Genomic DNA, 72,089 nt, shown 5'->3' with positions numbered 1-72,089 from the left:
CATCTTGAAGGCCCCGCCAGTCTATGGTGGGAGAATTATGGAGCTATGCGCCCAGCGGGCCATGTCACTACTTGGGCTGAGTTCAGCGAGGCTTTCCGTGAACATCACATTCCGGAGGGTCTCATGGACCGTAAACGTGAAGAATTTTGCAGTTTCACCCAAGGCCGACTTTCTGTGGATGCCTATAGCAGGGAGTTTGGTAATCTCGCCCGATATGCAACTGAGGAAGTGTCTACTGACGCCAAGAAGCAAGCAAGGTTCCGTAAGGGCCTTAGTCCTGAGCTTCGCCGCGACCTCCGTCTGCATGAGTGCACATCTTTTTCGAAACTTGTCAACAAAGCCATCAGTGCTGAAACTGGTCAGACTGACTATGACGCAACACGCAAGCATGGACGTGACATGGGTTCCTCATCCGGTGCTGGTCCTCAGAAGCGCCGCGTGTGGGTACCCAACACCGCCCTGCCACCCAGGTTCACACCGAGGCCATCTTTCCAGGCGCCTCGCCCTGTTCAACAGTCTGCTCCAGCCAAGCCCTATGGGGGTCCAACCAATAATGCTCCTCCACGTACCAGTTCCGTGACTTGTTTCAAGTGTGGGGAATCTGGTCACTATATGCGTGAGTGTCCCCAGACCAACCCCAATCAATCTGCTAAAGCTGTTGGCCGTGGCAAGCCGACAGGGAAAGTGTTCCACGCCAAGCCGGTCACCGCTTCACGTGGCCATGTCAACTGTATCTCTGCCGAAGAAGCTCAAGAGGATCCCAACGTCGTTCTCGGTACGCTTCTTGTTAATTGCCACCCGGCATCTGTTCTTTTCGATACAGGAGCCTCTCATTCTTTTATATCTGAAAATTATGCTCGTTTGCATAACGTTGCATTCTGTGACTTGCCATCCACTATGGAAATTTCTACCCCTGGTTCTAGATGGCAGACCTCTAGGGTAAGTTATGGAAATGAAATCCAAGTCGACAGACTTGTTTTCCTCGCGTCTTTGATAGCCCTTAAATCTTCAGATATTAATATCATTCTGGGTATGGACTGGATGTCAGCTCATCATGCCCAAATTGATTGCTTCTCTAGGACTGTTCAACTCACCCATCCTTCGGGGAAGATAGTCAATGTCTTGACCCGAATAGCCAAGCGACAATTATATTCTCTTAACGCCAGCCCTTTGCCAGACCTTGAGGACGTTCCGGTAGTCCGTGACTTCCCGGATGTCTTTCCAGAGGAATTGCCAGGTGTTCCACCTGACAGGGATGTTGAGTTCGTAATAGACCTCATTCCAGGAACCGTTCCGATTGCTAGAAGACCCTATAAGATGGCACCCCTAGAACTAGCCGAGCTTAAGAAACAACTCGATGAGTCCTTGAAAAAGGGTTTCATCCGACCTAGCTCATCTCCGTGGGCTTGCCCCGTCCTATTCGTCAAGAAGAAGGATGGTACGGACCGGATGGTTGTAGATTACCGACCTGTCAATTTGGTCACAATCAAGAACAAATATCCACTTCCCAGGATCAACGACCTGTATGATCAGCTCGCTGGATCCTCAGTCTTCTCCAAGATGGATTTGAGGTTGGGCTACCATCAAATCAAAATCAGAAACGGGGACATTCCTAAAACGGCCTTTGTTACTCGTTATGGCCAATACGAGTACACCGTCATGTCCTTCGGTTTAACCAACGCTCCAGCCACCTTTTCTCGGTTAATGAACTCAATCTTCATGGAGTATTTGGATAAATTCGTCGTAGTTTATCTCGATGATATACTCATCTACTCCAAGAACGAGGAAGAACATGCCGAACATTTAAGGCTAGTGTTGAAGAAACTTCGAGAGCATCGCCTTTATGCCAAATTTTCTAAATGTGAATTCTGGTTGTCAGAAGTGACCTATCTGGGTCATGTAATATCTGGTAAAGGTATTGCTGTTAACCCTGAGCGAGTTCAAGCCGTCCTTAATTGGACTCCACCTGAATCGGTCAAGCAAGTTCGGAGTTTTCTAGGCTTAGCGAGCTATTGTCGTCGCTTTGTCGAGAACTTCTCCAAAGTTGCTAAACCTCTAACCGAACTCCTCAAGAAAGATAAGAAGTTCGAATGGACTCCACAATGTGAGCACAGCTTTCAGGAACTGAAAAGACGCCTGACCTCTGCTCCCGTACTGGTACCGCCAGACTTCTCCAAGGACTTTGTTATCTACTGCGACGCCTCGCGACAAGGACTAGGTTGCATTCTTATGCAAGATCGACACGTAATTGCTTACGCTTCACGGCAATTGCACCCACATGAGGAGAATTATCCTACTCATGATCTAGAGCTTGCAGCCGTAGTCTATGCACTTAAGACCTGGCGACATTACCTCCTCGGTAATCGTTGCGAAATATTCACTGATCACCAAAGTCTGAAGTATATTTTCACCCAACCGGATTTGAATCTCAGGCAGAGACGTTGGGTTGAATTGATCACAGACTTCGACTTAGGAATAACCTACACCCCAGGGAAAGCCAACGTCATGGCTGATGCGCTAAGTCGTAAATCTTATTGTAACAACCTGATGTTACAACAAAGTCAACCGCTTCTCCATGAGGAATTTCGGAAGCTTAACCTTCACATTGTACCTCAAGGTTTTCTTTCCACCTTGGTGGCAAAACCTACCCTTACGGATCAAATTATCAAAGCACAGAAGGTAGATCCGGGAATCTCCCGCATCAAGAGAAACATTCAGAAAGGAATTGCGAATTGCTTCTCCATTAATGATCAAGGGGTCGTATACTTCGGGAATCGACTAGTGGTTCCCAAAGTGCGCAACCTGAGGCGATTGATCCTTAAGGAAGCTCATGAATCTCCTCTCACCATTCATCCCGGTAGTACTAAGATGTATCAGGACCTACGCCAGAGGTTCTGGTGGACTAGGATGAAGAGAGAAATTGCTCAGTATATTGCAAATTGCGACGTCTGTCGTCGTGTAAAAGCAGAGCATCAACGGCCTGCTGGCACCCTTCAACCCTTAGCTATTCCTGAATGGAAATGGGATAAAATTGGTATGGATTTCATTACCGGTTTTCCCAGGACCAAGAGAGGGAATAATGCTATTTTCGTCGTGGTCGATCGTCTTTCCAAAGTAGCCCATTTCTTACCTGTTCGTGAGAGTATAACCGCTAGTCAGCTGGCAGACTTATACATCTCCCGAATAGTGTCCCTCCATGGTGTTCCTTTGGAAATTAACTCGGATCGAGGAAGTCTTTTCACCTCTCGATTTTGGGAAAGTTTCCAAAATGCTATGGGAACTCGTCTCTCCTTTAGCACCGCTTTCCACCCTCAGTCAAGTGGTCAAGTGGAACGCGTCAATCAGATTCTAGAAGACATGCTTCGAGCCTCTGTTATCTCATTCGGAATGGACTGGGAGAAGTGCCTTCCATTTGCCGAATTCGCCTACAACAACAGCTATCAATCTAGCTTGGGTAAAGCCCCTTTTGAAGTTCTCTATGGACGACGATGTCGAACACCCCTTAACTGGTCAGAGACCGGGGAAAGACAATTCTTTGGCCCGGATATGATTCAGGAAGCAGAAGAACAAGTTCGTATCGTTCGTGAAAAGTTGAAAACAGCCCAATCTCGTCAAAAGAGTCAATATGACCGAAAACATAAGGCTATGACTTTCGAGGTTGACGAGAAGGCTTATCTTCGGGTCACCCCTCTGAAGGGAACCCATCGTTTCGGTATCAAAGGCAAATTGGCTCCTCGTTACATTGGACCTTTTCGCATTCTCGCCAAACGAGGAGAAGTTGCCTACCAGTTGGAACTACCTCCGCACCTCTCCAGAGTTCACGATGTCTTCCACGTTTCTCAACTCAGGCGTTGCTTCTCGGATCCTATCCGTGAAGTGGACCACGAAACGCTTGATCTCCAAGATGATCTTACATATCGAGAGTACCCCATTCGTATCCTCGATCAAGCCGAACGTACCACGCGACGTCATAATATCAAGTTTCTCAAGGTTCAATGGTCGCACCATTCTGAGGATGAAGCAACTTGGGAAAGGGAGGATCGTCTTCGACTCGAGTATCCCGCCTTCTTCCCGGAGGAACCCAAATCTCGGGACGAGATTCTTTTGAGTGGGGGTGAGTTGTCACACCCTAGCTAGTCATGCATTAGAGTGTTGCATCATGTTTACTCTTTCATCAGAAACTTGAAATGGGGATCTGTGAAACCCTCAGAATCATTTTGAAAATGACCCAAATAAAAATTTCTCCAAAAGGGTCCAAGAAAATGCTCATGTTGCTCTCTGAAAATATTGGACAGAGATAAAAATCAAACCAATATTTTTAAGAGCTCATAGGTATTTATTTTGGGCATTTGGAATTAATGCATAAATATTTGCATTGGAAATATATTAATTATATATATTAATATATGTCCAAATATTATGCCAATTATAAAGGAGCTCTGGAATAATATATATAGCTCCTGCAAAAATTGGCATAAGTTAAATAAATGATTTAATATATTATTTAAATCAAAACAAATGTCAGAAATTAGAAAACAGAAAAAGAAATAACAGGAGGAGCTTACCTGGGCTCCTCCCTGTGCGGCCCAGCCAGCTGGCCGGCCCAGCAAGCCAGCCCAGCCCACCACCGCCGTCGTCCTCCTGGCGCCAGTCGGCCAGGCGTGTGGCCGGCGCGCGCGCACGGCCGGAGCGCCACGCCACCAGCCCGTCTGCCTGCCTCCCCCGCCAGCGCGACGCCGCGGCGCTTCTTCTCGGTGCCGCCCCGATCCCCTGGCCTTATCCCCCTCTCTCTCCCGTGCTCCCTCCCTCTCTCTCTCTCACGGCCGAACACCACCGTCGCCGCCGTTCGCCATAGCCACCGTCTCCGGCCACCCCTCGCTCCCCCGACTAGCTCAGAAGCTCCGCCTCGACTCCCTCTTCCTCCCCACCGCTCCACAGCTCCCCGGAAGCCCTGCATCGCCGCCACGTCGTCGTTCCCCTCTTCGGGCTCCGACCGTCGTCGCCGTCGAATTCGCCGTCACCAGCGCGTCCCCGAGCCCGCTAACCATCCCTGCAGCTCCGCGGTGAGCCCCCGGATCATTTCCCCCTTCTCCCCTGGTCTCTTTCGACCTCTAGGCCCTAGCCCCACCGTGGCCGAGAGCTCCACGCCGCCGGCGATGTCGCCGTCGTGGCCACGGTCGCTGTAGCGCCCAACCGAGCACACCATCATGCTCCACACCTCACTAGGAGCACGTAGCACGCACCAACACCTCCCCTAACGCCCTGCAACGCCGATTCCGACCGCACCCGAACTCCGGCCGCCGCAGCCGAGCTCGCCGCCGTCAACTCCGGCCACCCCGAGCCCAACCACCACCACCAATAGTCGCGGCTCAACCTCAGCAACACGTAGATGCCTTCCGCCGTCCATTTGGTTGCCGGAATGGCAAAAAGCACTTTCGCCGCCGTCTCGGACCTCGCCGGCGTCATGTCGCCGGTGGGGTTTGACTTGTCCGACCGGGGGTTTGACCCCCCAGGGTCACTGACGCGTGGGCCCTGTCGGCCAGGTGGTTAGGTTAGCGCTAACTACTGTTAGTCAACCCCCCTGACACTGACAGTGGGCCCCAGCGCCACTAATCCCTAATTAGGATTAAATTAAACCTGTTAAACCCCCCCTGTCACTGACGTGTGGCCCCCACACGTCAGGTTTGACTTCAGCCAGCCGCAGTTGACCACTGACGTCATGCTGACGTCATGCTGGCGCAATAATTATATTTCTGGATTTAATTTAAATCAGGAAATTCCAGAATATTATTTAAAACTTCAAAAATTCATAACTTTTATTCTGTAACTCCAAATTGGACAAATTATATATGAAAAATGATCAGAAAAATCCAATCTATCCATCTGTACTATTTTCATGCATGATCAAACAAGTTAAATTGATGTTTTAAGCAGAACAAGGAAAAGCACTTAAAGAGGCCATGTTTGAGTTTGAAATTTGAATCTTTGATTCAAATTTGTTCAAACCCCTCTGGTTTTAGTTGCATTAGCCCAACTCACTCATATTGCCATGTTTCATGCATGCATCATATTGTTGCACATTGTTTGGTGATGCTTGTGTATCGATGTCCTCTGCGACAGGTTCTGCCTCTGAGGAGTACCGTGATTACCCTAACGAAGAACCGTATCCGTGCATCGAACCATCAGGCAAGCAACCAACCATTTGATCATATCGATACAATCCCATGTTCTCGCTCCTGCTCTCCTTTACTGCATTAAGACAACGCGTTTCAAACTGCTGTGTGCTACGGTAGTTGAACCCATTTCCTCTGCATGACCTGTCATTGCCACAGTAACTAGATGAAACCCACTAGCATGTGTAGGAGTTGATTGAGCCATATGTATGTGTTGTTCCTACCTTGCTATGCCTGCTATGCTTAGAGTCGTGTCAGGTCTGGTTCATCTGGGTGATGGGCTAGAGTGAAATGTTATGTCGGTAATGAGAGTGGTGTGGTGAACACGATTTGGTAAAGGTATCGATGAGAGGCCATGTAGGAGTACATGGTGGGTTGTTTCATTGAAGCCGACCTTAAGCACTGAGATCTGTATGTGTGATTTAAGAATCAGCTACTACCATGCATTGGGCCCGAAACCAATGGACCCTCTCGGCTTCTTATTCACCCTAGTTCTCCGTCCAGGAGTTGCAAGTAGTTTCTGGTGTTTGTAGCCTACTGGAGGCCGTGGACAGCGCTGACCGTAGGGGTGGGCTGTGATGCGGTAGGTACGTGGCCGGGTGTACCGAATACCCGTTAGGTATCTCGGGAACCCTGTTCACATCGTTCGGGGCCGTATGGGAAACCTCGGCCGGACTCCCTGCGGATGGAACCTGAATAGGCGATAAACCTGGACTGGAGGCTTAGGTGATTAGGTAGGTCGTGGCCGACACCCACGTTGGGCTTCCGCTTGAAGGTTGCCGGGTACATGTCGTGTAAACGACGGTAAGTGGTGAGAGCGTGTATGAAGAAGTACACCCCTGCAGGGTTAACATGATCTATTCGAATAGCCGCGTCCGCGGTAAAGGACTACTTGGTTGCCTATACAGTTCATAGACAAGTAAATGGAAACTACTAAAAGCCTCAAGATAAGTGTGAGTGCCGAGGATGGCTCTTCCGTAGGAAGACGGAGGTGGATCCTCGGTAGTGTATTGAAGTGGTGAGTAGTGGACTCGTGTGCGCAAAACCATTTCAAGTTGGAGTATCGTAGGATAGCCTAGCCAAGAGTCAAAGCTGGCTTGCTGCAATAACTCCACCAACCCTTCTTGATACTATGCATGTATGTAGGATCTGATGTAAGTCTTGCTGAGTACCTTTGTACTCATGTTGCTATAATCTACATTTTTACAGAAGACGCTGCAACCCCTTCTGATGGGTTCTATGTAGACGTTGACATCAACGAGTAGGCTAAAGACCCAGGTGGTGACCCTGAGCTTGTGAAGGACCACGTAGTATAGCTAGGCTTTCCAAGCCTCTTTTATTTTACTAGTTGTCTGTACTCAGACAAGTTACTTCCGCTGCTGGTTTGTATGACTGTATGACTTGTATGTTGGGTCGTGAGACCCGTACCTTTGTGTATGTTATGTATGGCTCCCTGAGCCTTAAATAAAGTACTTGTGTCATAGAGTCATGTTGTGATGCTTCGTTGTATTTGCACATATCGAGCATATTGTGTGTATGATTGAAATGCTTGGTATGTGTGGGATCTGACTATCTAGTTGTTTATCTTTAGTAGCCTCTCTTACCGGGAAATGTCTCCTAGTGTTACCGCTGAGCCATGGTAGCTTGCTACTGCTCTGGAACACTTAGGCTGGCCGGCATGTGTCCTTCTTCGTTCCTGTGTCTGTCCCTTCAGGGAAATGTCACGCTTTGAGTAACGGAGTCCTGTTAGCCCGCTACAGCCCGGTTTACCGGAGTCCTGCTAGCCCAGTGCTACAGCCCGGACCCACTTGCTGATGACCGACACGTTCGAAGCTGGGTCATGGATGCCTGTCCCTGTAAGTCTGTGCCACTTTGGGTTTACGACTAGTCATGTCAGCCCGGGCTCCTTATCATATGGATGCTAGCGACACTATCATATACGTGAGCCAAAAGGCGCAAACGGTCCCGGGCGAAGGTAAGACGACACCCGTGGGGATACCGTGCGTGAGGCCGCAAAGTGATATGAGGTGTTACCGGCTATATCGATGTGACATCGAGTCGGGGTCCTGACACATATTCATAACTAAAGATAGAGAACAACTAAGAACAGCAAATAAAAATTACTTAGTGATAAAGCAAACAAGCACACATGAGAATATTCATCCCACGCTATGACTCCCCGGCAACGGCGCCAAAAAAAGGTCTTGATAACCCGCAAGTATACGGAATAATTATAGCCTCTTTTGATAAGTAAGAGTGTCGAACCCAACGACGAGCTAAAGGTAGAACAAATATTCTCTCAAGTCCTATCTGTCACTGATACGACTCTACGCACACTTAGTGATCGCTTTACCTAGAACAAGTATGAAACTAGAAGGACTTTGTAGGTGTTGTTGGATAGGTTTGCAAGAATATAAAGAACACGTAAATAAAAAGTAGGGGTTGTTTAGATAAAGAAGCAATAAAGTAAATATAGCGAGTGTGGAAAAGTGGTGGTAGGAGTTGTGGAATTGTCCCTAAGCAATTGACTACTTTACTAGACAGATAATCACTATTGCAATTTTATTTGAGGGAGAGGCATAAGCTAACATACTTACTCTTCTTGGATCATATGCACTTATGATTGGAACTCTAGCAAGCATCCGCAACTACTAAAGATCATTAAGGTAAAACCCAACCATAGCATTAAAGTATCAAGTCCCCTTTATCCCATACGCAAACAACCTACTTACTTGGGTTTGTGCTTCTGTCACTCACGCCACCCACCATAAGCAAATCATAAACATATTGCAAACCCTACAGCGGGAATCCCTCACGCTTGCGCAACACAGAGGGCACAATAGGACAGCACCAATAATAAAACATGCAACTCAAACCAATCATAGCAATTCATCAATCACCGATAGGACAACGAAAATCTACTCAGACATCATAGGATGGCAACACATCATTGGATAATAATATGAAGCATAAAGCACCATGTTCAAGTAGAGGGTACAGCGGGTTGCGGGAGAGTGGACCGCTGTAGATAGATGGGGTAAGGTGATGGAGATGTTGGTGAAGATGGCAGAGGTGTTGGTGTAGATCGCGGTGATGATGATGGCCCCTGGCGGCGTTCCGGCGCCACCGGAAGCAAGGGGGAGAGGGCCCCCCTTCTTCTTCTTCTTCCTTGACCTTCTCCCTAGATGGGAGAAGGGTTTCCCCTCTGGTCCTTGGCTCCCATGGCGTGGTAGGGGCGAGAGCCCCTCCGAGATTGGATCTATCTCTCTGTCTCTCTATGTTTCTGTGTTCCCAGATTCTACCCCTTCACCGTTTATTTTATATACAGAGAACCGTAACTCCGATTGGGGTGAATCTTTCGCCCAGATTTTTCTCATAAGATTAGCTTTCTTGCGGCAAAAGAATGGCGTCAACCGCCTTACGGGGTTCCTAGAAGAGTCCAGGGAGCGCCTGCCTCCCTGGGGCGCGCCCCCTGTCTCCTGGCCCCCTCGGGCACTGTCTCGCGTTGATTCTTCCTCCCAAAAATCACAAATATTCCAAAATATTTCTCTGTCCGTTTTTATCCCTTTTGGACTCGTTTGACATTGGGTTTTTGTGAAACATAAAACATGCAACAAACTGGAACTGGCACTGGGCACTGGATCAATATGTTAGTCCCAAATATAGTATAAAAAGTTGCAAAAAGTATATGAAAGTTGAATAATATTGGCATGGAACAATCAAAAATTATAGATACGACGGAGACGTGTCAGCATCCCCAAGCTTAATTCTTGCTCGTCCTCGAGTAGGTAAATGATAAACAATTAATTTTTGATGTGGAATGCTACCTAGCATAATCTTGATCATACATCTAATCATGGCATGAATATTAAGACACGAGTGGATTCAAAGCAATAGTCTATCATTTGAGATAAAAACAATAATACTTCGAGCATGCTAATAAAGCAATCATGTCTTTTCAAAACAACAAGTCCAAAGCAAGCTTATCCCTACAAAATCATATAGTTTGGCCATGCTTCATTTTCGTCACACAAAATGCTCCCATCATGCACAACCCCGATGACAAGCTGAGCAATTGGTTCATACTTTTTAACGCGCTTCAGCTTTTTCAACCCTCACGCAATACATGAGCGCAAGCCATGGATATAGCACTATAGGTGGAATAGAATATGATGGTGGAGGTTTATGTGGAGAAGACAAAAAGGGAGAAAGTCTCACATCGACGCGACTAATCAACGGGCTATGGAGATGCCCATCAATTGATGTCAATGTGAGGAGTAGGGATTGCTATGCAATGGATGCCCTAGAGCTATAAGTGTATGAAAGCTCAACAAAAGAAACTAAGTGTGTGTGCATCCAACTTACTTGCTCATGAAGACCTAGGGCATTTGACGAAGCCCATCGTTGGAATATACAAGCCAAGTTCTATAATGAAAATTACCACTAGTATATGAAAGTGACAATATAGGAGACTCTCTATATGAAGAACATGGTGCTACTCTGAAGCACAAGTGTGGTAAAAGGATAGTAACATTGCCCCTTTTCTTTTCTTTTCTTTTTTTTGGTGGGCTTCTTTGGCCCCCTTTTTTTATTTAGGCTTCTTTGGCCTATCTCTTTTTTTCCTTTTTTATATTTTTTATGGGGCAATGCTCTATAATGATGATCATCACACTTTTATTTACTTACAACTCAATATTACAAATTGATACTAGAACAAAGATATGACTCTATATGAATGCTTCCGGCGGTGTACCAGGATGTGCAATGATCTAGCATAGCAATGACATCAAAAAACGGACAAGCCATGAAAACATCATGCTAGCTATCTTATGATCATGCAAAGCAATTTGACAATGAATGCTCAAGTCATGTATCTGATGATGATGGAAGTTGCATGGTAATATATCTCGGAATGGCTATGGAAATGCCATGATAGGTAGGTATGGTGGCTGTTTTCAGGAAGATATAAGGAGGCTTATGTGCGATAGAGTGTATCATACCACGGGGTTTGGATGCACCGGCGAAGTTTGCACCAACTCTCGAGGTGAGAAAGGGCAATGCACGGTATCGAAGAGGCTAGCAATGATGGAAGGGTAAAAGTGTGTGTAATCCATGGACTCACATTAGTCATAAAGAACTCATATAATTATTGCAAAAGTTTATTAGCCCTCGAAGCAAAGTACTACTACGCATGCCCCTAGGAGGATAGATTGGTAGGAAAATACCATCGCTCGTCTCCGACCGCCACTCATAAGGAAGACAATCAAAGAAACACCCCATGGTTCAAATTTGTCACACAACGGTTACCATACGTGCATGCTACGGGACTTGCAAACCTCAACACAAGTGTCTCTACAATCCACAACCACCCACTAGCATGACTCTAATATCACCATCTTTATATCGCAAAACTATTGCAAGGAAACAAACATATCATATTCAGCGATCTACAAGTTTATGTAGGATTTTATGACTAACCATGTGATTGACCAATTCATGTCATCTCTCTAAATAGATATAAGTGAATCAAGAGAGTTTAATTCTTTCTACAAAATATATGCCCACGCTCTAACAAATATAAGTGAAGCAAAAGAGCATTCTACAAATGGCGGTTTTCTATGTGAAGAGAAACAGGCAATCCAGACTTCAAATGATATAAGTGAAGCACATGAAGCATTCTATAAAGCCATACTCAAAAGATATAAGTGAAGTGCAATGAGCATTCTATAAATCAACCAAGGACTATCTCATACCAGCATGGTGCATAAAATAAAAATGAAAAACTAAATGCAAAGGACGCTCCAAGACTTGCACATATCGCATGAACGAAACGAATACGAAAACATACTGATACTTGTTGAAGAAAGAGGGGATGCCTTCCGGGGCATCCCCAAGCTTAGATGCTTGAGTCTCCTTGAATATTTACTTGGGGTGCCTTGGGCATCCCCAAGCTTGAGCTCTTGCCTCTCTTCCTTTTCCTCATATTGAGACCTCCTCGATCAAACACTTCATCCACACAAAACTTCAACAGAAAACTCGGTAAGATCCGTTAGTATAATAAAGCAAATCACTACTCTAAGTACTGTTGCAAACCAATTCATATTTTGTTTTTGCATTGTTCTACTGTAATATAACTTTTCATGGCTTAATCCACTGATATAAATTGATAGTTTCATCAAAACAAGCAAACTATGCATCAAAAACAGAATCTGTCAAAAACAGAACAGTCTGTAGCAATCTGAACATTCACCATACTTATGGTACCCCAAAAATTCTACCACAATTAGGAAAAATAAAAAATTTGTACAGAAAGACAGTTCAAAAATAATCAGAACCATTTGAGATTCCAGTTAAAAATGTAAAATCGCGCACTACAGCCAAAGTTTCTGTCCTGCACCGTACAAACCAACAAGCATTGTAAACATCCTAAAGGCAAACCTTGGCACATTATTTTTATAATACAATGGAATTGTACAAGGGGATAATTATTTTTGATGAAAAGTTTCTGTAATCAAGATTCACAAAGTTTCCGTGAGCATGAACAAAGTTCAAGGCTAGCTCCCACTTCAACAATGCTTGTCTTTCTCACTTTCACTTTCCTTTTTGAAAAGTTTTGGGTTCCCCTCTTTATTTTTTTTGTTTTTAAACTATATAAAAGCTCACAACAGAAATAAATGACTCTCTAAAACTTCCGGGTTGTCTCCCTGGCAGCGCTTTCTTTAAAGCCATTAAGCTAGGCATATAGTGCTCAAGTAATGAATCCACCCGGATCCCAAGGTATATCAAAGCCAATTTTAATTAACAATGATTTGTAATTTAGTAGTGAGCACAAAGTAACATATATCATGCAACAACAAAGTCTAACCCTCTTCCTATGCATCGGCATGTCATAAAAGAATAATTCATGCACACAAAGTAAAGGCCAATGCATAGTATAAACAGTTTCTTGCTATTCTATCGTGTTCGAAACATAAAGAGGCAGAGATGTAGTTCCTCTCTCATAATAATTGCAAGTAGGAGCAGCAAGCACATGCATATCATATTCATCAAAATCATCATGTGCAACGGTAAAAGGCAACCCATCAATATAATCCTTAGTAAGCACAAACTTCTCCGATATAGTGTAGTTGGGAGAATTCAAAAAGATAATAGAACTATCATGCGTGGGTGCAATAGCAACAATTTCATGTTTAACATAAGGAAATATAGCAAGTTCATCTCCATAAGCATAATTCATATTGGCATCTTGGCCACAAGCATAGCAAGCATCATCAAAAAGGGGTCATTCAAGAGAATCAACGGGATCATAACAATTATCATAGCAATCATCCTTCGGTAAGCACAAAGGGAAATTAAACAATGTATGAGTTGAAGAGTTACTCTCATTAGAAGGTGGGCACGGGTAGCTAATCCACTCTTCCTCCTTTTGTTCTTCGCTCTCCTCATCATCTTTTTCATTCAATGAGCTCACAGTTTCATCAATTTCTTCTTCCATAGACTCCTGCAAAATATTAGTCTCTTCTTGGACAGCAGAGACTTTCTCAATAAATGCATCAATATTGTAATTGTATTCATAATTCTTATAACAATATTTAAGTATAGCAAAAATTTCAGGTCTATAAACTGAATCATCAAAATCATCAAACTCTTTAAACATAGATTCAATCTCATAAGCACCCATAAAAGCAACAAATTCTTCTATTTGTTCCACATCATAGTAATCATATACACCATTAGCATAAGAAGCTAAGGTTTTATTATCATTGAATTTGCATGAAAAGGGAAGGTGTGGAGCCTTCATCCTAGAGCAACAAGTATAATCATGTATCAAGCATAGTTGACGAGCATACCAACGTAATATATGAATTTGATCCCATAATAGTTTCCCTTTTTGTGTCAAGCGATAATGCCTAAAGTATTCACATTGATCCAACGTGTCTCCCATAACATAATTGAATGGGGTTTTCTTAGGATTATCAAAGTAGTACATAATATCTTGAACATAACGAGCATCGAGGGTTTTAGGAGGTTCCCCATCTCCATGAGTAGCAAGTACACCTAATTTTTTTGGTATTTCGTGTTCCATATCCATAACTAAAGATAGAGAACAACTAAGAACAGCAAATAAAAATTACTTAGTGATAAAGCAAACAAGCACACACGAGAATATTCACCCCACGCTATGACTCCCCGGCAACGGCGCCAGAAAAAGGTCTTGATAACCCGCAAGTATACGGGATAATTGTAGCCTCTTTCGATAAGTAAGAGTGTCGAACCCAACGAGGAGCTAAAGGTAGAACAAATATTCTCTCAAGTCCTATCTGTCACTGATACGACTCTACGCACACTTAGTGTTCGCTTTACCTAGAACAAGTATGAAACTAGAAGGACTTTGTAGGTGTTGTTGGATAGGTTTGCAAGAATATAAAGAACACGTAAATAAAAAGTAGGGGTTGTTTAGATAAAGAAGCAATAAAGTAAATATAGCGAGTGTGGAAAAGTGGTGGTAGGAGTTGTGGAATTGTCCCTAAGCAATTGACTACTTTACTAGACAGATAATCACTATTGCAATTTTATTTGAGGGAGAGGCATAAGCTAACACACTTACTCTTCTTGGATCATATGCACTTATGATTGGAACTCTAGCAAGCATCCGCAACTACTAAAGATCATTAAGGTAAAACCCAACCATAGCATTAAAGTATCAAGTCCCCTTTATCCCATACGCAAACAACCTACTTACTTGGGTTTGTGCTTCTGTCACTCACGCCACCCACCATAAGCAAATCATAAACATATTGCAAACCCTACAGCGGGAATCCCTCACGCTTGCGCAACACAGAGGGCACAATAGGACAGCACCAATAATAAAACATGCAACTCAAACCAATCATAGCAATTCATCAATCACCGATAGGACAACGAAAATCTACTCAGACATCATAGGATGGCAACACATCATTGGATAATAATATGAAGCATAAAGCACCATGTTCAAGTAGAGGGTACAGCGGGTTGCGGGAGAGTGGACCGCTGTAGATAGATGGGGTAAGGTGATGGAGATGTTGGTGAAGATGGCAGAGGTGTTGGTGTAGATCGCGGTGATGATGATGGCCCCTGGCGGCGTTCCGGCGCCACCGGAAGCAAGGGGGAGAGGGCCCCCCTTCTTCTTCTTCTTCCTTGACCTTCTCCCTAGATGGGAGAAGGGTTTCCCCTCTGGTCCTTGGCTCCCATGGCGTGGTAGGGGCGAGAGCCCCTCCGAGATTGGATCTATCTCTCTGTCTCTCTCTGTTTCTGCGTTCCCACATTCTACCCCTTCACCGTTTCTTTTATATCCGGAGATCCGTAACTCCGATTGGGGTGAATCTTTCGCCCAGATTTTTCTCATAAAATTAGCTTTCTTGCGGAAAAATAAGGGCGTCAACCACCTTAAGGGATGCCCAGGAGAGTCTAGGGCGCGCCTGCCTCCCTGGGGCGCGCCCCATATCTCCTGGCCCCCTCGGGCACCGTCTCGCGTTGATTCTTCTTCCCAAAAATCACAAATATTCCAAAATAATTCTCTTTCCTTTTAATCCCGTTTGGACTGTGTTTGATATTGGGTTTCTGCGAAACATAAAACATGCAACAAACAGGAACTGGCACTAGGCACTGGATCAATATGTTAGTCCCAAAAATAATATAAAAAGTTGCCAAAAGTATATGAAAGTTGAATAATATTGGCATGGAACAATCAAAAATTATAGATACGATGGAGACGTATCAAGTTCCCGTTGTGCTCCTGACCACCTCGACATGAAGAAGATTTTTCGGCCACGGGATCGGCCAATTTTTGCATTGGCCAAGCTGCGTGGGGGTCTCGTCATCTTCTCCATCGGTTTGTATCGGACGAGGGAAACCCTCGTAGCCTGCTTTCACACTTGCCACGGAGACCCTTAAGGCATTATCAGGCATCTGCCAGCGGTGGAACAATTGATCCTTGGGCTTCACTATAGTACCCTTCCCCACATCCACCAACCCACCCTTCATATGGTAAAGGAGGGTGCACGGAGTGGAGTCAGCCTACAAAGACATATATGTGCGGCGTCAGAGATCCAAAAAGAACGGCAACTGAATATTAGTTAATTAGTTGAGTTGATGAAGGTGCGACGCGTATTTACCGTGAGGGCTTCGAGCTCAGCCAATGTCGACGGCCCTGTTGGGGAACGTTGCAGAAAATTAAAAAATTTCCTACGGTTTCACCAAGATCCATCTATGAGTTCATCTAAGCAACGAGTCATGGGAGAGAGATTGCATCTACATACCACTTGTAGATCGCGTGCGGAAGCGTTCAAGGGAACGGGGATGATGGAGTTGTACTCACCGTGATCCAAATCACCGATGACCAAGTGCTGAACGGACAGCACCTCCGCGTTCAACACACGTACGGAGCGAATGACGTCTCCTCCTTCTTGATCCAGCAAGGGGGAAGGAGAGGTTGAGGAAGAAGGCTCCAGCAGCAGCACGACGGCGTGATGATGGTGGAGAGGCAGTACTCCGACAGGGCTTCGCCAAGCACTCAACGGAGGAGAAGAGGTGTTGGGGAGGGGAGGGGCTGCGCCTTGGATCAGGTGTTCAGCCCTCCCCTCGCCCCTCTATTTATAGGGGAAGGGGGAAGGGGGGCGGCCCCCTCTAGATGAGATCTAGAGGGGGAGCGGCGGCCAGGGAGGGGGGCTTGCCCCCCAAGCAAGGGGGGCGCCCCCACTAGGGTTCCCCCCCCCTAGCCCTAGGCGCATGGGCCCAAGGGGGGCGCCCAGCCCTCCAGGGGCTGGTTCCCTGCCCCTTGCGTCCCATGAGGCCCTCCGAGAGGGGTGGCCCCTCCCGGTGGACCCCCGGAACCCCTCCGGTGGTCCCGGTACAATATTGATATGCCCCCGAAACTTTCCGATGTCCGTATGACAACTTCCCATATATAAATCTTCACCTTCGGACCATTCTGGAACTCCTCGTGACGTCCGGGATCTCATCCGGGACTCCGAACAACATTCGGTAATCACATACAAGTCTTCCTAATAACCCTAGCGTCACCGAACCTTACGGGTTCGGGAGACATGCAGACATGACCGAGATGGCTCTCCGGTCAATAACCAACAGCGGGATCTAGATACCCATGTTGGCCCACATGCACCTCGATTATCTCATCGGATGAACCACGATGTCGAGGATTCAATCAACCCCGTATACAATTCCCTTCGTCAATCGGTACGTTACATGCCCAAGACTCGATCGTCGGTATCCCAATACCTCGTTCAGTCTCGTTACCGGCAAGTCACTTTACTCGTACTGTAATGCATGATCCCGTGACCAAACACTTGGTCACTTTGAGCTCATTATGATGATGCATTACCGAGTGGGCCCAGAGATACCTCTCCGTCATACGGAGTGACAAATCCCAGTCTCGATCCGTGTCAACCCAACAGACACTTTTGGAGATACCTGTAGTGCACCTTTATAGTCACCCAGTTACGTTGTGACATTTGGTACACCCAAAGCACTCCTACAGTATCCGGGAGTTACACGATCTCATGGTCTAAGGAAGAGATACTTGACATTGGAAAAGCTCTAGCAAAACGAACTACACGATCGTGTGCTATGCTTAGGATTGGGTCTTGTCCATCACATCATTCTCCTAATGATGTGATCCCGTTGTCAACGACATCTAATGTCCATAGTCAGGAAACCATAACTATCTGTTGACCAACGAGCTAGTCAACTAGAGGCTTACTAGGGACGTATTGTGGTCTATGTATTCACACGTGTATTACGATTTCCGGATAATACAATTATAGCATGAATAAAAGACAATTATCATGAACAAGGAAATATAATAATAATCCTTTTATTATTGCCTCTAGGGCATATTTCCAACAGGCCCGGCATTCAAGCCAGAGACGGAGCTAGGGCTGCTGTGATAGCTGGGTGCAGGAGCAGGTGCTGGAGGAGGTGCGGGTGCAGGTGCGGTTGCCATACTAGGTACGGGTATGGGTCCGGTGTTCATTGAGATGCTCCCGGTGAAGCTGGGCATGGGAAAATCACTTGGTGGCGCGTTTGGGTTTTGTTGTGCCCATGTGACCACAGTTGGAATCAAGCTTGTAAAGGCAGCCGCCATATCATGCCTACAGGCAGCCATTATCTCAGCTTTTGCTTTCTCCATCGCCCGTGCCACCTTCTCGTTGATAGTCACTTGACTAAACTTCTTTCTCTATCTTTTGGCCTCGGGGTCCTTGCTATAATAGTACTTCCACGTGGCACCATCCCCGGCGCCGTGCACACGTCCATATTGCGGCCGCTGGCCGGGAGGGTGTCCCATCATTATGTTCATGGCACGGTTGAAAGGAGTGTCCCACTTGTACTTCACCGACGACTAAGTCGACTGAGTCGACGAGTCGCTCTCGGCCGCAAGCTTGTGTTGCTCTCTCTGCAAAATGGACTGTGAATCATTTACGAATGCGACTAGAATGTAGTAGACTTCGTTGATCAGAACCTAATATGTAAGGTGGTAAAAGGATAATTACCAGTATTCTCATGAATTTCCAAGTTGGCCCATCGGTGAAAAAAATCTTTTTCTTGGGGTCCCACGAGAATCGGGCCCTGATGAAGTCGTGCTCCTGCTGGTCGGTGAACTCAGCCAATGGGTCTGGGATCCCCTGACGTTCACGTTATGCGTCCTCCTTAGCCCACACAGGCCTCTTTCCCGTGTAACCACGACTTCCAAGGCGGTGGTTCCCCATGTTCTTTGCCTGCAGCTGCTTGCCTCTCTCCGACCTGGCCTTGGCAGCTTCTTTATTGCAAGTCTCCTTGAACTTTTCAAAGTCCTCTATCATAATTTTCAGATTGTCTGCAACAATCTCGGCGTAGGTTTCATGGTCTACTTGAATCGCCTTTTTCACCCTAGTTTTCCAAGCGCTCAATGTGTTGCTGAACTTCCCTAGGGCTTTGTTGTTGATTTTTTTTGTGGCATCATCATCCTGTGGGTCAACATCGTCATTCCAACCGTTGCGTGCAGCCTAGTTAGGAGCAGCTTCTTCAAATGTTCATTCTTCCGTATTTTTGTGGTGTTGATGTTAGCGGTATCACATAGGATGCATGCTAGTTGGTTTCCGTAACACGCTGCCACTTCTCGCGGCTCTATTGGCTCGAACTCGCCAGGGTGCACCGCCGTGACAACCAGTCTTATAGTGCCGAGCTCATTTGGGTGTCGTGTCCTCTTTTCCTTCTTTCCCTCACTGGCTTGGGAGGTCCCACCTTCCGTGCTATAGTTAGCAACATCATCAGCGCCAGTCTCAGTGCCGGTGTCGTTGGTGGCATCAGTGTCGGTGCCGGCGCCACCACCGTCGTCCTCCGTCATGACAAGGGGGTCCTGACCAGCTTGCTATCTCTCCTGATCCACCAGAAATTCGAGGTAGGCGTGTGCTCGACCTAATTGGGACTGAGAACCTCCGGCCTCATCGGTGTCGGTCATGTTTCCTAGGGTTCAATGTCATAGTCGTTAAATTATCGAGCTTTATATAATAAAGTGAATAATGACAAAAAAGTGACCTTTGTTTTGCCTGAAATGTCGTTTCATTCCCGTCGCGACAAATCTCGAGCACTCGATATGTCCAACTTTCTAGCACAAGTCATGCCGAAATTCACGGAAAATTTTGGCATGACCTTTGCTAGAAAGTGCACATATAGAGCACCTGAAATTTGCCGAAATGGAAATGAATCAACATTTCCGGCAAAACATAGATCACTTAGCAATCGGTTTCCCTGCAAATGACAATAAGCACTATGTGCTGAAGTGATGTGTGTCATCACATGCATGTCAAGTGGATTCACATTACCCAGAGGTGTGCAACAATGATCAAGTCTCACAACATCAAGTGCATCACTTTAGTTTAGGCAATAGAAGAATTTTTAAAAATCCTCAATTGGCCCTAACTAAAGAACAACAGGAAAGGAGGGGTGGCTCACCGCGCGTCGGGGTCAGGGTCGCCAGGGCTGAGGGGGTGGCGTCGGGGTCAGGGCTTACTAGGGCTGAGGGGGTGGCGTCGGGGTCGCCGGGGCAGAGGGGGTCCTTCTCCTCCTTGTCGATCTACAGAGAGACCAAATTTACTCTATCAACAAAATAAACACTCATTTTCATTTACTCTAGCAACAAGATAAAAAACAAGCATATTAACATGCATATCCTTCCTAGAAACATATGGGTACTTTCATTTTCATTTACTCATTTTCATTTTTCTCCTAAAAACTGCACCAACAAACATGAATTTACTAGTGCTACAGAATTGTAGCCAACCAAGTTAAATTCATAATGCCAGCAATCCTTGCTTGCTCAAACCTCAGCTTGCATCGATAACAAGCCATTGGATCAAATCAAGTAAGAACGTTCTAGCAATAGAGAGGGGAGGGAAAGGCACCTGTCCACGAAGTGCTTGCTGGTGTTGTTGGGCGTCGCCGGCTGCTTCACGGAGGGAGGCGTTGAGGGGTCGGGGTCGGTGGCCGGCGCCGGGGTCGCCGGGGCTGAGGGGTCGGGGTCGCTGAGCCTCTGCAGAGACATACCGGAGCGGGAAGGGGTCAGAGAGAAAGAGAGAGTCGGGGCTGAGGGGTCGGAGAGGAAGGAAGAGGGGACGGGGGGCCATACTGGAGCGGGAGGGGGTCGGTGGCCGGCGTCAGGGTCGGGGCTGGCATCGAGTCCGGCATCGGCGGCGGCATGGGTGGTGCGGCGGCGGCGGTGCGGCGGCGGCGATGGTGTCAGAGAAAAGGGGATCGACGAGCGGCGCGAGTGAGAGACACGAAAGAGGGGAGCTAGCAGACCGGTGTTGTAGGCAGCTTGGCTATAGCGCGTGTTGGCAAAATGCGCTATAGCTAAGTTAGCTATAGCGCTGGCCTAGCAAAAACGCGCTACTGCTAAATTTTTTTTCTTTTTTTATTTTTTATTTTTTTATTTTTCTTTTTCTTAGCTATAGCGCTTCCCAGGATAAAACACGCTACTGCTAACTTTTTTTCTTTATTTTTTTTATTTTTTTATTTTTCGTTTCTTAGCTATAGCGCCTCCCAGGGTAAAACGCGCTACTGCTAAATTTATTTATTTTTTTTATTTTTTTATTTTTCTTTCTTTTTTTATTAGTTCCTTTTCTTTTTCTTTTTCTTTTTCTTTTCATTTCATTTTGCAAAACTTCCTTTCTTTTTCTTTTTCTTTTTCTTAGCTATAGCGCCTCCCAGGGCAAAACGCGGGCACGAAGTACATCTCTAGCTCATTCAGTATGACAACGATCTCTTCCTATAGCCTATGGAGTTGCTTCACACTGATCGACTTTTGAGAGATAGCATCAAAAAAGTGGCAGAGGTCAGTAAGCGTCTCACGCACATGTGTGTCCATAATCCCTCTAAGTGCAACCGGGAGTAACTGCGTCATCATCACATGACAGTCGTGAGACTCCATCCCACTGAACCTTTTTTTCTTAGTGTCCAGATATCTGCTTATCTTCCCACAGTATCCGGAACTAACTTTGATTCCAGCAAGGCACTTGAACAATTCATCGACCTCCTTCGGATCTAAGGTGAAGCAAGAGGGGGGGCAATATTGTTCTTCCTTCTTGTTTACTTTTTTGCCCCTATCTTCCGTCTCCGTCTCCTCTGACCTTTTACCGGGCATTTGGAGATATTTCCTGATATTCAAAAACTCCAAGTCTTTTCTTGCCTTCGACCCATCCTTGGTCCTCTCCGGCATGTTCATCAATGTTCCAAGCAAACTCTCAATGATATTTTTTGTGATATGCATTTGATCAAGGCTATGAGGCGTGTCAAGTATGGGCCAGTATTCCAAGTCCCAGAAAACAGATCTCGTCTTCCATATCTTTAGCAGGGGCTCCAGCGCCTTTTTCTTCATCTTTCCCGGCGAGGGGCACTCTTCCCAGTTCTTCAATAACTCATATATTTCTGCACCGCTACGCTTATGTGGAGGACCTCGATGCTCAGCCTTACCATTGAATAGATCTCTATGCTTTCTCCATGGGCCATCCTTCTCGAGCCATCTCCGATGCCCCATGTACATGATTTTCGAAGACCCGCCATCTTTCGATAGCTGCAGGGAAGTTGTATCATCCATGCACCTCGTGCATCCGCAATATCCATGGCACACCTGGCCAGAGAGATAGCCGTAACCGAGATAGTCCTGCATCGCCATGATCAGCGCGGCTCTCATGTAGAAATACTCTCCTTTGCTTGCATCCCATGTCTTGGCCAGCGTTTTCCATAAGGTATGTAGCTCCTCTTTCAGCAACCCGAGATACAGATTTATATCATTTCTCGGTTGTCTCGGCCCTTGAATAAGCATAGCCATGTGTATGTATTTTTCCTTCATGCACAACCATGGGGGAGGTTGTACATCCATACAAACATGGGCCATGTGCTATGATTGGTGTTCTGGTTGCCAAATGGATTCATGCCATCACTACTAGCGCCAAGCACGATGTTCCTTGGATCATTCGCGAAAAATTCAAATTCAGCATTTAATGCTCTCCACTTGCTAGCATCTACGAGGTGTCTCAGCTTTGGCTCATCTCCGTCATTTGGCTTTACCCTCTCCGTGTGCCAGCGCATAAGCTTTGCTTCCTTAGGAACTACGAAATACCGCTGTAGACGCGGAGTGATCGAAAAGTACCATACAACTTTCTGTAGAGCTTTCTTTCTGGCCTTTTTATATCATGAAGCATTGCACTTTGGACAGATGGTTTTTTCCACGTGCTCATTCTGATATATGATGCAATCATTGATGCATGTGTGATATCTAATATTTGGCAGATCAAGAGGGCACACGATTTTCTTCGCCTCCTCGACACTAGTAGGACACAGGCTTCCCGCGGGAAGAACCTTCTTTAGATACTTCAGAAGCTCATCCAGGCTTGTATATGTCCATTTATTTTTGCCTTCGTCTTTATAAGTTCTGGTGTGAAACTCAAGTAGGTCACCTCGGGATTGCAACCATCATACAAAGGAGCCATCGAGTCTACCTCCAGTTGCGCCAGTTTGGCCTCCTCTCTTGAAGCAGCTCTGTAGCTACTCGTCTTCTTGCGAAGTAGGTCTCGAACATGTGGGTCCCGCATGGCTGAACTTAGTAGCAAAGAAGACGGCGGCGTGTCTGCGTCTTCTTCGCCTTGAACTTCCTCTTCACCATCGACATTTCCGAGGTTGTCTTCCTCTTCGGGCACATAATCGGTCATCTCTTCATATGGTGGCCCCATGTCGTTATTTCCTGCCCCGTCGACGTCCTCCTCATCATCATCATCTTCACTTATCCACCGAGTATGGCCATGCATGAGACCATGCATGAGCAAGTGCGCCTTGAATTTACCACCCTGAAAGGGGTCGAGCCTGACTCTTCCTTTGCAATTTTGACACGGACATAAAACATCCTTCAGTCTTTTTTCATACATGTCATCCACAGCGGATTGCCAGTATCTTTCCACCATCCTTCCATTGACCTTCATGATCACATGCGCGTGGAGCAAATATTATAACCACGTATATATGCATGCATGGATCAAATTCATACAAAAATTCGGCATGACCTTCCCTAAACATAGGACATATTGAGTTTGCCCGAAATTCACCGAAACGGAATTGAATCAACATTTCGGCAAAACATAGGCAACTCATGTCACTCACATGCCACACACAATTCGGTATATTCATATCGCACATAGTTTCGGTCCTAATCGCAAACACACATATTTCCATTCTTGCACAACTCTTTTTTTGCTCACCTATTTGTCGAGAGGGATATCGAGCACCTTCTTAGCTCTAGATAGTGAGGTACCTACATAATAAATATAGCTCCAACTAGCTAGGGAGAGAGAGAGATCTATGAGAGGGAGGAGGGAGGGCATTAATGGAGGGGGAGGAGGGGCAAAGAAGAGGGGGAAGCATTGAAGAACAAGCAAGTGCAAGAGGGAGGGGGAGAAAGAAAGGGGGAGGAAGAAGAGGGGGGAAGGTGGCAGATATTTTGGTTGGCGACCATAGCAGTAGCGTGGGGCACCAAAGCGCGCTACTGCTATGTGTGCCAGCCAAAATATCTACTCGTACATAAAACTAGCTATAGTGCTTGCCTAAAAAATACGCTACTAATAAAAGATTACACATAGAAGAAGTAGCAGTAGCGCTTCTTTGTTGGCCAGCGCTACTGCTATTTTATTAACAGTAGCGCTTGTTAGGGTACCAACACTGCTACTATCTTTTGGCCGGGGGGTGTGGTGTGGCTAACTTACCAGTGGTGTGCTCTCTAGAAACCAAAGCTACTGCTAAGTCGTACCAGTAGCGTTCTTTGTAACACACGCTACTGGTAATTATCAGTAGCGTGGGCGCCAAAACACACGTTGCTGGTAAACTTCTATGTATAAGCCTTTTCCTAGTAGTGACAGTTCACATCAACGACAGACAACTTATACTACATCTAAAACTTGAAATGAAATTGAACTTTGCCACTTCCGGGTCGGCCTTCTGGTCGTCGGTGTAGCTGTAGCCGTCAGCGGCTGGTGGAGGATCATCTGATTCGTCAGACGAGGAGGAGGAGACGATGACGAGGCCCTTGAGGCACTGGAAGGCCCGGTCCTGCTGGCGCCTGAGCTTGGCCAGCCGAGCCGTCTCCTTCGCCTCCTGCTCGGAATGCTCGATGGCAAGTCGGAGAGCCTTCGCGTTCTTCCAGGAAGCCGTCAAGCGTGTGTCTCCGCCGTCATAAGTGACTGGCGGTAGACCCACGCGAGGAGCCGTGCGTCCTCGTCAGGCTCCGTTGATACCCCTCGACGGTGGCAGACAGAGCTCTCTGCAGTGTCTCTCTCCCTTGCCCGCCGCCTCTCGCAGCGGGCGGCGCGCGCCTCCGATTCCGTCGTGCGCGTCTAGGCCGGCGGGACGGGCACAAGCACCCACCGCTACCCACGAAGGGGAGCAGCAGCCGGCGGGGCCAGGGGACGGGTAGGGGAGGCGCGGATTGTGCAGGCCGCCTATCGGAGCTGCCCTGGGCCGGGAGGGGCCAGCATCGACGTCTGAGCTATGCTAATGGGAAAGTTGCAACTGCGGCAAGGCTGCAGATCCGGTGCTGCCCCCAGCCTCCATCTTGGACCGCTCCAAGGCGATGCGGAGGGCAAGCTCATACTCCGGATCCAGCACGTCGTCGGAGCAGCTGCCGGAGCTCGACATTGCACCGGATTCGATCGGAATCGGTGCGGGGAGAAGAAAGCATGGAGCGAGAGAGGAGAGTGAGTGAGCTAGGGTTTCAGAGCGATGAGCCCGATGAGGTTTTTTTGTGGGACATCCGTGGGGTCGGTGATGGGTCGGGCTTGTCAGGCGGACGCGTCCGGGCATGCCCGAGACGCCTCATATCCGCCCTACATTTGAAACAGATATGAGGGGTGCTGGTCAGCCCGGGCATTTGAGGCCCGTTTGAGAGCTCCGGTCAGGTCGGTATTTTGTGACCGGTCAATGACCAGACAGTTTGCCCGGGCGTATGAGATGGATATGGGACGCCCGGTTGTAGATGCTCTTACCGCTGGAAATAATAGGCAAGGTGGCGACAGACGTTGGAGCTGATAATTCTATACACACGGGACTCCCGCAACGGACTTTCACGGACCCTGCTTCATGCTCTTCTCTAATTGCCAGCTCCCCCCCCCTCCCCCCTCTCCTAATTTTTCACTAGGGGGCCGCCTCACTTAATCTAATTCAAACCAATCACCTTTAACCACTCCGTAAACGCCCTGTAGCAAGTCCGTGTGTCTAGCATCTCTCCGTTGGAGCTATTGCTAGTTCAGAGTTCAGACCTTCAGCCAAAGAATGTTAAAATGTTCAAGGACTATGATAACTGGCAACCGTGTGCCAGATTACAAAAATCACCACACCCCCTTGTATCGTACGAAACCCATCCCATCCCGATCGCAAAAATCACAGCAGCCCCTCGTGTCGTACGAAGCCCATCACTCCCGATTTTCTGGGCCATCCCGATCACCCCCTCCCCCGGCACGAACCCCTCCCTTCTCCTGATTTCCAGGCAACCCGGATCCCCCGCCGGGGGCGGGCCCATCGCGATTCTGCACAACAGTTTGAAAAAAGCGAAAAAATGCAATAGGAGGGGAATCGAACCCACAACCTCCCACAATTAATTTAGCAATAACAACCAACTGGGCTACACCACATCATGTGATCTCTTTCAACTTGCACACTACTTGTACCTTCTGAGATGAGATCGACCACCGCGAGCTCCTCTCCAACTCCGGCGACTCGAATCCCGGCCATTTTCCCCTTTGATTTGATTTGAAGGCACCGGCGAATCCATTCCATGAATCTCTCCTCTCTCTTTTCTTCTCGTCAACTGCACCGGCGAATCAAGCTCACAAGGGGGTGCAAGTCAATCCTGATCTCTCCCATCCTTCCTTTTCTTACCAAGCCACGCCGGCGACAAGGACGCAAGGGGAGCCGGGACCATGTGCTGGGCGGCAGGAGCAGCCCCTGACCTGCATGACTGCAAGAGGGGGAGCGGCCGAGCCTCGTGAGCTCGCCTCTACCGGCCTCTACGTCCGGCGTTCCGTCGGTGCCACCGATTGATTGCCGTCACGGTTGGAATTGGGAGTACCCCATCCTCCTCCGAGACTCGTCGTCGAAAGGTGCATGTGCTGCTGCACGTACGCGCGCTCGCCGGCGTCCAGGGCGGCAACGCACATAGGCGAGCACCGGCGGAACTCGCATGGCGCTGTGGTAGGACGATGAGGAGGCGTCCGGGTCGTGCGGTGCGGCACGGAGCCCGACACCTTGCGCAGCAGCAGCGACGCCATGGCTTGCCGTCGGACGGGCGGCGGCGGCGAGGCGGCGACCACTATATGTGAGCCGCGACGCGACATCGCCTGAAGGAGAGGACGAGCGCGGGGAAGGAGTGGAAGAACCGAAAAAAGTGGATCATGCTGTGATGCTGACCGAAGGGACACCGAGTGGTGTGGCAGTTTTGTAATCGGGCACAGGGTTGCCAAATACATATATCGAATGTTCAAATAGCTATGTATAGTACAATGTATCCTACTCTATTACGGAGTATATGATTACGAATGAAAATTCACGTCAAAAACGAGCAGACGGGTGCTGGATGGCCCCACGCGCGGCCTAAAAACGCGGGCGAGTTAGTTACGAAGCAACGGCCATGGCTTGCCCCTTACCCCCTGCCCGCGCGTGGAATGGCAGCTACCCATGCCACGGAAGAGAGCACCGCAGCACCACCACCTATGCTTGGCACGGTAGGACTGCGACTCCATCCAAGAGCGGCAGCGCGCGGCGATGGCGTACCGGAGGAAGCAGGGCATCCAGCGGTCGAACACCTTCGTGGAGGACCACCGCCAGCCGTCGCCGGGCGACTCCGCGTCGCCCGCCACCGCGTCCCCGCGCGCCACCCGCTTCGCCGACGACAGCCGCCGGCCCGACCGCTCCCTGGCGGCGCAGACCCTGCTCGCCTCCGCCGCGCGCGGGGACATGCAGGCGCTCGCCGAGCGCTTCACTGCATCCTCCTCGTCCCCGCTCGCCGCCCGGCCGAGTGACCCCGTCACGTCGTCGTCCCTGCGGGTGTCCCCGCGCGCCGCCCGGGCGGCTGACCCCGCCACGTCGTCGTCCCTGCGCGTGTCCCCGCGCTCCGGCCGGCCGAATGACCCCATCACGTCGACGTCCCCACGGGCGTCCCCGCGCTCCGGCCGGCAGAACGACATGTTCGCGCAGGTGCGCCCCTTTCTCCCATCTCCTCCGTCGCCGTTGCCGAATCAGATGCCTGAGCAACCATCTGCTCTGAGACCTCGCAGGATCCTGTGACCATGCTGTACACGTCCACGTCGAGCGCCACGAACGACGACTCCAAGCTTTCACCAGTGAAGAAAGACGAGACGAAGCAAGGACTGTGGGGGCTTCTGGCGCAGCAAGCTAAGGCCATGCTCGACGAAAGTGCCCCCACAGAGGAGGCCCGGAGCCAGCCTCTGGCCACATCAGCCGGCAGTCCGGTAAGGATCGGTCACCTGTTCCATGGAAATATGCAAATGCTGCCTTCACCATGTCATCCACTCCATTTAAGCTTGATTTGCCTCCCAACATTTCTCACCTCATCATCAGCAAGCTCAATCACGGTGGTCCTACGACCCGGTCCGGAAGTCGGAGAGCCCTACGTTCCAGCACGGATCGGAAGGGCCGAAGTTCGACATGGGAGGGCACATCAAGAATGCGCTGGAGGCAAGTCCATTTGGTTAATTCCAGCGTGGCAGAGATCGTCGACTTGTCAGGGCATGAAGATTGATCGACGGGGACGGTTTTGCAGGAGGGCCTGCATGCGGCGACGATGGCGGAGAGCAGGACGCCGGCGGTGGTGGGGAGGAAGCTGCAGATCAGGAGGAAGACGTGCAGCGTGGACATGCGGAGCGCCCACCTGAACCTGGGCACCCCCGACCTCATGTCGCCGATGATGACCGACTTCGAGTCGCCCCAGATCAAAGCTTCTCGCGACGTAAGGTGCCTCCTCTTTTGCGTGCGTGCGTTGGTGTTGGGGTTTCTTTTGTTATGGAATAAGAGCAGCTCCCGCCGTGGATCAGGTGGCGAACGTGATGGCGGCCAAGGTGAAGCTGCTGCAGCGGGAGCTCAAGACGGTGAACGCCGACCTGGCCTTCTCCAAGGAGCGGTGCGCGCAGCTGGAGGAGGAGACCCGCCTGCACCGGGCCGGCAACAACGACCACGCCGCCAACGAGGACCTGGTATACATACATGTTGTGGTTGGCCACTCCCTCCTCCTCCTTGCACCGGCCATTCGTACTCCTGAAAGACATGGTTGATTGCTGCGCAGGTACGGAAGCAGCTGGAGACGCTGCTGGCGGAGAAGGCGCGGCTGGCCACCGAGAACACGGTGTACGCCAGGGAGAACCGGTTCCTGCGGGAGATCGTCGACCTCAACCAGCTAACCGTGGTCGGCCTCCAAGAGGACATCATCGAGGAGGAAGAAGAAGAAGAAGAATACGAGGAGGAAGAAGAAGAATACGAGGAGGAGGAAGAGGCCGAGCACGACACACCGGCCAACCCCGGCACTGCCCCTCCCAAGCCCCCCTCACATCACACCGACAATGTGCATGTTGCTGCCCCACAGCCGCCCTCTCGCCGCACCGACAATGCGGCTGTTCCTGCCCCCAAGTCTCCCTCACATCGCACCGACAATGCACCGGTTGCTGCCCCCCAGTCGCCCTCTCGCCGCACCGACAATGTGCCAGTTACTGTCCCACAGTCGCCCTCTCGCCGCACTGACAATGTGCCGGTTGCATCTCCCTGCACCGACAATGCGCCGGAGTCGAGGAGCACAGACAACAGCAGCAACGCTGCCATCGGAGTTGCCGGGTCGCCCATGCACCGGAGTCCAAAGGAAGATGAAGGTTCACAGCAGACAAACCCCATTCGAGATAATTGCTCGCCGGAGAAGGCCTCCCAGCAGCAGCAATGCCAAGACTGACGAGCGGCCTTTGGTGTTTGCTAAAACAATCATGTACTGTATGTACACGCACGCATGTAGAGAAGGCCTCTTCGTCTCATTTGTTACCTTTTTCCCCAGTGTAATTACCAGTTCGCCTGTTCAAGGTGAGACATAATATGAGCATCATATCCATGGATCTGTGATTCTTAGTTCCTGATGTAGGCCCTGTTCGGTAATCATCCGCTCCTGGAATCTGCAGAGCAGAAAACTGCAACTCCGCCATTCTGAACTGTAGCTCCCCCAACTCCGCTGCCGGAGTTGGGGAACGGAGCGATACCGAACAGCACAGTAATATCAACTCTAGCAGAAACACATAAAACTTCATCTACAGATTTTGGTTGCTCCATTCAGAACCACAACATTCTTGCACAAGCTACTGCCACACTTAAGGCCAGTTTAAGGCAGCTGTGATAAATGCGGAAATCCAGTAAAACGTTGCCCCTACAATTAGAAACGGATGCTTTAGATTAATGTTAGAAGCTCTCACACCAGGTGGGGTCTAGCGAAAGATCATACAAGGCAAGCCTTACACAATGTAAGAAGCTCCGGGAAAGGATTATACGAGGCAGCCTTACCCCAGTGCAATGTTAGAACCCAAGACCTCTTGGCACAAGTGGGGAGTACTTCGTCGCTGCGCCAGGCCTATCATTCAAACGCTCACATCCATACACGAGAAAGTGTTTTTGAAGAGCCACAACTCAGCTCTGGTCAGAACAATTCTACCAGCCAATTTGGATCTCATGAACAGGTAGATTAAGTATATCCATATAAAAATCCATAATAGATACAGCAAACACCACACATTGTTCACGATCAATCAAGGTGGGAAAGGGTAAATAATTTGCAAGGGAACCACATTTTGTTTGATTAACTTTAGGTACACATTATTCATCCGACGTTGGGAAACCAAAAACAAAAACAGAAGCCCCAGTTTCCCATTGATACAAGGAAACTACACAGCAGTATTTCTGAGCTTCTGAAAGAGCTTCGTCAACATCCAAGAAAGCTCAATTGTTGATCCATATCCTACAAAAACAGGAATTGCTCTTTCAGTGATTAATGGTAAAACTCACAAGAATCAGCAGTGAGGATCATCCTAACATAAGGAGAAAACAAAGAGGAACAAAGGTACTAAGTTTCAGAGTAAGTGCTAGCCAAAGAAAAGCTACTTCATAACTACAAGTCACACACGTCGCAGTTCCTTTTTTTAGACAATTAAGTGAATTTTCATTACCCAGCTTTGACAAAGCACAAAACATAAACATCACGAAAACACATGTCACAGATATTTGCTTCTAGAATATCCAAGTGGAGAACATTCCGTCAGACACAATTTTGTTCCAGATTAGAAACCATCAAAAAACGAAAAAAACACCAATACACAATGGATGATTACAAGTTATTGAATAAGAATTTGATATGCACTTTATCTTTCAGGAGATGTGAGTGAAAAGGAACTGAACATCATCAGACATTTATGGACAGGAACAACTGGATTCAGCAAATTACTTCTTGGATCCGGTTATTAAGACATGAATATAATAGGAGACTACAAGGAGGGAGACCAACTAAAATCTGAGACACCAACTCACGGACATAAAAGGGAGGCTTAACATCAGTTAACAGCAACTACTGAATTTAATCAAGCAAAGCAATATGGCAACACAAATCTTGTGGAGTAGTGTGATGTCAACAGCACTTGTTGGTCGAAAAGCAAAGGTGGGGAGGAAGGCAAGATTGTTTCAGATAAAGCTAATATTATGTTGTTAGCTTCCAACTGCATTTTTAAGAATATTGCTCAAACAAGGCGATGTGAAGTGGTAAGCAGTTTAAACAAAGATCTATCATCAATGCTACTGTTATTCATTAAGTGATCAGATGCATGGGAATGGCAATACTATTGAGGGAAACAAGAATGGATGGGGCATTAACAAGATCATGAAAGGAAAAATAGGGAACAATGTGACATTAAGGCCACGTAGAAGTCTGCTAGAGGTGTAAACAAATCATGGTTTCCATTCTTCGGCCAGCCAATAGGGATTCACGTGAGACTGGAGAGAGGTCTACTTAGATAAATGCAATTGCTTAGATCAACATTCTTCAAAAAATTATATAAATCAAGTTGGGAAACAGAAGCAGTCAGTTTAATTCTCTACTGTGACGACTGGAGAACACGGCCAGAGGAAGCTCTGCCAAGCCCGAAGTACCACTTCTCCCACCTCAAAGACCCAATCAGATGACATTTACCTCATTGCAAAGGAGCTCACTGTGCTATACTATTTTCTAAACTAGCCTTACATTCAAATGACGCAAAACCCGAGCTGTACCATCAGTTCGACAGGGCAAATGGGGCTACCATACAGTACCAACCAAATCAGAAATTCAGTACAAGTCTAGCACATTGCAATCCAATTCTGTCAAGCATAACAGCAGCGCAGCAGCATCAGAAAAGTCTCCAGTGATCTGCAACGCACTAACAATCAACATGACAATCCAGCTACGGATAAATGCGCAAATTCACACCAGACACTCCCAATTTTTAACACCCCCCCCCCCCCCCAAAAAACCTCTATCCAACAATAAAAGGGAACTATTCAAACTTAACACCAGACCAAACCCTAGAATTTCGTCTCAGAGCCAAGCACCCAGAAACCCAAGAGGGGCCGCCGGCAGAAGATGCAGGAGGCATGGGATCAGATCCGCACCTAGTTGGCGGCGGGCTTGTCGACGAGCTTCTTGTCACGGCGCTCCATGGCGACGTCCCACATGTCGTTCCCGATGTGCTTCGGCTGCATCCAACGAACCACACGCCCGCGTCAGAACGAGAAGAGAGAGAGACTCGGATCGGGATTCGGGGGAGAGAGAGAAATGGGGAAAGGGAGCGGTACCCTGCCGTGCGCGGCCCTGTGGATGTAGTACTGGCCGTTGCCCATGATGCAGAGGAAGCCGCCGATGATGCCCAGCGGCAGCATGGCCTCCAGCCAGTGGAACCGGAACCTCGCCATCGGGGGCCGTACGGGGAGACGACGGACGGATCGGGGACGGCGACGAGGAGCAGATTCGCGAGCTATCTAGCGGTTGCGGGTGGGGAACTGAGGTCGCGACGGCGAACGGGCGGCTCTGGACTTGGTCTGTGAGTGGAGAACGTTGGGCCAGTTGCGTGGGCCGGGCTTTCCGGCTTCGGCGAACCAGAAATTGGATCCTTGACCGAGTTTTTTTTTTTACGAAAACGGGTAAGGGTTTCTTTTTTGCGAATGAAAATGGGTCAGGGTTTTCTTCAGTTGAAAATGGGTCAGGGTTTCCTTCAGTTGGAAATGGGTTGGGGCTAATGGCGTCATAGAGGGAAATATGAATGTGTTTTCCGCTAAAAAAATCTAAATATTTTAATAATTTCACACTAAAAGCTATGAAAATAATCATACAAGAGGATCTAAATGCCCTTATATTAGTTTACGGAGGAAATACAATTTTATGCAAAATGTTGTTGGCCACTCCGTAGAATGTCAACTGGAGTTGGGCAGTGCGGTGGTCGTGCTCATCAGCTCATGGAATCCCGGAAGGGTTGCAAGTTGGAACTTGGAACCACTCCACTACTCCAGCGTTCTTTTACACTAAACAGGATCATGGAAAAGGAGGAGGGGTGATACTGTGGGTGACAAGGGCTCCTGGATCCGTGCCGAAAGCCCCCAAAATATTGCTGCTTTGCACGAAGCAAGAGCGAGCATGGAAAGCTAGACCGGGCGGGGACGTGCGAGACGGATGGAGATGGCGCTTTTGTCTCGGGCCGGGAGCCCTTTCCCCACCGCCACCGGGCTGTGACAACAAGGTGCGTGGGCGTATCTTCCGTATGCCCTCGCGGGATCCTGTAGTAGTAGTTTCTTTTTCTGCTTATTTTCTTTTCCCATCGTAGTAGTACGAGGCTGACCGCCCACACCACAATTTACACATCAGAGTGTTTGTCCCTCCCTGAAAGGATAGCGTACTACTACTGCTCCAACACGTAAACTATTTTGTCAATGTCTCCTCTCGGGGGCTGCAAAGCTGCGCCGTTTCCAACGATGCAACGCGCCGACGCCATACTCACTCTCCAGCTTTGCTGTACTCCTCAACACGTAAACTGTCTCGTCGATGTTTCTATAAAACGTAGGTCTGGGAAACTGCTCGACACGTTAAACAGGGTGTGGCTACCTCATTATATAAAGGTATCAAGGGTACAATACAATGTTAAAATACGTGTACAGAGGCTACGTATATACAGTCTAACACCCTCCCTCAATCTTAACTATGGCCTGAAGTACAAAGCAAGTTAAGATTGCGCCTACAGCCTACAAACTGTGGTTGTGGAAGAGGCTTTGTGAAGATGTCAGCAAGTTGATCCTTCGACGAGATGAACTTGATACAAAGTAGTTTCTGTGCAACACGTTCCCGAACAAAATGATAGTCAACCTCAATGTGCTTTGTCCAAACATGAAACACCGGATTAGATGATAGATATGTAGCACCGATGTTGTCACACCACAGAAATGGAGGGCGAGCTTGAGGGACTCTCAACTCTCTCAATAAGGATTGTACCCATATGATCTCAGCAGTCGCATCAGCAACTGCTTTGTACTCAGCTTCAGTACTACTGCGAGACATTGTTGCTTACTTGCGAGCATTCCAGGCGATCAAGTTAGGACCCAGAAATACCGCATAACCCCCCCCCCCCCCCCCCCCCCCCCGCGGATCGCCTGTCATCAGGGCTTCCAGACCAATCTGCATCTGAAAAAGCTGAGAGCTCACACGACGGTGCAGGCTGAAGAAGCAAACCATAGGAGGCAGTAAGACAGACATAACGCAAAATACGCTTCACAACTGACCAATGAGAAGTCCTGGGTGCATGCAGGAATTGACACACATGGTTGACTGCATAGGAGATATCAGGCCTGGTAATAGTAAGGTATTGCAGGCCACCAACGAGACTGCGATACTCAGTAGCATCATCAGACGAGAGAGAGTCTCCATAAAGAGCAGACAACCGATCAGTGGCAGACATCGGAGTGATAGCATGTTTGCATTTGAGCATTCCAGCGCGCCGCAACAACTCCAAAGAGTACTTCTTCTAAGTAAGAGTCAACCCAGTTGAAGACCGTGAAACCTCCAGACCAAGGAAAAAATGCAGAGCACCTAAATCCTTGATAGCAAAATCACCACTGAGTGCAGTCACAAGACGATCAGCAGCAGCATCGGAGGAACTAATGAGAATGATGTCATCAACATAAACCAGGAGATACATCGTAACCTCAGGACGCTGTAGTAGAAATAGAGACGTGTCAGCAGTGGAGGGAGTAAACCCAAGAGCCCGAAGAACAGATCCAAGGCGAGCATGCCACGCACGAGGAGTCTGTTTGAGTCCAGACAACACGTTAACCAGACGACAGAGATGATGAGGACGTGCAGGATCAACAAAACCAGGCGGCTGACGCATATAAACCTCCTCCAGAATTCCATGTAGGAAAGCGTTCTGCACATCGAGCTGACAAAGAAACCATCCTCGAGTAACAGCAAGAGACAGCAGCAAACGAATGGTAGTAGGCTTGATGACCGGACTGAATGTGTCTTCATAATCAAGACCATACCTCTATTTGGAGCCCTTGGAGACTAGCCGTGCCTTGTAGCATTCTATAGAACCATCAACATGTCTCTTGACTTTAAAAACCCACTTGAAATCAATGACGTTGACGCCAGACACTGGAGGGACAAGTTGCCAAGTGTCATTCTTTTGTAGAGCCTAAAACTCCTGTTCCATTGCAGCACGCCAGTGAGGAATACTCAGTGCAGCCTGAAAATAACGAGGCTCTGCAGTGGGATCGGCAGCAGTATGAGCCATGCACGCAGCAAGCCATGCAACAGTCCCATCATTGCGTTCCTTCGGACGAAAAATACAAGATTGGCTCTATGTTTGAGGACGAAGGGTGACACCAGGTTGTGTTGGCAGTACCGATGCAGTAGGTGACGGTGATGAGGCTGGCTCACTGGAGGCCGAGACGGGACTGGCCGGCTCACTGGAGGCCGAGACGGGACTGGCCGGCTCACTGGAGGCCGAGACAGGGCAGGCCGGCTCACTGGAGACCGAGACGGGGCCGGCCAGGGCAGGCGACGGCGCCCCTGGGCCAGTCGAGGCGACAGCCGGCCCAGGCGACGGGACCGGCAGGTCGGGTAAAGCCGGCACCAAACCAGGCGAGGCGGCAGCCGTCGGGCCGGGCGAGGCCCGTGTGGAGCCGGGCGAGGCTGGCGCCCATGAGCCTGGCGAGGCCAGCATCGGGCCGGACAAGACCGGCGCCCGTGGGGCAAGCATCGGGCAGGGCGAGACCGGCGCCCGTGGGGCAGCCTCCACAAGCGAGGCGGTGGCGGGTTGGCGGGTGCCACCCGACATGCATGGCACATGCACGTCCCGATCGTGAGCCACGTCCGTGACATGTTCATCAAGGAGCTCAAGGCGAGCGTCGCGTCCAATACCTGCAGCATGATTAGGAAGCAACGCAGGGACATATACAACATCCACAGATTGAATAGGCGAAGGTGTAGACGCGGGCACTGGTGGTGTGGGAACGGTAGATCTTGTCAGAAATACACGTAAAGGGAACGAATTTTCATCAAACACAACATCATGAGAGATGTAGACGCGATTTGTAGGAACATGGAGGCACTTGTACCCTTTGTGAAGGGAACTATACCCGAGAAAAACACACTTCTTAGACCGAAACTCTAGCTTACGCTTATTATATGGACGTAGGTGAGGCCAACACGCACACTCGAACACTTTGAAGAATGTGTAGTCTGGAACTTCATTGAGCAAGAGTTCAAGCGGGGTTTGCATTTTCAGAAGTCGTGAGGGAAGCCTATTTATCAGAAAACAGGTTGTGGAGAAAGCATCACTCCAGAATTGAAAAGGAACGGATGCATGAGCGAGCAAGGTTAGGCCAGTTTCAACAAGATGGCGATGCTTACGTTCGGCAGCTCCATTCTACTGATGTGTATGAGGACATGACACACGATGCGAAATCCCAAGTTTGTTAAAAAATGAGTTGAGGTTGTGGTATTCACCCTCCCCCCCCCCCAGTCGGATTGAACATGGATGATTTTATGCTTAAGGAGACGTTCAACGTGTGCTTGAAACTGAATGAAAACATCAAACACATCAGACTAGCACGGAATAAGATATAGCCAAGTAAACCGACTATAAGCATCAATAAAACTGACATAATAATTGTGACCACTAACGGACGTCTGGGCACGACCCCATACATCAGAAAACACAATCTCAAGAGGATGTTTCACAACACGACTAGACTCTGAAAACGTAAGTTGATGACTGACAGGCATCACAGATAGTTTCAGCAGTTTTATTGGACACAACTGGTAGTTCATGATGATGCAACACATAACGAACTATAGAAGTCGCAGGGTGATCAAGGCGCGCATGCCAGTGTGTAGGCGACACACGAACACCACTGAACGCCTGAGGAGAAGACTGCTGCATGGAAGGTGTGCGCAGCGCATCAAGTGCATACAGGACATGGCGAAGACGACCCTAAGCAGAACGGCCCTCGTGTCCCGATCCTTGATAAAGAAACGAAAACGGTGAAACTCAGCAAAGACATTATTATCACGAGTAAGTTGAGGAATGGACAACAAACTATGCGTAGCAGAGGGAACACGAAGGACATTGGAAAGATGCAGTTTGCGAAAATTGTGTGTAAGGAGAGAGGCCTGACCAACATGGGAGATGCGCATACCTGCTCCACTGGTGGTGTGCACCTGATCATGACCACGATATGGCTCCTGATTAGAGAGCTTGCCCATCTCGCCGGTGAGGTGATTGGTAGCTCCAGTATCCATATACCACGTAGGATCGATGGGGTAGGAACGACTGCGGCCATGCTCATGACTCGTCACTGCGGCGGCGGCCTGCTTATCATTCCATTTGCCATTATTTCCCAGGCCCAGAAAGTCTTGCTTGTAGCGATGATGATAGTGAGAGGCAATGTGGTGCTCAAGGCCACACAGCTGGCAGGCCTGCTGAGCACTGCAGCAAGGACATCAAGCAACTGGCGGGCTACCGCTAGTGATGGAGGGCGCCGCACCCCGCGGAGCCAACAGAGGCGAGGCCGCCGTTTTCCCACCAAGCGACGCCGGCTTCTGAGATTTGCCGCGAGTCGCAGCGTTGGCGGAGACAAAACCTGGAGAAGCTCGGCGCGCCTTGATGCGCTGTTCGCGGCCAAGGAGGCGCGCGTAGAGCTCACGGGGCGGCAGTGGAGCCTCGCGACCATGCACATTCTCGATGAGGTTATCATAGTCGTCATCCAGGCCGTTGAGTACATGGGTGCTGAAGTCTTCATCACCAAGCGGCTGACCGATCGAGGCCAACGTGTCGGCGAGACCAGTCATCTTGTTGAAGTAGTCCATGATGCTGAGGCCATCAAGCTTGGTCTCCCCCAACTCGGTGCGTATAGAGTGAGCACGCACCTGAGACTGAGAGGCAAAGCTGTTGTGAAGCGCCGACCAAGCATCCTTAGACGTCGCGGCGAAGATGACCAGCGATGACACGCTCGAAGTCAACGACGACTGTATGGCGGAGAGGATTGCCTGATCCTGGGCCACCCACACATGATAAGCCGGATGGTACGGCGGCGGGCGCGGGATGGAGCCGCCGACATACCCCTCCATGTAGCGGCTGCGGAGGAGAGGAAGCACCTAAGCCCGCCACGACAGGTATTTGTCCGGCGTGAGCTTCACCGGAAGAAGATGCGAGAAGTAGAACGGCAATGGCGGTGCAGCACGATCCTGTCTCGGTGGCGCGTAGAGACCCATACATGGATCCTTCTCCTGGTGCGGGGCGACCGCCTAAGGTGCACCATAGCCGCGAACAACATCGGTATACGGCGACGCGGGGTCCCCTGGTGACGAAGGAGGCGCGACCCCGTAGGGCAGCGAAGGTGGCAGCGCCGTGTAGGGTTGAGGACGCGTCGGCGCCGCGTAGGGCTGCGGCGGCAGCGCGCCATAGGGATGCAGCGGCCAGGCGGACGGCGGTGGTGGCAGGGCACCCTGAGTGGATGCAGGGGCACCGTACCACGGGGGGCCGTAGGCCTGACCTGAACCACTGTACGGGTGCAGGGCGGCGTACGGCGATGCGGTGGCGACGCCATAGGACGGGGCAGGGGCGGTGCCGTACGCAGGCAGCTGACCCTGGAAGGACGGCGGCGCCGGCGGGGCAACCGTCGTGGTCGAGGACGATGGGCCGCCAGAAGACATCGGCGGAGGCAGGTCGCCGTGGCCGGCTCCCGATCCGATCAGGGAGCCTGCGGGCGGCTGGTTGTGCCACCAGGCCGAGGCCGCAGCCAGGGGCTGGGAGGCAAGGAACGGCGACGACGGCGCGACGTCAGGAGCTGGCGCAGGAGGCGGCGCAGCAACGGCGGCGGCGGCGGGAGGGGGGGGGGACGGCGCGACCGAGGCGGCAGGTGTAGCGAAAGACATCGTAACCCTAAACTGATACCATGTAAAACGTAGGTTTGGGAAACTGCTCGACACCCTAAACGGGGTGTGGCTATCTCATTATATAGAGATACCAAGAGGTACAATACAATGTTACAATATGTGTACAGATGCTACGTATATACAGTCTAACAGTTTCCTCGCGGAGCAACGGCACAGTACAGTGTACAGTACAGTACAGCATCTCGCGCCAGAGACTGTCCGTCCGTCTGTCACTGCGCGGCCAGCCGGTAATTTCCTTCCCCGGCCAATGGCCGGCAGACAAAGGAGCGGTACCGTCACCGTCACTCACATTTACGCGTCCGTGGCACCAGCACTGGAGGCCATGTGGGATGTGCGGAACTGACGGTGCTGCCTACGGCCGTCCTCCGCCCTGCCCGCTGCTGCATGCGTCTCCGTCTCCGGCCGGCCATCTCCCCGTTCGTGCGACGCCCCGTACGTGAACGCGCGTACGGTGCACTGAGCTGAGCTCGCCCGCGTATCCACCGGTATCTCCCTCCCTCCCCGTAGGTTCCAGCAGGCAGCAGCCGGGCTACCATGGCCATGGCCACCACCATGCATCATCGACACCACCCATGCGGACACCACCTGCGTCCCAACACGCGCTGCCGCGCGCGCGCGTAGGCACGTACGTGCTCCCTCGTCCCGCCCAAGCAGCGAGAGCGGCAGAGCATCCAATGCCTTTTCCACGCTCGCTCCCAGTACGTACCTAGCTCGGTGCCTCGCCACGGCCTAGGCAGAGCGATCGAGACCGGAAAGGCCCGCGACGGAGCAGGGGCAGCACGTGGTGGTGACACGATCGCGCACGGGCGCCCGTGAGAGAGAAAAATACTCCTCCTGCTGCTACCCAGCGTGTGCTCCGGGTCCGGGCGATTCATCAGATTCCGCCCGCCCCCATGTCGTCCTCCTCCTCCATGACTCCATGTGCGTGCCGCCTGCCTGAGCCGTACGGACGGTCGACTCCCGGTTTAGGTTAGGTTGGGTTATTAATCCCCCGGCCACGCACGGCACGTAGGTGTAGGCACCGCGCGGCGTGGGTGGGAGCGGAGCGGGGGGTGATCGCTTGTCATGGACCTTCGTCGGTCGGTTCGTGCACGTGTCGGCTCAACGACGACATGTTTGTTTCCCACGGTTTTCTGCTATCCATATCCGTCTCCACTTCTATACTCTATACAGGATGTTGGGCCGTGCTACGCGTAGGCCGGCGGATCACTTTAAAAGATTCACCGCCTCAGTAGCCGTTAGATCACGCGGAATCCAGCACTCGACTCTCCTCTTTAGTATTGCAACAAAGGCGGTGTTGCAGAACAGTTCACAACATAGTTCCTGTTGAAGAAACATTTGCAACAAAGGCTATGTTGCAGAATTGTATTTATTTTTGTCTTTAATTTTTTGCAACATGAGCGATGTTATGGAAGGACTTTTGCAACATGGCTTGTGTTGCAAAACAATGATGTCACAACCACTTTTTACAACATAAGTGATGTTACGGAATGGCTTTTGCAACATGAATTCTGTTGCTAAACGAAATTTAATGAAAACGATATCGCGACCACTTTTTGCAACATGTTGCAAAACAAAATTGCAGTGAAAAATGATGCCACGGCCTTGCACGCACAGGGCTTCCTCTGCGTGCACAAGGCTGATCCATCGATGTCCCGATGCTGGTTCTGCACCCGCTTTGCCATCGCCGACGAGGGCCTCCGGCCAGGCTCTTGGCCCTGGGGAGGTGGCGAGCGGACGTGTGCCGTCCGCCAAGTCTGCAACATACCGTTTGTTGCGATCTGCATTTTGAAACAACAACCCAGTTGCAAGAATGGGGGTAGGTCACGGAAACACTCCAGAACCGTCCGATGTGAAATAGATCTGATGATGATGGAGTCGGTCGACGCGTGCGAGAAGATCAGCTGATTGAACAAGAGCAAGATTTATAGGATGTTGTTACCTCAAGTGCTTTCTTGCATCCACAGGAAGACGTACTTGAACCAAATCTTGTCCTCGGCGTGGATGAAACATCCCTCCGTGCAGTGCAAGTTCAAATTTTGATTTTTTTAGATAGGAAACCTATCATACCAAACGGTGGTGCAATTCGAAGAGTGATCTTGTTTCAAATCCCTTTCACGTGCACGAATATGCAAACAAAACTTGTAGCGATATAGATCGTCGGGAGGTGAAACAATTACTAGCTTGATGATGTTGGCCACTCACCACGTCATCTAATCTGTTGGCCTCACCAAGCCGCCTCAAGGTGAACCGAGATTACCAACCGGACGGATAGACACCTAGCACGGACCATCTTTCGTCGTCCCAACTTCTAGAGAGATCCACACATTGACCAAGGCCGGCCCAACTGCCGGTGACGCCACAATCCCGTGTGTCCATCAACACATATCCATCGCGAGAACCCGTTGTGCCATGCCACCGAGACTCGTCGTCATCGACGCGGTAGATGCCACACCATGCCACCTCATGATCCAGATCTCCTCCAACGTCAACCCAACGGTGTCCACTAGCCAACTATCTTCCAAGACGGCGCCTTCAAGAAGGAAACGAGTGGCCGAGCAACGTCGGTTAGGGATTTCTTCCAATCTAAATCCCCACGTCCAATCCCATCCGCATTGAGGATCAACAAGTCATGCGACCTAGATACATACGGAGGAGCACAACGAGGGGCGTGCTACAAATCGTCTCCCACGGAGAAAATAGCATTTTTCACAAGGTAGACGAGGCCCGTACGATGGCTTGATTGAGTTATTGTTATACTCCTTTGAAAACTTGCACCTTTTTCATGCACTTTCCAACAAATATGCACTAACCTTTTATTCTGTCGGGTGATCATTTTAGATTAGGATGTTAGCCAGCTTTTCGTGCATCTTTTTTTTTGTCGCGAATAGTAGGTAGTAGCTACAATGAAACAAGAATGCAGTACAAACACAGAGACTCTCCTTGTCAACTGTCAAAGTCATGATTCGAGGAGAAACACCGTCCACCTTAAATGAAACCTCCACCATCCGTAGCTAGACGAAGACGAGACATACTACGCAGCATCGATCGAGACGGCCGGGGACATGATTGCACGTGCCAAATAAAAGTAACCCGGCCTAATGCGAGAGTTTTCTAGCCTAATCAAGCGGCCCCGCGTGTTCCATGTGATGATTCAACGCTTGCAATTACGGGATCCGGAACTTGATTATATTTTGTTTTGATTTTGACGGCAGGACCCAGAATTATTGATGGATGGGCCTCGATGTGTTCGAGGTGAGGGCGAGGCGCCGGGTACCATCGACGACGCCCACACGAGAGGGAGATAGATTATTTGGCAGGGGAGTGGGAGCGGCGTGTCGCCATGTCCACGGCGGAGCAAAGCTGGACCATCATGCATGCATGCGCCATGGCGATAGCCGATACACGATGGTGTAGCGGATCTCCTCCACCGGAGGCGACACGAACAGCCGGGGATCTCGATCGACCGGCTCTGGCTAGCTCGGTGGTCGCAGGCGCTCCCATGCTCCACCAGCTTTTATGCATTTGCAATTTTGCATAGGGTGGCTGTTTGTGGTACGTGGGAGTTGGTCGTTTTCCTGTATTTGTGATGGCGATTGCTACCTCCAAATGCCACCGACTGATTGCTACTCAGATGCTTGGGGAGTGATGGTGCCGGCCATGTGCTGCGCCATGGACCAGCTTCCATGCATCGGACAGACAGACCGCACAGTTACTTGCGGTAACATGCATGGGGACATGTAGGTACGCCGCACCAGTAACAGGACTGTGGCCCAACATTTCCCCGTATAGCAAAAGGGCAATGTGGGGTATAAATCTCTCACAAATGGCAGTGAGTCAGGAATTGTGAATTGAGGAGATCAATTTTTTTAATTTTTTTTTTTTGCGGTTTAGGAGATCAATAAGTTAGCCATGCAACATGATTAATCAATAAAAAAAATCAATATGACATCCCAGACGATGTTAATCTAGAGAATTTTCCTGAAAAAGGAGATGAGAAGTAGGAAATCTGAATAAATTAACTGTTTTAGTTGTTGTTTCATAATTAAAATTAATAATTAAACTTTTTATTTGCCAACTAAAATGCTTCCCTGTCTATGTGTGTGTAGTGTGAGGGAGTTACCTTGCTTCTTCTCTCTTTCCTTCTCCCCTGTCACCACCTTATCTGCACATATTGTTACTACATACTCCCTCCATTTCATAATGTACCGCATATATATTTTCTGAAATGTCAAACTTAACAAACTTGGACCAAAATTTCTAGAGAAAACTTTGACCATGTTTATAGAGAAAACTTTTGGAAAACATAATCTATAGACACTACATTATGGAGAAAACTTAACAAATTTGGTATTTTTCTCAGTTTTCTTCTTTCTTCTCACCTGATTTGGACAAATAATTATTGTGTTTGCTTTGTTCTAATCCAAAAAATAAGAAAAACCAACTCAGTACAATTCTAACACCAGTGGTGGTTGCAATTCAAATGGTTCACTTCTTAATCGATGGAACAAATGCTATTTAGGGGCTTTCAATGCTTGATGACGGCATCAGTGCATGATTTGATTGTGCACACTTTGAGAGAGACATTTTCTCATGTCTTATTTCTTGATTTGGTTTGCTAGGTTGTATACTTTGTGCATGCATTCTTAAAACCATCTTTTTTTTACCCAGTATGGAAAACCAACCTACAAAGATTAATATGATGTTAGGGGTTTAGTGGCAAGGATTTGGTTCTAATTGTGTTAAAACCAGGTACTAATCCATGTTCTAATATTGAGGCACGCTTATCCTAGTTCTCAAAAGAATACCTTAGATTAATTATGATGACGCCATCAATTGTATAAGGGTGTCTTTTTTTATTTGGTAAACGTGACCAAATGTCCAAGTGAGCATTGTCCACGATTACAGAATTTGCATAGAGATGGAATGTTTGCTATAAAGGCCCGAGCTAGTCTTTTGCGAAACTAACTAAGCGGCATATCTAGCATAGGGATAGTTATTTATTTAGTGTCAATGATGAAGATAGACCAATGATTATTGTTTTGATTTCCTCTCATATTATTTAGTGTCAATCATTATTTTCAGTGCCAATGAAGAAAATCTAGTATATGTGTAGGATCGAGGATCGTTGGGAGTCCAGGGGAAAAGGGTGAATAGAGCCGACGTCTCAATTGCAATGGTGAACTCAATATTTTTATCCCTTATAGTCATCAACCGAATTCATGCAAGTGTGCGTCTTCGAGGGCATTCTCTTTCCCTTACAAATCCCGAAGTTGGCTCAGAGACCGAAAAGACTAGCTAAGCATCATTGGCTTGGTCAGACTACCAAAACATTTTGGCATTTTCATTTTCTAAATCAGGAAGCACATAAGAAGCATAACATTGAGTGAGAAGCAAACAAAATATTCAAGGAATAAAGAAAAGAACCAAAGAAAGGAGCAAAAGGACAAGTGGGAAATACTTTTGTGGTTTTCATAATATAGGAGGAGTAAAAATAAGGTAAAACAACTTTTGTTGCTTTTCTAAACTTTCAAAGAAAAAACAAAAAGGAAAAGGAAAATGCAGAATCCAAGAAATATGTTGTTGCTTTCTCAAACAAAAACCAACTAAGGACCAAATGAAAAAGCAAAATAATAATTTTTGCCATTTTTTAGAAACAAGAAGCAAATGAAAACCAAAATAAAAATTAATAAAATCTTTTTTTATTAAAGGAAATAAAAGACTGACAAGGAGAAAATAAAAACCAAATAAGAAACAAGCCAGACAACAAATAAAAAGCGAATGAAAACCAAGGTGAAGATCCAAAGAGAAGCAAATGAAAGATCGGTAGAAGAACATGTAAATCCAATAGCATCTTGCTCAATAGATATGAGTGAAGCACAAAGAGCGGTAATTTCATATTTACACCAAATGATATATGTGAAGTTCATATTCTAAATACTTCACTAAAAACCATCCTAACCAGAATGATGTCTATTTATTCTTTGATGTGAAGAAAAAGAAAATGGATGCTCCAAGAATTTACTCATAATATGAAGATAAAAAGGTGTTCAAGAAAATCATACTAGATGATTTAGGAAGAGTAGGGATGGTTGGCATCCCCAACTTAAAGCTTGAGACCTCCTTGCAAAATTAAAGGGATGCGGGGGCATCCATAAGCTTATGTTCCTCCGACCGGAGGGGCATATTTTGGTAGAAATAACCATCCTAAAGAATAGTAGGTTTCCACCCCGAGGCAGCGGCAAAAAAATCCCCCAAAAATGCTTGACATGCTTTTCCCCCGAGAAAGAGCCAAATACTCTAGAAAGGTCACGCGGAGTGGCCCCATAGGCCCGAGTGCCTTAGCAATTGAGGGCTCTGGGTATAGGCCCATGACTTCTTTTGGTCCAAAAGTTACTTCCATATTCTTATTTTTATTTCCCTTGCTTCTAGAAAGTGATTTCCCTCACAGAACTTTTATTCCTTCATGTGGTAGCTTTTTGGGCAGTCCTTCCTGCGATTCTCTGCAATGTAAGATGAACTCGAAGTGAAAGTGATGCAATGTTGATCAAATATGCATGAAAGTAGAGTATTTATCTTATGAAATTGTGATGCAAAATGCACGTATCAACCATTGTCAAGTTCTATGAGATTATCGTGTACCAAACATGTAGTTAGACAAATCATAATTATTTATGTGTCATAGGAACACATGGCCATCAAATACCCAACCATACTTCTATTATGAAACCAAAGCCGTATTAGGACACTTCTGAGATGGCTATGTAGTGTGGCACTAACATGACACTAGCTATTATCTACTTTAGCAACATGATACCACCATATTTTTGCTATGTGATGTGACATGAAACCGTTAAAATATAGTAAGATATGCTAACATGAAACCACTATCTTGCCGCATGAAACACTTGTTTCTAATACATGTACTCCCCGTAGACATGAGGAGTACAACCTACTGGTTGGTCTCCACCAATATTTTAACCAACTCAACATTAGTGTCAAGTCATCAACATATCATCACAGTGTGCAATAATAGTGCCATTTATAGATAAAAGTAAAAGATTTATCTATCACTAGGAAAGTAATTATACATGTGCCAGAGAATAGTGGAGCATGAAGAAGTTTGCTACAAGCACATCGTATCTAGACTATCTAGTGTGACCTCAATATGCCACTGGTTACAACCTACTCTAGCGATATGAATGTATGATACTATGATATCTTGATTATGTGGTGTGTTGAATCATGTATTTCGTTATTATGTATTGTCAACCCTAGGGTGCATGTGACCCCCAAAAAAGGCTGGCCATGGGATGCTAGAGCTATTGTTCGAATATATTGAGATATTGGGCAATGTAGTTTGGTACAAAACATGTCTCTAGCTATCGTAGATTTTTGTAATATGAGATCATCACATCACGACTATCTAATGTGACCCAAACTCTGTTTGTAGTACTCGCCACCCGCACAAACAAGTGCAATCAAAATTTAAAATTATTAGCTATATTAACCACCAAATCTTTGTACTAGTAACTCACCAGGTTTTCAACTAATTGACAAATAGGGTGAACAATCACATTATGTGTTCTTTTTTAGCGGAGAGCACCATGTACATATCTTCTAAAGACAAACCAGAGTTTTTTTCTGGATAAGACTAGATAGAGCCACGAAGTGGTAATTTTACATCTAGCAAAACAGATGATCACTACTTGATAGTTCGCTACAAGAAACACAATAGAATTGTGAAATCTTGAAGCACATTTTACAATGTTTACAATATCAAGACATGCCTCTCTACATATGGGCACGTAAACATTCCTAAATAGTTGATCCCCACTATTTATATTATCTTGACATGCACACATGCCATATCATTATTAAAGGCACACCATAACATTCATGCAAAAGTTTTCTATTAGTAGTTGATCCCACTACATCTATTTATCTCAAAATTCACACATCTCAACTCATCACACGTGCCACCACATCAAAGACCCACTCAACATGCATGGTTTTTTTACCCATTATATTATGCTACTTATATTCAATAAATATTTCCAACTATACAATAATAAAATAGAACATGTAGTATGTATTTTTAGGTTTAGTTCATAAATTGTTAATCCAAATATTCATGTGTTCATATAACCAAATTTCATTGAAATAAATTGCAACCGTTTCCCAACATCACGCGGGGTATCATCTACTCCCTCTGTTCTAAACGGTCTTATATTTCTTTATAGAGGGAGTAATTATTATATGGACTGTACATTCTGACAAAGCTTTATCATCTTCAAGTCATGTGAGATTTAGATATCTAATATGGCAAAAGGAATTGTATATACCTTTCAGAGAGAAGTGGAGCACAGAGAAGTTTGCAGAAGCACGTCATATCTAAACTACTATCTAGTGACCTAAATGTGTCCCTAGTTAGGACCGACCCTCACTAGTAGAAAAAGGCCATATGTCCCAGTTCTAGATGCCCATTTGCCTCGGTTCTGGAACTGGGACTAAAGGGTCGGTACTAAAGCCCATGACCTTTAGTCCCGGTTCGCTCACGAACCGGGACAAATGGGGCTCCACGTGGCCGATGCGGCTTGCCCAGGCAGGAGGGCCTTTAGTCCCGGTTGGTAACACCAACCGGGACCAAAAAGCATCCACGCATCAGCAGTCCAGAGGCTGGGGTTTTTGTTTTTTTTTTGAAGGGGGGGGGGGGTTGGGGTTTTGGAGGGTTAACTTAATTAGGGGTTTCATATATTGTGTTAGCTAGCTAATAGAGAGAAGCGACCTCTCTTATCTCCGTGCTTGGTCGACGCTACGTACTATAGGTATAGAGGACTCGACATGCTAGCTAGTAAGAAAATGAAGGAAACCATTAAGTACAGAAGATCATCATGAACATATACAGAGAGAAGTGATTGACCTCTCCTCCAAGAGATTGGTCGAACAACAAGTTTTCGTATATATATATATCTATCTATCTGACGCTACTAGCTACATATATATAATATAAGATCTATTACAACCTTGAAGTCTGAAGTCAAGTGCCACATGATATTCTCCGGCTTTATTGATGACGTGGTCAAGAAAGAATCCCGCTAATTCCTTTTGAATTGCTTTTACGCGATCATGTGGTAGGAGCTCATCCCACAACTGCCAGATCTAAATCGAAGAAGAGGGTCAATACATGTGTATGAATGAAACTCAACACAAATGATGGTAATAAAGTACAATTGTGAATATTTTTGCTTACGCACTTTATATTGTTTTTACTGTAGCCCCACTTATTATTGGCTGTCTCGTTGTAGATGAACTCACAAATGTAGTATCCACAGAAATTATTTCCTTGTTCCTGCCACAAGCACTTTATGAGAAATAGAGGTCAATCAAACTGATAAGCAAGCATGCTAAAGGGTATTTATGAAACTAGCTACAATCAATAGGAGACGCGCGGAACTAGGTAGTAGTACTTACTTTTGGTGTTTTAAATGTCAGCTCGATCGGCAGTCCTCGAGAAATTGTGGTGAACTCTTTCCAAACTCTGTCAAACAAAGAAAATAATTACTTGATATCAAGAAATGAACAAAGTTGCTGATATGGTGCGATAATGATGGATTGAACTTACTTCTAGAGCATTCTAGTCATGTCTGCATAGTCCTCGGGATCTTTTCGTCTCGAGTCTAACACGGTTACTGTTGGGGAACGTAGTAATTTCAAAAAAATTCCTACGCACACGCAAGATCATGGTGATGGTATAGCAACGAGAGGGGAGAGTGTTGTCCACGTACCCTCGTAGACCATAAGCGGAAGCGTTATGACAACGCGGTTGATGTAGTCGTACGTCTTCACGATCCGACCGATCCAAGTACCGAACGTACGGCACCTCCGTGTTCAGCACACGTTCAGCTCGATGACGTTCCCCGGGCTCCAATCTAGCAAAGCGTCGGGGATGAGTTCCGTCAGCACGACGGCATGGTGACGATGATGATGCTCTTCCGGCGCAGGGCTTCGCCTAAACTCCGCGATGATATGACCGAGGTGGAATATGGTGGAGGGGGGCACCGCACACGGCTAAGGAACCATTCGTAGATCAACTTGTGTGTTCTAGGGGTGCCCCCCTCCCCCGTATATAAAGGGGAAGAGGAGGAGGGGGCCGGCCAAGGGGGGAGGCGCGCCCTAGGGGGGGGCAATCCTACTCCAAGTAGGTTTGCCCCCCCTTTCCTATTAGGAGTAGGAGAGGGAAGGAAGAGAGGGGAGGGAAGAAGGAAAGGGGGGCTGGCCCCCCCTCCCAATTCGGATTGGGCTTGGGGGGGCTCCTTTGCCCCTTCTCCCTCCTTTCCACTAAGGCCCAATAAGGCCCATATACTTACCGGGGGGTTCCGGTAACCTCCCGGAGCTCCGGTATATTCCCAATCTCATCCGAAACCTTTCCGGTATCCAAATATATCCGTCCAATATATCAATCTTTATGTCTCAACCATTTCAAGACTCCTCGTCATGTCCGTGATCACATCCGGGACTCCGAACAAACTTCGGTACATCAAAACTTATAAACTCATAATAAAACTGTCATCGTAACGTTAAGCGTGCAGACCCTACGGGTTCGAGAACTATGTAGACATGACCTAGAACTATTCTCGGTCAATAACCAATAGCGGAACCTGGATGTCCATATTGGTTCCTACATATTCTACGAAGATCTTTATCGGTCAAACCGCATAACAACATACGTTGTTCCCTTTGTCATCGGTATGTTACTTGCCCGAGATTCAATCGTCGGTATCCAATACCTAGTTCAATCTCGTTACCGGCAAGTCTCTTTACTCGTTCTGTAATACATCATTTCATAACTAGCTCATTAGTTACAATGCTTGCAAGGCTTAAGTGATGTGTATCACCGAGAGGGCCCAGAGATACCTCTCCGACAATCGGAGTGACAAAACCTAATCTCGAATTATGCCAACTCAACATGTACCTTTGGAGACACCTGTAGAGCACCTTTATAATCACCCAGTTACGTTGTGACGTTTGGTAGCACACAAAGTGTTCCTCCGGTAAACGGGAGTTGCATAATCTCATAGTTACAGGAACATGTATAAGTTATGAAGAAAGCAATAGCAACATACTAAACGATCAAGTGCTAGGCTAATGGAATGGGTCATGTCAATCGCATCATTCTCCTAATGATGTGATCTCGTTAATCAAATGACAACTCTTTTGTCCATGGCTAGGAAACATAACCATCTTTGATAAACGAGCTAGTCAAGTAGAGGCATACTAGTGACTATATATTTGTCTATGTATTCACACATGTATCATTGTTTCCAGTTAATACAATTCTAGCATGAATAATAAACATTTATCATGATATGAGGAAATAAATAATAACTTTATTATTGCCTCTAGGGCATATTTCCTTCAGTCTCCCACTTGCACTAGAGTCAATAATCTAGATTACATAGTAATGATTCTAACACCCATGGAGTCTTGGTGTTGATCATGTTTTGCTCGTGAGAGAGGCTTAGTCAACGGGTCTGCAACATTCAGATCCGTATGTATCTTGCAAATCTCTATGTCTCCCACTTGGACTTGGTCCCGGATGGAATTGAAGCGTCTCTTGATGTGCTTGGTCCTCTTGTGAAATCTGGATTCCTTTGCCAAGGCAATTGCACCAGTATTGTCACAGAAGATCTTCATTGGTCCCGATGCACTAGGTATAACACCTAGATCGATAATGAACTCCTTCATCCAAACTCCTTCATTTGCCGCTTCCGAAGCAGCTATGTACTCCGCTTCACATGTAGATCCCGCCACGACGCTTTGTTTAGAACTGCACCAACTTACAGTTCCACCGTTTAATAAAAATACGTATCCGGTTTGCGATTTAGAATCGTCCGGATCAGTGTCAAAGCTTGCATCGACGTAACCATTTACGACTAGCTCTTTGTCACCTCCATATACGAGAAACATATCCTTAGTCCTTTTCAGGTATTTCAGGATGTTCTTGACCGCTATCCAGTGATCCACTCCTGGATTACTTTGGTACCTCCCTGCCAAACTAATAGCAAGGCACACATCAGGTCTGGTACACAACATTGCATACATGATAGAGCCTATGGCTGAAGCATAGGGAACTCCCTTTATTTTCTCTCTATCTTTTGCAGTGGTCGGGCATTGAGTCTGACTCAATTTTATATCTTGTAATACAGGCAATAACCCTTTCTTTGCCTGATCCATATTGAACCTTTTCAACACTTTATCAAGGTACATGCATTGTGAAAGTCCAATCAAGCGTCTTGATCTATCTCTATAGATCTTGATGCCCAATATGTAAGCAGCTTCACCGAGGTCTTTCATTGAAAAACTTTTATTCAAGTATCCTTTTATGCTATCCAGAAATTCTATATCATTTCCAATCAACAATATGTCGTCCACATATAATATTAGAAATGCTACAGAGCTCCCACTCACTTTCTTGTAAATACAGGCTTCTCCAAAAGTCTGTATAAAACCATATGCTTTGATCACACTATCAAAGCGTTTATTCCAACTCCGAGAGGCTTGCACCAGACCATAGATTGATCGCTGGAGCTTGCACACTTTGTTAGCTCCCTTAGGATCGACAAAACCTTCCGGTTGCATCATGTACAACTCTTCTTCCAGAAATCCATTCAGGAATGCAGTTTTGACATCCATTTGCCATATTTCATAATCATAAAATGCGGCAATTGCTAACATGATTCGGACAGACTTAAGCATCGCTACTGGTGAGAAGGTCTCATCGTAGTAAACCCCTTGAACTTGTCGAAAACCTTTCGCAACAAGTCGAGCTTTATAGACAGTTACATTACCGTCAGCGTCAGTCTTCTTCTTAAAGATCCATTTATTCTCAATGGCTTGCCGATCATCGGGCAAGTAAACCAAAGTCCATACTTTGTTCTCATACATGGATCCCATCTCAGATTTCATGGCCTCTAGCCATTTTGCGGAATCTGGGCTCATCATCGCTTCCTCATAGTTTGTAGGTTCATCATGGTCAAGTAACATGACTTCCAGAATAGGATTACCGTACCACTCTGGTGTGGATCTTACTCTGGTAGACCTACGAGGTTCAGTAGAAACTTGATCTGAAGTTTCATGATCAATATCATTAGTTTCCTCACCAATTGGTGTAGTTGTTACAGGAACCGGTTCTTGTGATGAACTACCTTCCAATAAGGGAGTAGGTATAGTTACCTCATCAAGTTCTACTTTCCTCCCACTCACTTCTTTCGAGAGAAACTCCTTCTCTAGAAAGGATCCGATTTTAGCAACGAAAATCTTGCCCTCAGATCTATGATAGAAGGTGTACCCAATAGTTTTATTTGGGTATCCTATGAAGATACATTTCTCCGATTTAGGTTCGAGCTTATCTGGTTGAAGTTTCTTCACATAAGCATCGCAGCCCCAAACTTTAAGAAACGACAACTTTGGTTTCTTGCCAAACCACAGTTCATAAGGCGTCGTCTCAACAGATTTTGATGGTGCCCTATTCAACGTGAATGCGACCGTCTCTAAAGCATAACCCCAGAACGATAGCGGTAAATCAGATCACACCATATCTAGTAAAGTACGATTACGACGTTCGGACACACCATTACGTTGTGGTGTTCCGGGTGGCGTGAGTTGCGAAACTATTCCGCATTGGTTTAAATGTAAACCAAACTCGTAACTCAAATATTCTCCTCCACGATCAGATCGTAGAAACTTTATTTTCTTGTTACAATGATTTTCCACTTCACTCTAAAATTCTTTGAACTTTTCAAATGTTTCAGACTTGTGTTTCATTAAGTAGACATACCCATATCTGCTCAAATCATCTGTGAAGGTGAGAAAATAACGATACCCGCCGCGAGCTTCAACATTCATTGGACCACAAACATCAGTATGTATGATTTCCAACAAATCAGTTGCTCGCTCCATAGTTCCGGAGAACGGTGTTTTAGTCATCTTGCCCATGAGGCACAGTTCGCAAGTACCAAGTGATTCATAATCAAGTGATTCCAAAAGCCCATCAGTATGGAGTTTCTTCATGCGCTTTATACCGATATGACCTAAACGGCAGTGCCACAAATAAGTTGCACTATCATTATCAACTCTGCATCTTTTGGTTTCAACACTATGAATATGTGTATCACTACTATCGAGATTCAATAAAAATAGACCACTCTTCAAGGGTGCATGACCATAAAAGATATTACTCATATAAATAGAACAACCATTATTCTCTGATTTAAATGAATAACCGTGTCGCATCAAACAAGATCCAGATATAATGTTCATGCTCAACGCTGGCACCAAATAACAATTATTTAGGTCTAAAATTAATCCCGATGGTAGATGTAGAGGTAGCGTGCCGACCGCAATCACATCGACTTTGGAACCATTTCCCACGCGCATCGTCACCTCGTCCTTAGCTAATCTTCGCTTAATCCGTAGTCCCTGTTTCGAGTTGCAAATATTAGCAACAGAACCAGTATCAAATACCCAGGTACTACTGCGAGCATTAGTATGGTACACATCAATAACATGTATATCACATATACCTTTGTTCACTTTGCCATCCTTCTTATCCGCCAAATACTTGGGGCAGTTCCGCTTCCAGTGTCCAGTCTGCTTGCAGTAGAAGCACTCAGTCTCAGGCTTAGGTCCAGACTTGGGTTTCTTCTCTTGAGCAGCAACTTGTTTGATGTTCTTCTTGAAGTTCCCCTTCTTCTTCCCTTTGCCCTTTTTCTTGAAACTGGTGGTCTTGTTAACCATCAACACTTGATGCTCCTTCTTAATTTCTACCTCCGCGGCTTTTAGCATTGCGAAGAGCTCGGGAATAGTCTTGTCCATCCCTTGCATATTATAGTTCATCACGAAGCTCTTGTAGCTTGGTGGCAGTGATTGAAGAATTCTGTCAATGACACTATCATCAGGAAGATTAACTCCTAGTTGAATCAGGTGATTATTATACCCAAACATTTTGAGTATGTGTTCACTGACAGAACTATTCTCCTCCATCTTGCAGCTATAGAACTTATTGGAGACTTCATATCTCTCAATCCGGGCATTTGCTTGAAATATTAACTTCAACTCCTGGAACATCTCATATGCTCCATGACGTTCAAAACATCGTTGAAGACCCGGTTCTAAGCCGTAAAGCATGGCACACTGAACTATCGAGTAGTCATCAACTTTGCTCTACCAGACGTTCTTAATGTCGTCAGTTGCATCAGCAGCAGGCCTAGCACCCAACGGTGCTTCCAGGACGTAATTCTTCTGTGCAGCAATGAGGATAATCCTCAGGTTACGGACCCAGTCCATGTAATTGCTACCATCATCTTTCAACTTTGCTTTCTCAAGGAACGCATTAAAATTCAACGGAACAACATCACGAGCCATCTATCTACAACAAACATAGACAAGCAAAATACTATCAGGTACTAAGTTCATGACAAATTTAAGTTCAATTAATCATATTACTTAAGAACTCCCACTTAGACAGACATCTCTCTAGTCATCTAAGTGATTACGTGATCCAAATCAACTAAACCATGTTCGATCATCACGTGAGATGGAGTAGTTTTCAATGGTGAACATCACTATGTTGATCATATCTACTATATGATTCACGCTCGACCTTTCGGTCTCCGTGTTCCGAGGCCATATTTGTATATGCTAGGCTCGTCAAGTTTAACCTGAGTATTCCGCGTGTGCAACTGTTTTGCACCCGTTGTATTTGAACGTAGAGCCTATCACACCCGATCATCACGTGGTGTCTCAGCATGAAGAACTTTCGCAACGGTGCATACTCTGGGAGAACACTTCTTGATAATTAGTGAGAGATCATCTTAAAATTCTACCGTCAATCAAAGCAAGATAAGATGCATAAAGGATAAACATCACATGCAATCAATATAAGTGATATGATATGGCCATCATCATCTTGTGCTTGTGATCTCCATCTCCGAAGCACCATCGTGATCACCATCGTCACCGGCGCGACATCTTGATCTCCATCGTAGCATCGTTATCGTTACGCCATCTATTGCTTCTACGACTATCGCTACCGCTTAGTGATAAAGTAAAGCAATTACAGGGCGTTTGCATTTCATACAATAAAGTGACAACCATATGGCTCCTGCCAGTTGCCGATAACTTCAGTTACAAAACATGATCATCTCATACAATAAAATATAGCATCATGTCTTGACCATATCACATCACAACATGCCTTGCAAAAACAAGTTAGACGTCCTCTACTTTGTTGTTGCAAGTTTTACGTGGCTGCTACGGGCTGAGCAAGAACCGTTCTTACCTACGCATCAAAACCACAACGATAGTTCGTCAAGTTAGTGTTGTTTTAACCTTCGCAAGGACCGGGCGTAGCCACACTTGGTTCAACTACAGTTGGAGAAACAAACACCCGCTAGTCACCTGTGTGCAAAGCACGGCGGTAAAACCAGTCTCGCGTAAGCGTACGCGTAATGTTGGTCCGGGCCGCTTCATCCAACAATACCGCTGAACCAAAGTATGACATGCTGGTAAGCAGTATGACTTGTATCGCCCACAACTCACTTGTGTTCTACTCGTGCACATAACATCAACGCATAAAACTTGGCTCTGATACCACTATTGGGGAACGTAGTAATTTCAAAAAAATTCCTATGCACACGCAAGATCATGGTGATGGTATAGCAACGAGAGGGGAGAGTGTTGTCCATGTACCCTCGTAGACCGTAAGCGGAAGCGTTATGACAACGCGGTTGATGTAGTCGTACATCTTCACGATCCGACCGATCCAAGTACCGAACATACGACACCTCCGTGTTCAGCACACGTTCATCTCGATGACGTTCCCTGGGCTCCAATCCAGCAAAGCGTCGGGGATGAGTTCCGTCAGCACGACGGCGTGGTGACGATGATGATGTTCTTTCGGCGCAGGGCTTCGCCTAAACTCCGCGACGATATGACCGAGGTGGAATATGGTGGAGGGGGGCACCGCACACGGCTAAGGAACGATCCGTAGATCAACTTGTGTGTTCTAGGGGTGCCCCCATCTCCCGTATATAAAGGGGGGAGGAGGAGGGGGCCGGCCAAGGGGGGAGGCACGCCCTAGGGGGGGCAATCCTACTCCAAGTAGGTTTGGCCCCCCCTTTCCTATTAGGAGTAGGAGAGGGAAGGAAGAGAGGGGAGGGAAGAAGGAAAGGGGGGGCCGCCCCCCCCCCCCCTCCCAATTCGGATTGGGCTTGGGGTGGCGCCCCCCTCCTTTGCCCCTTCTCCCTCCTTTCCACTAAGGCCCAATAAGGCCCATATACTTACCGGGGGGTTCCGGTAACCTCCCGGAGCTCCGGTATTTTCCCAATCTCATCCAGAACCTTTCCGGTATCCAAATATATCCGTCCAATATATCAATCTTTATGTCTCGACCATTTCGAGACTCCTCGTCATGTCCGTGATCACATCTGGGACTCCGAACAAACTTCGGTACACCAAACCTTATAAACTCATAATAAAACTGTCATTGTAACGTTAAGCGTGCGGACCCTACGGGTTCGAGAACTATGTAGACATGACCTAGAACTATTCTTGGTCAATAACCAATAGCGGAACCTGGATGTCCATATTGGTTCCTACATATTCTACGAAGATCTTTATCGGTCAAACCGCATAACATCATACGTTGTTCCCTTTGTCATCGGTATGTTACTTGCCCGAGATTCGATCGTCGATATCCAATACCTAGTTCAATCTCGTTACCGGCAAGTCTCTTTACTCGTTCCATAATACATCATTTCATAACTAGCTCATTAGTTACAATGATTGCAAGGCTTAAGTGATGTGTATTACCGAGAGGGCCCAGAGATACCTCTCCGACAATCAGAGTGACAAAACCTAATCTCGAATCATGCCAACTCAACATGTACCTTTGGAGACACCAGTAGAGCACCTTTATAATCACCCAGTTACGTTGTGATGTTTGGTAGAACATAAAGCGTTCCTCCGATAAACGGGAGTTGCATAATCTCATAGTTACAGGAACATGTATAAGTTATGAAGAAAGCAATAGCAACATACTAAACGATCAAGTGCTAGGCTAACGAAATGGGTCATGTCAATCACATCATTCTCCTAATGATGTGATCCCGTTAATCAAATGACAACTCTTTTGTCCATGGCTAGGAAACATAACCATCTTTGATAAACGAGCTAGTCAAGTAGAGGCATACTAGTGACTATATGTTTGTCTATGTATTCACACATGTATCATTGTTTCTAGTTAATACAATTCTAGCATGAATAATAAACATTTATCATGATATGAGGAAATAAATAATAACTTTATTATTGCCTCTAGGGCATATTTCCTTCAGTTACTTCTCCCTTCTCAAGTTTAATCACTAGGAGAATAAAGTGGAAGATGTGCACGCATGCACAACTCATCAGTTACATGACTATAACCTCGAGTAATAAAGGAAACCGAATATGCACAAGACAGTAACACTCATCTGAAGTTGTAAGGAAAGAGTATTTTATCTTTGGTTTGATTTTTGAGCAACGATTTGAGCAAGTTGTCCTCGGTTTATGCGACATTCTTTTTAACCGTCCATTCATGTATGTCATTTGGGTTAATGAACCCAATGTCATAGATTTATGCTTTTCTGCATTCGACGATCTTCAATCTGCATAATATAGTGAGGATAATTATATATACATGCAATGAAAGAGCTTAGCTATATATAGAGAGACTTAATTACAGAAAGTAGTACTTACAGACAGTAGCAAGCCACAAGTGATTTGTCGAGGGCCTTTTGATTGTAAAACTGGAAAAACTCATCAAAGTCAACAATTAACATTTCTTGGCCAATGAAGTCGTGGTCCTCTTTAATCAGCATCGACAAAGCATCCTTCCCAGACTCGTTGTAGGTTTTCATGTACTAGTCATGGAATCTTCGCATCATCGTTGTTACATCAAGAGTATCTTTGATGAGAGGCTTCCCGTAATGGTATTTGAATTCATCCACCTCCATTGTTTCAAAATCTACATCGTCGGGCAGGTAATCACCAATAGTGAACTGGGCAGCAATGGCTGATTTGCAACGATATCGCTAGACACCTTGAGTGGGGGGAATGATTTGTTCTCCTGTTCTCCGAGATGGGGATTTTTTTCCCATTTCTTCGTTCTTTTAACCTTTTGTCAGTTGAAGTACTTCCCGACTAGCGCGCTTCTTGCAATGTCTTTTTAAGACAGCGGAGATGGTTGTTATCTGGCGAACGCGATGGTGGTCGGTTCAGGGCATTGATACTGCGATCTGCTTTCACCAGATCTATCTTCTCCTCCGGAGGTGGATGTTTCATAGCTCTTTTCGTTTCAAAGAAGTCCTTCATTTGGGATTGAACGATCTGCTCGTTTTCCTCCACGGTCATCTCGTATGGTAACTTCTCGACAACCTTGAGAGATGGACCGAATTTGTATTGCCTCCTGCCTCTAGCTGTACTGCTAGACGCCGGAGCGGTGGTGACTCTCTTCCATTGCTGTTGATGAGTAGTAGAAGGAGGCGGAGTGGTCCGACGCGCCGGAGCAGCCGGAGCGGCGGCGCTGTGTTCCGCTGTTGCCGACGAGGAGGCGGGCTGCTCGGACGCGCCGGAGCAGGCGGAGGAGGCGGCGGAGTGCCGCCCTCCCGCGCCGGAGTAGGAGGCGGAGTGCCCTGCTCCGGAGGAGGAGGAGGAGGCGGAGTGCCCTGACTCGCCGGAGGAGGAGGCAGAGGCGTGAAGTTCAGAAGCTTGATGTGCTCCTTCCACCATAGACATGGAGTCTTCAGAGCAAGACCCAGCTGAGTCTCCCCTTCACCTGTAGGGCAGTCAAGCTGCAGCTCCTCAAATCCCTCCTTTATTTCATCCACCATCACAACAGCATAGTCTTGTGGAATCAGAAGGCAGTGAAAAGTTGCTTCGGGTTCAGGAGGTGCAACAGAACCGACAGCTGCCTTGACTTTGAGGTTCTGCCATTGCATCATAAGATGGCACTGGTGAGCCTCCGTGATAGCATCCACGGGGTAGCTAGGAGCCGTGAAGTCAGGCTGCTGAACGAGCTTGGTGGAAGCCACCCTGCTTCTCCGTTGAGATGGAGGGGTAGCTTCTGGGGTAGCTTGGACAGGTCGCTGGTTCTCAACAGCTTGTTCCTCTAGCTTTCGTACCCTTGCATTCAACTTCTGCAGTTCGCTCAGCTCCACTTTCCTCCTCCTCTCTTGGGTTTTGTAACCGCCTGCATTAGGAAACCCAACCTTCCACGCAACGGAGCCTGGCGTGCCTCGTGTTTGTCAAGGGTGCTCAGGATTCCCGAGGGCCTGTGTGAGCTCGTTGTTCTCTCTGTCGGGAGTGAACGTCCCTTGCCGCGCTGCGGCGATATACTTCTGAAGCTTCTTGACGGGTATTTCAAGTTTCTCGTCCATCCAAACGCACTTCCCTGTTTCAGGGTCCAAGGTTCCCCCAACCCCGAAGAACCAAGTCCTTGAACGGTTTGGCCAGTTCAATGTCTCTGGTTCGACCCCTTTAGCAATCAGGTCACTCTCAGCCTTGTCCTGCAACGGCTGGGCTTTGAGGTAGCCACCTGACCCCGTGCGACGGTGATGCTCCTTATTTGCAACATGTATCTAATTTGTCACTGACATCTTCTTACTCTTCTCCGATGTCTTGTGGGCCACAAATGCGGCCCAGTGATCTATTATCTTCTCAAATCTGCCGGTGAATTATGGAGTCTTGTCTTTGTCGACATACATTGGTTTCAACTCATTCTTCCACCTCCTGAATAGATCTGCCATCTTCTTGAGAGCATGAGCCTTGACCAATGGCTCTATAACTGGCTTATCCGAATCCTCCTCTGCCGGTAGGGTGAAATTTTCCTTCTGCGTGGTCCAGAGATCATCTTTCTGTCTATCTTTGACATAAGAAACTTGAGGGTCTTTGTTCTTAGGCTTATACCATTGGTGGATGTTGATCGGGATCATGCCCCTAACAAGAACCCCGCACTGAGCAGAAAATGCTTCCTTGGTCCGGAGGGGTTCAATCGGTTGGCCATCGCCCGCGATTGCTGTGATCGTGAACCTTTCATCCTGGCGCAACCTTTTCTTCGGGCCTCGTCTCGTTACCGAAGTTTGGCTCAATCCAGAGGGCTATAAAAGAAGAAAGAAGAGTTAATATATGTACATACCAAAACAATTAATGCATCAATTAGCTAGTCAGCACAATCTTAATATATATATATACACACACCTCGCCAGACTTTGCAACAGCCGATCCCGACTCCGTTTGGTCACCGGAGCCGTCATCATGGTCGTCGGAGCCATCATGATCATGACTTTCCTCCTCCAATCTTCGATCACCATAGCCTGCTTCCTCTCCTTCCAGACCATTGGTTTCGTTGAGAAATAATGACAAAACATCACGTCCGTCACGGATTATGTCCCCCAATATCTCTTCTTGTTCGAAGTCTCTTTGTTGATCCATAGTTTTTGCAAATATTACAACATGGCAATTAATATACAAACATGAGAGATGGATATATTAATAGTGGAAAACATAGACCTAGCTAGCTAACCACAACAAGGAATATTAATTAGTGGCCTCAACGCTTCTATGGTTTGGGGTGGCCTCAACAACACTTCTAGGGTTTGGGGTGGCCTCGACAACGCTCTTTTAACTTGGTAAATTTGGGTGGCCTTGACGCTTCTATGGTTTTGGGTGGCCTTGGCAACGCTTCTAGGGTTTGGCTCGGACCGCCTCTCTCATGAATGTCCGATGTCCGGACCTCCTCTCTCATGAATGTCAAACAAGGGATTTAACAAGATGGCGCCATTCTGGATGTGCAGAAAATGGTCCCTATTTTTCCTGATCTCGTCTACCCTTCTATATGTCACGTTGTCTAGTGTCAAAGGATTCAATACTTTGACATAAGAGAACGTGCACATATAGAACAGTAGATGAGATCAGAAAAATAGGGATCAACTTAATTATGCACATCCATAATGGGGGCATTCTTGATAAATCTCTTATAAATCTCGAGAGAGTTTGTCGGGTAGGGACGGGAGGGGTACGAGATTGACAACGTTTTTTCCCTATGGTTTGGGTGTCCTCGAGAGTTTGTCGAGCGAGAGGGGGTTGATCGACGTCCCCCTCTCGACCCCTTGGCGATCCTCGACCCTCGACCCCTCGATGACCCTCGACCCTCATTCCCTTGGCGACCCTTGACCCTCTACCTTAGTTCTGATCCTTGACCGCTCGGATTCTCTTAACCTTTAAGGGATTTAACAAGATGGCGCCATTCTGGATGTGCAGAAAATGGTCCATATTTTTCCTGATCTCATCTACCCTTTTATATGCCACGTTGTCTAGTGTCAAAGGATTGAAGAAAACCATTGCTTCATCATTTGCCGGAAGTACCAGGCGCATAATGGTACGGAGCTCTCCAAAATTGTTTTGGAACGGAGTCCCGGATAGGATAATTAGCTTTTTGGCACGAAGTTTAGCAAGAGCCTTCAGAATATCGCTATTTGGAAGGCCTTTGCTGAAATTTGTACGAAAAAGCGAATTATTCTATCAGGAACTCTGTTCCAAAACAACTTTGAAGAGCTTCGTAGCATCATACGCTTGTTACTTCCACCAAATGATGTAGCCATGGATTTCTTCAATACTTTGACAGACAACATGACATATAGAAGAATATATATATATATATATATATATATATATATATATATATGAGATCGAAAAAAATGGATCAACTTGTGCACATCCATAATGGGGGCATTCTTGTTAAATGGAGACCCTCGACCCCTAGACGACACTCAAATCCTCGGTGATCCTCGACCCTCGATGACCCTCGAATCCTCGGCGGTCCTCGACCCTCGACCCCTCGACCCTGGACGACCCTCGACCCCCGACCCTCGACCCCTCGACGACCCTCGACCCTCGACGATCCTCGACCCCTCGACAACCCTCGACCCTCAACCCTCGACCCCTCGACGACCCTCGACCCCTTGGCAACCCTCGACCCCTCGGCGACCCTCGACCCTCTACCCTAGTTCCCGACACCCTAGTTCCTGACACCCTCGTTCCCGATAAAAAATAAGAAGAGGAAGAGGAAGAAAAAAAGAGGCGAAGAAGAAGAAGAAAAAATAGAAGGAAAAAAAGTGGAGAAGAAGAAGGAATAGAGGAGAAGAAGAAAAAGTAGAAAATTTTCTATTTTTTCTTCTTCTCCTCTATTTCTTCTTCTTCTCCTCTTTTTCTTCTTCCTCTTCTTATTTTTTTCTCCTCTTCTTCCTATCTTCTTCTCCTTCTTCCTCTTCTTATTTTCCTTTTTCCTCTCCTTCCTTTTCTTCTTCTTCCTTCTTCCTTCTTCCTTCTTCCTTCTTCCTTCTTCCTCTTTTCTTCTTTTTCCTTATTTTCCTTCTTCCTCGACGACCCTAACCCTAAACAGTACAACTAACGGCAACGACTTCGCTTGCATATATATGAACAAATATGATCGATCTGTGAACAATAAAAACATCACATGATATATGAACAAAAAAATCACATCTATGAACAAAAAAATTCATATGATCATCTATGAACAAAAAAACATCATATATATGCAGAAAAAACATTACATCAACATATATGCAAAAAAACACACACACATATATATATATATCCATACATCAATATTACATCAACATACATCAACATATATGCAAAAAAACATCATATATATATGCAGAAAAAAACATCATATATCCACGGCGGCGACGGCAGGGGGGCAGGGCAGGGGCGCGGGGGCTCACTGGGGGCATCGTCGGTGACGGCGAGGACGAGGCAGGCTTGAGGCAGAGGCGGCGTGCGCAGGGCAGGGCAGAGGCTGGCGCGAGAAGGCGACGGCGAGGTCGGGGAGGCGTTGGCGACGGCGAGGTCGCGGAGGCAGGGGCGGCGAGGGCGAGGGCACGGCGACGGGGGCGGCGACAGCAACAAGGAGTGGGCGGCGTCGGGGCGCAGAGGAGTTGGTGACGGCGACAGCGATGAGGCGTGGGCGGCGGACAGCGTCGGCATGGGCTCGGGGGTGGGGCACGGGCACGGGCGACAGCAACAGCATCGGGCAGCCTGGCGGTGCTACCTCTTGAGCTTGCGTTGGTTTTTCCCTTGAAGAGGAAAGGGTGATGCAGCAAAGTAGCGTAAGTATTTCCCTCAGTTTTGAGAACTGAGGTATCAATCTAGTAGGAGACGACGCACAAGTCACCGAATACCTGCACAAACAATCAAGAACCTTGCAACCAATGCGATAAAGGAGTTGTCAATCCCTGCATGGTCACTCACAAAAGTGAGATCTAATAGAGATAGTAAAGCAAATATTTTTGGTATTTTTGTTGTATAGATTGGAAAGTAAAGATTGCAAAAAAGTAAACGAGATTAAACAATATGGAAAAGAGATGCAATATAATGGAAAAGAGACCTGGGGGCCATAGGTTTCACCAGTGGCTTCTCTCGAGATAGCATGTATTACGGTGGGTGAACAAATTACTGTCGGGCAATTGATAGAAAACCGCATAATTATGATGACATCTAAGGCAATGATCAAGAACATAGGCATCACGTCCATGTCAAGTAGACCGACTCCTGCCTGCATCTACTACTATTACTCCACACATAGACCGCTATCCAGCATGCATCTAGAGTATTAAGTTCATAAGAATGGAGTAACGCATTAAGCAAGATGACATGATGTAGAGGGATAAACTCAAGCAATATGATATAAACCCCATCTTTTTATCCTTGATGGCAACAATACAATACGTGCCTTGCTGCCCCTACTATCACTGAGAAAGTACGTTGCAAGATTGAACCCAAAGCTAAGCACTTCTCCCATGGCAAGAAAGATCAATCTAGTAGGCTAAACTAAACCAATAATTCGAAGAGACTTGCAAAGATATCAAATCATGCATATAAGAATTCAGAGAAGAACCAAATAATATTCATAGATAATCTTGATTATAAATCAACAATTCATCGGATCTCGGCAAACACACCGCAAAAGAATATTACATCGAATAGATCTCTAGGAACATCGAGGAGAACTTTATATTGAGAATCAAAGAGAGAGAAAAAGCCATCTAGCTAATAACTATGGACCCGAAGGTCTGTGGTAAACTACCCACGCTTCATCGGAGAGCAATGATGTTGATGTAATAGCCCTCTGTGATCGATTCCCCCTCCAGCAGATCGCCGGAAAAGGCCCCAAGATGGATCTCACGGGTACAGAAGGTTGTGGCGGTGAAAAAGTGGTTTCGTGGCTCCCCCTAATGTTTCTAGGGTATACGAGTATATATAGGCGAAAGAAGTACGTTTGTGGAGCTACGAGGGGCCCATGAGGGTGGGGGGGCGCCTACCCCCCTGGGCGCGCCCTCGTGCCTCGTGGACGCCTCGTGGCGTTTCTGACTTCAACTCCAAGTCTTCTGGTTTGCTTTCGGTCCAAGAAAGATCATCGCGAAGGTTTCATTCCGTTTGGACTCCGTTTGGTATTCCTTTTCTGCAAAGCTCTAAAATAGGCAAAAAAAAAATTAGAAACTGGCACTGGGCCTCCGGTTAATAAGTTAGTCGCAAAAATAATATAAAAGAGCATATTAAAGCCCATTAAACATCCAAAAGAGATAATATAATAGCATGGAATAATCAAAAAATATAGATACGTTGGAGACGTATCAGACATCCCCAAGCTTAATTCCTGCTCGTCCTCAGGCAGGTAAAGGATAAAAACAGATTTTTTTATGTGGAATGCTACCTAGCATATTTATCAATGTAATTTCTTTATTGTGGTATGAATGTTCAGATCCGAAATATTCAAGACAAAAGTTTAATATTGACATAAAAATAATAATACTTCAAGCATACTAACAAAGCAATCATGTCTTCTCAAAATAACATGGCCAAAGAAAGCTATCCCTACAAAATCATATAATCTGGTTATGCTCTATCTTCATCACACAAAGTATTTAATCATGCACAACCCTGATGACAAGCCAAGCAATTGTTTCATACTTTTGATGTTCTCAAACTTTTTCAATCTTCACGCAATACATGAGCGTGAGCCATGTACATAGCACTATAGGTGGAATAGAATGGTGGTTGTGGAGAAGACAAAGAGGAGAAGATAGTCTCACATCAACTAGGCGTATCAATGGGCTATGGAGATGCCCATCAATAGATATCAATGTGAGTGAGTAGGGATTGCCATGCAACATATGCACTAGAGCTATAAGTGTATGAAAGCTCAAAAAGAAATTAAGTGGGTGTGCATCCAACTTGCTTGCTCACGAAGACGCAGGGCACTTTTGAGGAAGCCCATCATTGGAATATACAAGCCAAGTTCTATAATGAAAAATTCCCACTAGTGTATGAAAGTGACAACATAGGAGACTCTCTATCATGAAGATCATGGTGCTACTTTGAAGTACAAGTGTGGTAAAAGGATAGTAGCATTGGCCCTTCTCTCTTTTTCTCTCATTTTTTTATTTGGGCCTTTTCTCTCTTTTTTATGGTCTTTTTTTCTATTTTCTATTTGTTTAATCCGGAATCTCATCCTGATTTGTGGGGGAATCATAGTCTCCATCATTCTTTCCTCACTGGGACAATGCTCTAATAATGAAGATCATCACACTTTTATTTACTTACAACTCAAGAATTACAACTCGATACTTAGAACAAAATATGACTCTATATGAATGCCTTTGGCGGTGTACCGGGATGTGCAATGAATCAAGAGTGACATGTATGAAAGAATTATGAACGATGGCTTTGCCACAAATACGATGACAACTACATGATCATGCAAGGCAATATGACAATAATGGAGCGTGTCATAATAAACGGAACGGTGGAAAGTTGCATGGCAATATATCTCAGAATGGCTATGGAAATGCCATAATAGGTAGGTATGGTGGCTGTTTTGAGGAAGGTATATGGTGGGTGTATGGTATCGGCGAAAGTTGCGCAGTACTAGAGAAGCTAGCAATGGTGGAAGAGTGAGAGTATGTATAATCCATGGACTCAACATTAGTCATAAAGAACTCATATACTTATTGCAAAAATTTATTAGTTATCGAAACGAAGTACTACGCGCATGCTCCTAGGGGGATAGATTGGTAGGAAAAGACTATCTCTCGTCCCCGACCGCCACTCATAAGGAAGACAATCAATAAATAAATCATGCTCCAACTTCATCACATAACGGTTCACCATACGTGCATGCTACGGGAATCACAATCTTTAACACAAGTATCTCTAAAATTCGCAACTACTCTACTAGCATGACTCTAATATCACCATATTCATATCTCAAAACAATCATAAAGAATCAAACTTCTGATAGTATTCAAGGCACTTTATATGAATTTTTTATTATACCCATCTTGGATGCCCATCATATTAGGACTTTTATAACCAAAGCAAATTACCATCCTGTTCTAAAATACTCTCAAAATAATATAAGTGAAGCATGAGAGATCAATAATTTCTATAAAATAAAACCACCGCCGTGCTCTAAAAAGATATAAGTGAAGCACTAGACCAATATTGTCTAGCTCAAAAGAGATAAGTGAAGCACACAGAGTATTCTAATAAATCACCATTAATGCGTGTCTCTCCCAAACGGTGTGTACAGCAAGTATGATTGTGGTAAACTAAAAAGCAAAGACTCAAATTATACAAGACGCTCCAAGCAAAACACATATCATGTGGTGAATAAAAATATAGCCTCAAGTAAAGTTACCGATAGACGAAGACGAAAGAGGGGATGCCTTCCGGGGCATCCCCAAGCTTAGGCTTTTGCTTGTCCTTGAATTTTACCTAGGGGTGCCTCGGGCATCCCCAATCTTAGGCTCTTGCCACTCCTTATTTCAAAATCTATCAAATCTTTACCCAAAACTTGAAAACTTCACAACAGAAAATCTCATGAGCTCCGCTAGTATAAGAAAATAAGCCACCACTTTAAGGTACTGTAATGAACTCATTCTTTATTTATATTGGTGTTAAACCTACTGTATTCCAACTTCTCTATGGTTCATAACCCCCGATACTACTCATAGATTCATCAAAATAAGCAAACAACACACGAAAAACAGAATCTGTCAAAAACCGAACAGTCTGTAGCAATTTGTAACTTTAGAATACTTCTGTAACTCCAAAAATTCTGAAATAAATTGGTGGATGTGAGGAATTTCTCTATTAATCATTTTCAAAACGAATCAACCAAAAATCACTCTTTTGTAAAAAATGACAGCTATTCCCGTGAGTGCAAAAGTTTCTGTTTTTACAACAAGATCGCAAAGACTTCACCCAAGTCTTCCCAAAGGTTCTACTTGGCACAAACACTAATTAAAACATAAAAACACATCTAAACAGAAGCTAGATGAATTATTTATTACTAAACAGGAGCAAAAAGCAAAGAACAAAAATAAATTTGGGTTGCCTCCCAACAAGCGCTATCGTTTAACGCCCCTAGCTAGGCATAAAAACACGAATAGATCTAGGTATTGCCATCTTTGGCATGCAATTATTCAATTGAACACACATAGTCCTTAGTGGTTTTGTTAATGATCAAACTCCTAGGCAAGAAATCGAGAAATTTATTTGTGGCATAAGGTTCCTTAATAATATCGAAAAAATTGGGGTGAATACTTATTGATTTGATATCTTCATTTTCCTTACTAGAAGACTCATCCTTATTCTTAGGAACGTAAATAAACTTGGAAACTTTGGTAGGAGGAGGATTCAAGGTATTTTTAACAGCAGAAAAAGCGGAACCCAAGTTGGTAATAATATCTTCGAGTTTATCAATTCTACTAGAATCTTGATCAATCTTTTCGTTAACTATGGGTTCTTTTTCCTTAAGATTCTTTAGAGTGACTCCTAACTTAGATCCGTATTGAGTAATTTGATTAAGGATATTTTTATCCAAATTTTCGATTAACTCTACAGGCAATTTTATTTTCAATAATATCAAGTCTTTGCATCACATGTTCCAAGGTTAAAACGGTTCCATTGACCAAAAGAGGTGGTGGGCCTAACAAATCTATCATGGCATTATAAGAATCAAAAGTATGGCTTCCCAAGAAATTCTCTCCAGTGATGGTGTCAAGAACATATCTATTCCAAGGAGTAATGCCTACATAAAAATTGTGAAGAAGAACGAAAGTGGATTGCTTTCTAGTAGAACTATTTTGAGCATTGCAAATCCTATACCAAGAATCTTTTAGATTTTCTCCCTCCCTTTGTTTAAAATTGATAACTTCATTATCGGGAGTACTAACAATGATAGGAGGACTAGCCATGATGGAAAAACAAACGATCTAACACACGAACACACAAGAAAGCAAGCAAAAAGAGACGAACGGAAGAGGGGCGAAGAAAAGGCAAAGGTTTTCGAAATCGTTTTAGAAGTGGGGGAGAGGAAAATGAGAGGCGGATGGCAAATAATCTAATGCAAGGGAGAAGAATTTATGATGGGTACTTGGTATTGCCTGACTTGGCGTAGATCTCCCCGGCAATGGCGCCAGGAATCCTTCTTGCTACCTCTTGAGCTTGAATTGGTTTTTCCCTTGAAGAGGAAAGGGTGATGCAGCAAAGTAGCGTAAGTATTTCCCTCAGTTTCGAGAACCAAGGTATCAATCCAGTAGGATACAACGCACAAGTCACCGAATACCTGCACAAACAATCAAGAACCTTTCAACCAACGCGATAAAGGGGTTGTCAATCCCTTCACGGTCACTCGCAAAAGTGAGATCTAATAGAGATAGTAAAGCAAATATTTTTGGTATTTTTGTTGTATAGATTGGAAAGTAAAGATTGCAAAATAGTAAACGAGATTCAACGATATGGAAAAGAGATGCAGTATAATGGAAAAGAGACCCGGGGGCCATAGGTTTCACTAGTGGCTTCTCTCGAGATAGCATGTATTACGGTGGATGAACAAATTACTACCGAGCAATTGATAGAAAAGCGCATAATTATGATGACATCTAAGGCAATGATCAAGGACATAGGCATCACGTCTGTGTCAAGTAGACCGACTCCTGCCTGCATCTACTACTATTACTCCACACATCGACCGCTATCCAGCATGCATCTAGAGTATTAAGTTCGTAAGAACGGAGTAATGCATTAAGCAAGATGACATGATGTAGAGGGATAAACTCAAGCAATATGATATAAACCCCATCTTTTTATCCTCAATGGCAACAATACAATACGTGCCTTGCTGCCCCTACTGTCACTGGGAAAGGACACCGCAAGATTGGACCCAAAGCTAAGCACTTCTCCCATGGTAAGAAAGATCAATCTAGTAGGCCAAACTAAACTGATAATTCGAAGAGACTTGCAAAGATATCAAATCATGCATATAAGAATTTAGAGAAGAACCAAATAATATTCATAGATAATCTTGATCATAAATCAACAATTCATCAGATCTCGGCAAACACACTGCAAAATAATATTACATCGAATAGATCTCTAAGAACATCGAGGAGAACTTTGTATTGAGAATCAAAGAGAGAGAAGAAGCCATCTAGCTAATAACTATGGACCCTAAGGTCTGTGGTAAACTACTCACGCTTCATCGGAGAGGCAATGATGTTGATGTAGAAGCCCTGCGTGATCGATTCCCCCTCCGGCAGATCGCCGGAAAAGGCCCCAAGATGGGATCTCACGGGTATAGAAGGTTGCGGCGGTGGAAAATGGTTTCGTGGCTCCCCCTGATGTTTCTAGGGTATAAGAGTATATATAGGTGAAAGAAGTACATCGGTGGAGCTACGAGGGGCCCACGAGGGTGGGGGCGCGCCTACGCCCCTAGGCGCGCCCTCGTGCCTCGTGGACGCCGCATGGCGTTTCTGACTTCAACTCCAAGTCTTCTGGTTTGCTTCCGGTCCAAGAAAGATCATCGTGAAGGATTCATTCCGTTTGGACTCCATTTGGTATTCCTTTTTTGCAAAACTCTAAAATAGGCAAAAAAAAACAAAAACTGGCACTGGGCCTCCGGTTAATAATTAGTCCCAAAAATAATATAAAAGATCATATTAAAGCCCATTAAACATCCAAAACAGATAATATAATAGCATGGAACAATAAAAAAAATATAGATACATTGGAGACGTATCAGGCGGCGTCGAGGAGGTCAGGGCCGTCGGGGGGGGGGGGAGGGTGGGCCTGTGATGAAAACTGAAAATTTTCACAAGCCTTGCTTATATACATGATGCATTGGTCCCGGTTCGTGGCACCAACCGGGACCAGTGCCCCCCTTTATTCCCAATTGGTGCCACCAATCGAGACCAAAGGTCAATTTCCAGTAGCCCAAAGGGCGGGAAGTAGGGACCTTTGGTCCCGGTTGGTGGCACCAACCGGTACTAAAGGGGGGCATTCGTCCCGGCTGGTACCACGAACCGGTACCAATGCACCCGTTTAGTCCCGGTTGGTGCCACCAACCGGGACAAAAGGCCTTGTGTTGCCCGTGTTGCGGCCAAAAGTTTAGTCACACCTCGCTAGTTGAGAGAGCTCGAGAGTGATTTATAAGCGCTGTTGCGCCCACCCTCTCGAGCTCCTCTCAACTGCAGGCTTTAGGGCCTAATCTTTGTCACGCTGTGCCTGTGGGCCTACCGGGCCTGATGCGGGCCTGAATCCTGGCCCATGGTTGGGTTTCTAGTCATATTCAAGCCGTGGTGGCCCAGTATGTGGCACTTTTTTATTTTTTATTTTCTTTTTTGCTTTATTTATTTTATTTTGTTTCTATTTACAGCAAAATACTTACTAGTTTTTCATGTAATTCTTTTTCCTTTTAGGTAATAAAAATTATAAACTTTCTGTTAGTGCCATTTATTTTCAATTTGAATAGTTTAAATTTGATTTTTTTTGAAATTTGTGTGAATCACTAGTTTTTGAATAACTTTACTATAAAAATAGATTTTTGAGTGATTCTTTTTCATGCTATTTAATATTACTGTGTTTTATTATTATATTCAAAAACATATTTTGTTATTTTAGTTTCTAACAAAAAAAATCTTTATGACAATTCTTTTTGCTATTAAAGTTTCTAACAAAATAAATTCTTTATGAAAATTCTTTTTGCTTTTAATCTTTTGAATAGAAAATACTTTGATAATTTTCGTTGCATAAATTTATATAATTTTAGTTTCAATAATACTAGAGGTTTATAAAAGTTTTTTAGTTGATTCCTTTTGTTATTGGAGTTTTATAAAAGCTTTTTAGTTGATTCTTTTTGCTATTGAAGGATATTATAGTTTTGTTTTAGTTGATCATAAAATAATATTTTAATTGATTATTTTTAGTTCATTCTTTTTGGTATTAGTTCATTCTTTTTGCTATTAGTTCATTCTTTCAGCTAAATGACCCTTAAATTGAAAAACACTACAAATGAACTCTAAAAAGGTTGAAAGTTGGCATGGTACCATCATTTCACCCACATAGCATGTGCTAAAGACTTGAGAGGGTTACAATAAAAACTGGATGCACTTCATGTACAAAACAGACAATCTCTTCGGAAGTATCAGGGTTTCGAACGAAAACTCATCTGTTACAAAGGGAATTCATTTGTTCACATGTAACTGCAGTGATATTCTAGATCAAAGATATCATCATAATAGTTGTGGATAGAAAGTCTTCACTTTTTCTTCGCTTGTGTCCTTTGCTTATTGTGCCGTAACCATGGATAATCTTCATCGTTTAACAGGGTGCTTGGGTCAACCTTGACTTTGAGGGGAGGAATT

At 46.3% G+C, this 72,089-nt stretch overlaps 2 protein-coding genes across 2 annotated transcripts; one reads left to right on the top strand and one right to left on the bottom strand.

The window, feature by feature from the left end:
* The first annotated feature begins 27,392 nt into the window (after positions 1-27,392).
* Positions 27,393-29,851, top strand: LOC123094318 (uncharacterized). Its single transcript, XM_044516355.1, has 6 exons — positions 27,393-27,944; positions 28,025-28,219; positions 28,329-28,445; positions 28,531-28,716; positions 28,802-28,960; positions 29,050-29,851. The coding sequence occupies exons 1-6, from the start codon at positions 27,513-27,515 to the stop codon at positions 29,701-29,703; spliced, it is 1,743 nt and encodes a 580-aa protein (XP_044372290.1). The 5' UTR covers positions 27,393-27,512; the 3' UTR covers positions 29,704-29,851.
* Positions 29,852-30,465: 614 nt separating this feature from the next.
* LOC123137180 (NADH dehydrogenase [ubiquinone] 1 alpha subcomplex subunit 1) lies at positions 30,466-32,899 on the bottom strand. The gene is made up of 3 exons (XM_044556812.1): positions 32,613-32,899; positions 32,430-32,513; positions 30,466-30,750 (listed from the first exon to the last, which is right to left on the bottom strand). Exons 1-2 carry the CDS (start codon positions 32,727-32,729, stop codon positions 32,430-32,432), a joined length of 201 nt encoding a protein of 66 aa, XP_044412747.1. The 5' UTR covers positions 32,730-32,899; the 3' UTR covers positions 30,466-30,750.
* Between the last annotated feature and the right edge of the window lie 39,190 nt (positions 32,900-72,089).

Source organism: Triticum aestivum, chromosome 1B (genome assembly GCF_018294505.1).
Source record: "Triticum aestivum cultivar Chinese Spring chromosome 1B, IWGSC CS RefSeq v2.1, whole genome shotgun sequence".
Lineage (NCBI taxonomy): Eukaryota > Viridiplantae > Streptophyta > Magnoliopsida > Poales > Poaceae > Triticum > Triticum aestivum.
The sequence above is the reverse complement of the archived record's forward strand: the minus strand, read 5'-3'. Positions and strand labels throughout refer to the sequence as shown.

Coding starts and splice junctions, on each gene's coding strand:
- LOC123137180 (XM_044556812.1), bottom strand. CDS start 32,729: ATGGCGAGGTTCCGGTTCCACTGGCTGGAGGCCATGCTGCCGCTGGGC. Junction 32,514..32,612: donor ACAGGGCCGCGCACGGCAGG/GTACCGCTCCCT, acceptor CGTTGGATGCAG/CCGAAGCACATCGGGAACGA.
- LOC123094318 (XM_044516355.1), top strand. CDS start 27,513: ATGGCGTACCGGAGGAAGCAGGGCATCCAGCGGTCGAACACCTTCGTG. Junction 28,220..28,328: donor CCACATCAGCCGGCAGTCCG/GTAAGGATCGGT, acceptor CCTCATCATCAG/CAAGCTCAATCACGGTGGTC. Junction 28,446..28,530: donor ACATCAAGAATGCGCTGGAG/GCAAGTCCATTT, acceptor ACGGTTTTGCAG/GAGGGCCTGCATGCGGCGAC.